This window comes from Tauraco erythrolophus, chromosome 18 (genome assembly GCF_009769465.1).
Source record: "Tauraco erythrolophus isolate bTauEry1 chromosome 18, bTauEry1.pri, whole genome shotgun sequence".
Lineage (NCBI taxonomy): Eukaryota > Metazoa > Chordata > Aves > Musophagiformes > Musophagidae > Tauraco > Tauraco erythrolophus.
In genome coordinates, this window is record NC_141482.1 from 1561017 (window position 1) to 1630277 (window position 69261).

The following is a 69261-nucleotide window of genomic DNA, read 5'->3' on the forward strand; positions in this document are numbered from 1 at the left end:
CTCCATAAGCATCCGAAGGTTGTTCCTGCACATCCGTTACATGTTTGGAGACTACTCCAAACCCAGTCTGAAGGGCTGGACTGCTCTTTTGACTAATGCATGGAAGACCCCATGTTTGATAGGATCTAAGGAGACCAGTCTTCCTGAGCACCACGAGTTTGAGGTCTGAGAGCCACCAGGCTGAGATCTGAGAGCGAGATGGGATCTCAGACCTTGCTTGTTCAGGACATTGGAAGCCACTGTGAAAACAAATGCCGCCCAGGGCTTTGGTATGACATCAAGCTTGATATTTTCAAACTCAGCTGGATCAAGCCAGCAGGGTGGGGAAGGGTTAAGGCAATCATTTCCTTTCCACGGCTGGAATCACAGCCCAAGATGAGGACAAACCCAGGACCACTGCTCGGCTTGTCAGTATCCAGCAGGATGCAGAAGAACAGGAGCCAGCTTTGTGCGCCGCCAAGGGAGCCAACAGACCAGCAGTTAATCATTGGCATGTTTTCTAGGGGCCTTATCTCCTCGGAGGAGCGGTGGAAGGACGTCTGTCACACCTCAGTATAATGTAGTAAGCAAAGAAATGAAATGTCCTAATGGAGTTATAAATCCTGAATCCAGAGTTCTTGGCTTTGAAAGCTATAAATAGTGAATGCCTCTGGGCCGAAGGACCAAAAGGCACCCTTGAGAAATGCCCAAGGCAAAGAAGAAGCTGGACACCTCTTCGTCAAGGGCAGTCACCCCGAGGACTTTCCCGTTACCTCCCAGACAGACCCTTCTCAAAGGGCATATCTCCCAGTCTCAGCCAGAGACAGACACAGGAGGTCCCTGCTGAAGAACGATCAACCAATGCTTCACCTGGCACCACGCGGAGGCCCAGGTCCATGACAGGGACATCCACGCTAGGTGTGCAGAGCCAGTGTGTTCGTTACAGCCAGAGCTTTTGTTACAGCAAATCTGACCTGCACGTGCAGGAAGGACCCAGGCCACAGGTGTGCATGGCCATCAGCTCACGCAGGCCGCTCCTCCAGGAGCTGGAGCCCACCTCCTCCTTCTCCCCAAGCTCTGGGATGTGCAGGCACTGCACCAGGCTCTGCTGCTCTGGCAACCCTGACTCTCAGATATCAGGTCAGAACTAGTCTCAGCCCAGGCAGCAAAACCACAGCCTGCTGTGCTGCTGTGAAACCAACAGCTCCTTGACTCCAAGGGGCCCAGTTCGCCCCTGTGGCAGCACCAGCATGCCTCCAGCATGGCACCCATAGGCATGACTGCCAACTCGCGTGGTTCTTGTGGTCCTTTCTATCCTCTCTTGCAGCAGGAGCTGGCAGCGTCAATCCGAGCCTTGCGCTTCTATTCAGAGATCTGAAAGGAGCCCTTCAGATGCTATTCAAGACCACTGGGAGCTACAGGTCTACCCTGTCCTACATTCAGAGGCGCAGCACCATCTGGTTATTTTGGGTTGACCACCTGCCTCCTCTCTTCAGCAACAGCACCACTTTGCCAAGAGATTGCGATGGAAGGGCTGCAGGTAGGAGGCACCCAGCCAGCACCTTGGTGGAGAAGTGTGCTCGGTGCCCAGGCCACTGCTGCCCTTGGCCTCCCGTCCCTCCACCTCTGGCTCAGCCCTGCCTGCATGCTGTGGCACTCTGGAGAACAGGATGGTCCCCAGGCCTGGGGCAGCAGCTTGTCCTCTCCTTGGGACACCAGGAACTCCAGCCAGAGATCCAGGTCCTGGCAGCACACCGCAGCGCAAAGAAACAGAACAGTCAGCAGCAGCTTGGACAGCCCTGGGCACTGCACAGACACCGTGCTGGCCAGGACATCAGCATTATCTTTCTCCATTAACTAAAAGCACTATGGGAGTGCTGGCATCCACCTGGAAAGCCATCAGGGACAGGCACACGGAAACTTTTCATCAAGAGCTGCTGCTGCTCAGCGTTTGCTCCTGGGAGGCTTTGCCTTAGACCCCTGTTTCCCCTTGAAATAACAAGCCTGTTTGTATTCCATCTCTTTATGCTTGGAAGGAGGGCAGAGGACTTCCAGGCTTGGACTGCTTCCAAGGAAGTTCATTTGCAAACTTCGCCTTGGCTGGGCTGGGCTGGAGCAGGGACAGTCCGGAGCGCAGAGAGCTGGGGCACTCAGAGGACAACGATTAGCACCAATGAAAGGAGCAGAAAGGTGCAATAAAACCGACTCAGGCCATCCTGACGCAGATGGCCCCTTCCAGACAGCACCCTTGGGTCCCGCTCTGGCACCTTGCAAGAACACTCGAGTGTGCCCACCTGACACTGGTCTGCAAAGCATCAACTCTAGCTGGGCTGCTGGCATGCCGCTTCTCCAACCAGCTCCCACCACAGAGGAACAAAGCTGGCAGCAGCACTGGAAATGCCAGGAGGAGCAAGCAGGCTCGGTGGTGGGCAAGGGGAACATTTCCTGCTCACGTGGAAACAAACTTCCACCCGCAGTGGCTCATGCTGGGCCAGGAGTGACCACAAACCCAACCACCTGAGTCCCATTGCTCTGGAGACACCCGGCAGGACTGGGCATCTCTCCTGCAGAGTGGGCAGCAGGACAGGCAGGGCATTGGGACTTGGGGCTGGCACCGGTTAACATCTTCATCGGCAACATGGACAGTGGGATCGAAGGCACTCTCAGCACATTTGCAGATGACACCAAGCTGTGTGGGGTGGTCAACAAGCTGGAGGGAAAGGATGCCATTCAGAGGGACCTGGACACGCTGGAGAGGTGGGCCTGTGTGAACCTAATGAAGTTCAACAAGGCCAAGTGCAAGGTCCTGCACATGGGTCTGGGCAATCCCGGAGCACAAGTACAGGCTGGGCAGAGAATGGATCGAGAGCAGCCCTGAGGAGAAGGACTTGGGGTGCTGGTTGATGAGAAGCTCACCCTGAGCTGGCACCGTGCGCTGGCAGCCCAGAAAGCCAACCGTGTCCTGGGCTGCATCCAAAGCTGCGTGGGCAGCAGGTCGAGGGGGGGGATTCTGCCCCTCTGCTCTGCTCTCCTGAGACCCCCCTGCAGTGCTGCGTTCAGCTCTGGAGTCCCCGACATCAGAAGGACATGGAGCTGTTGGAGCAGGTCCAGAGGAGGCCACAAAGATGATCTGAGGGCTGGAGCACCTCTGCTCTGGAGACAGGCTGAGAGAGTTGGGGCTGTTCAGCCTGGAGAAGAGAAGGCTCCGGGGAGACTTTCCAGCACCTTCCAGTACCTAAAGGGGCTACAGGAAAGCTGAAGAGGGGCTTTGGACAAGGGTGTGTAGTGACAGGACACGGGGTGATGGCTTTAAACTGAAAGAGGGCAGATTTCAATTAGATCTAAGGAAGAAATTCTTCCCTCTGAGGGTGGTGAGGCACTGGCACAGGTTGCCCAGAGAAGCTGTGGCTGCCCCATCCCTGGCAGTGTTCCAGGCCAGGTTGGATGAGGCTTTGAGCAACCTGGTGTAGTGGAGGGTGTCCCTGCCCATGGCAGGGGGGCTGGAACTAGATGGTCTTCAAAGTCCCTTCCAACCCAAACCAGTCTATGATTCTGTGAAGGGACAGCTGGCAGTATGGCCGAAGGAGAGGGTGTAGGAGATGCCTGCTACAGAGTCACGGTGGCATAGCTGGATGCCACCTTCAGCCACCAGCCCAGTGCCACCCTGCCTGGGCACTGAGGCAGCACTAGAGCAGGGCACCAACTTCCATGCACGCCACTGCCCAGCCCACCCGAGGGCCACACGTGCCACCGCTGGTGCCGCGTCCCTGTGGGCTGGTCCCCAGCACCCGCGGGCAGTGCCTCTGCAAAGCTGCTGTCACCAGGCATCGTGGCGCAGCCGCACAGGGCTGCGACTGCTGCCTGGGGAGGGAAGGGTGACCTTGTCCTATATTTTAAAGGCCACTTTTCATCTACAAGAAGCAGCCAAACGAGGGCACCAGCAGGGAGGACAAGAGAGGAACAATGCAACGCGACGGCGAGGCAATGCCTCCACTCTGCCCGCTCCCTGGCACAGCAGAGGGCTGGAAAAGGGGGTACCTGGCTGACTCCATCTCTGCTCCCCCCCTCCTGTCCTGCCCTGCTCCTTGAAAGCAAGAGCAGGTGTGGGGCACGGGAGCTGCAGGGTGCAGGGAGAAGGGCAGCAGGGCTGTGCCCACAGGGGCAGAGCTGGGGTGTTGGAGTCAGGGCCCCGGAGTTGCCTCAGCCAGGGATGGTGCAGCACCCCCCCAGCACACCCTGCCAGGCTGCCAGCAGTCCCCCAGTCCTCTGCCAGGCTGCCAGCCCCGTGCTGTGTCTCGGACACTCGGGAAGTTTCAAATACCGCTAGAAGGATGAACCAGGACCCCAGGACACCCCATACACATCCTGCATGTGGCAATCCTGATTTTCTCAACAAAAGGTAAGAATTCTCTGCAAGGTCATGAAGTTGGGCCATCACAGTCCAAGTGTGCCCCTCACCCTGGTTCAGAACATCAGGAGATAAACGGAGACACCCAAGTGCGCGGGAAACATAAACCTGACAGCAACACACAGTCACCTCCCGCTCCCTTCCCAAGGGTCCCCCGGCGAATCTCCAGTCCCCATGAGCAGTGCGAGCCCCAGGGAAGGGGCTGGACTTTGGCTGTGGCTGTCCAGGGCCCGGAGAGAAGAGGTCCTGGCTGTCCCATCCGCTGGGGAAGGAGAGTTCCTCCAAGCATCTGGTGGGGTCAGGCCTGTGCTGCAGCTGTAGGATTTTTGCTGCTTCAGAGCTTTAATGATAGTGCATCACTTGGTTGGCAGGAGCCGAGAGCTTCCCCCCTCACCAGCGATGGAGCACTAGCAGAAGAAAGGAAGGCTGTGTTATGGCTTGATGCTCTCCATTCAGGCTCCCATTTTTTGGGAGGAAAGAATGCTCGAGTGGAGACATTAAAGGCGGCGGCAGTTCCTGCATTTCAGCCCCCCGACTGGAAGGCTTACTCAGGTTTAAACAATTCAAGAGTTCCAACAAAGAAAAGGCCCAGGTGTGTGTAGAGAGGAAAGGACGAGAAGGTCAGAGCAGGAGTGTGGAGGGGCCGTGACTGCTCCACCTTCAATCCCTCTGACACAGGCGAACCGTTGCTCTGCACAGGGACCTGCTGTCGCCCAACCTCGTGCACGCAGAGCCCTCTCCGTGCCTTCCTACCAGCTTACATGCAGGTACGTAAATACGTTGGAAGAGGCATCCGAGCACCAGTCTGGGCTGGCCTCCTGCCTTCCCGGTGCGAGGGCAGGCTGGAAAGCAGCTGGTGCATTATCCTTCCCTCAATCCCTCTCTCCCATCCAACTCTTTCCACACTGCCAAACTCTCCTGATCTTCAATGGTGCCACAACTTGAAATGTCTTCTCCCCGGCTGCTGGGAGCTCACGTCACTGGGGCTGAGAGAGCTGGGACTGGGGGAATGCTTCCAAAATGCCGGGGTGCACAGGCAGGAAGGTCAGCCCACAAGGCTGTGGCTGTTCAGTGGACCAGGCTCCCTGGAGACTCTCTCAGAGAAGTTCTCAGATGCTTTTGCCTCCAGAAGTGGCCACAATTTGAAGCAATTTCCAAAAGAGTGTTGTCCCCTTGGTGGCACGGCCATCGCCTCCGCGGTCAGACTTCAGCTCCGCTTCCTTGGAACCAGCTCCTTTGGGATGGACTCAGGGCAGACACCCATGAGGTTCTGAATGGGGCTGAACATGGGAATGGAGGACATGTCCATGGAGACATCAACCTACTCTTAGTGCCACAGCATCGACTCATACACCGTTTTGTACCAGCTGAGACAATCTGAACGGTGACTATAAAGTAATACAGAGCTGCTACACCACAGCAGGTGGCAAAGAGGCATCAGGAGAAGCTGGGCCCAAGATAGAGGGAAAAAAAACCACCAAAAAGAAACTTCATCACAAAGCCACTTCTGTGAAAATCTACCCAGTGTCTGGAAGGAGAGGTAGGGCGAGGAGTCCCGGGGCTGCGCTGAGCTCCAGAGGCACCGGACAAACTCCTGTAGGGCCCTGGAGAGCAGCAAGTTGCTGTTGGAGCCACTTTTCACACCCCAGCTCAGGGAGCAGCTGGGCACCCGAGCGAGCGCGGGCAGGAGCAGGAAGAAATCCCTGCGGCTGGCGGGGGAAAACCCCGACCTCCAGAGGGCTGCGGGGGCAGTTTGGTTGCTGGTTGTTTTTCCCAGGGGTTGGTCGTTAATATTAATGGTAAATGATGCAGGTTGGTCGTTAATATTAATGGGTAAATGATGCAGGTCACGCACGTGCACGAAGCATCCCCCGGTGCTGCTGCCCGCCAGCCTCCCCGGGCCCAGCCTGCGTTGAGAAAACAAAACTCAAGCCACCAACAGACGGCCTGGCACGGGGAGCCCACCCCTCCCTGCAAACAGGGCAGCCTTCAGCCCAGAGGGGCAAACCAGCACCGCCACCTCCCTGCACGTGGGGTGGAGCGGCCAGAGGCAGGACCCCTCCAGCAGGTGAAGGCGAGGGCCAGCTCTGCCCACCCGTCCTCTCTCCAGGATGGATGGATCCACAGCCCCAAGCCTCAGGGAACAGCCCTACGGCAGCCTCGATCCAGTCTTCCCCATCTCCTTCCCACATCTCCCTCTCCAGTTCTTTTCTCACGAGGCACTTGGCTCCCTGAATTCCGCTCCCGTCTCTTGTTGCTGCTTGTAGGAGACCAAATTGTATCATCGCATCATTATCCAGCCACGCACCTCATTTTCTGGTACACCGTGTCCTCGTCGGGAGGCAGCTCCGCGCAGCTCAGCGCCTCGCTCGGCACCAGCCAAACGGTGCTGGGATGGCGCGGCGGCACTCGCTCTCACCCGTCACCTGCCACGTGCGCCCCGACACCCCGCGCAGGGTGCCCAGGCTCTGCCCTTCACTCCCGAGCCACAAACAGGGATCTACTGCGGTCAGCAGCCCCGGGTGAGCTGCCGGGCGCTGCTCCGCTGCTGCACGTCCCACACGCTGCTGCAGAGCCTCATCCCGAGCTGCCGGGGCGATGCTGCGGCGCTCGCCGAGCGGCAAAGGGAATTCCACTCCTTCCCCTTCCCATCATCGCTGGGATTGTGTCCCTGAGGGGCATCTGCAAGGGATCAGAGCCAGGGCTCGCTGTACGGAGAGTAAAACCCTGCTGGGGCACCCCACCGGCCCCCAACCACATGGGGCCACCATCTCCTAAAACCCACTCCTGACTCATCTCCTGATGACACAGGCCACCGCCCCCCAGGGGAAGGTCTTCAGAGCCAACCACTGCTCTCCTCCCTAAATCTGCAGGGGTTCAACCAACACAGCGCTCTCATGGAGAGCCCACCATGGGTTTTCTTGGACGCAGCAGAGCTGCTGGTGCCACACAGGGACTCCAAAGCTGGGAGGGAGCGGGATACTTTCAGCACGGTCTCAGCCCAGCCCGTGGCCCCTCCAGTCACAGAATCATAGAATGGTTAGAGTTGGATGCTTTTACTGAGTGGTGACCTGAGAAGAACATGGGGAAAAAAAATCATTTACTGCTGGCACAAGACAAAACCTGCCATTTCCTTTCAGTTCTAAAGCATGGGAAGGCTGATGGAGTTAAGTCACATTGGAATTGGACGAGGACCCCTGAGATGACAGGAGAAGGTGTCTGGTCTTTTGAAGCAGCAATAAATGTTTTGCCACTGAAGAAGCAAAGGAAGAGGGAGAAAAAAAATGTAAATCAAAGGTAACATTTTCTTTGGGAGTTTAAAAGAATCTTGGCAGGGAAGGGTAGATAATAAGGAAGGTGGAACATCTTCTTGGTAATGCAGAAGAGCTCTTGACCTGCCTGCTTCTCCTGCGGAATAAAGTGAATGAGAGCCCCAGAAGGAACGTTAGATCACACCGGTTATCGGTCCTGTTAAGAAAATAAGTCCATTAAATGAACACGCTTGGGCAGCGTGAACTTCCAGCAAGAACGAACGCACACAGCCCTCCCCAGTGACCTCCTGCTAATGAAGAAAAGCCATCAGAGAGCCCAAGTGACCACACACCACAGCGGGGTGTGTTTAACTGGTCCCTGCTGGACTGCACACGGAAGGTCTCTCAGAAGTCTGGGAAGCTCAGAGCAATGATCCACAGACTCTCGAGCGATGCTTTTTTAAATCCTGAAGTGACTGTTTGAAAAAAAAAAAAATCAAAAATACCCTCAGACAAGAGCCCAGAACAATTTGCTTTCCTGTCCCTGGGAACAGTCGACCTCTGCTTGGAGGAAACGACAGTCCCTGAAATGCAGCTTATGGCAGAACTCCGTGGTGCAAAGCCTGTTCTGGTGCTCCGCAGAGTCGGCGATGCCGGGCGCTGGAGCAGCCAGCCCCTTCCCAGGCCAACGCGTGGGTGCAGGGCCAGAGCACACGCATGGGGCATCACCCTCCCACGGGACATCCAGCACAGACACAGGATACGTCACCAGCATTCAGGGATGAGGCAGCACTCCCAAGGATAACCCCCTGCTAGAAACAACTCCTTGGCCTGACCAGAGCAAGCCTCTCTCCAGCCGGCCGCGTTAGCCAGGCATGAATATTCGCTGCTGCTGAGCCCTTAAAACATAAGGATGGATCAGGAAAATGAAGTTGTTCATGCTGTAGGCATGCAAGAATCACATCTAATGCCAAACCTGGGAAGGTGGAGCCACCCAGAGGACCTTCTCTTCCACCAAAAACCCCTTCTTGGTGAAGGAGCCGCTTTCTCCAGCCACACCAATTGTAACAGTGAAGTTTGTTTTGAAACACGTGCTGAAGCCCGTGCTCCGGCCAGCGAGGCTGTCCTGGCAGGGACCTTCATGGAAAAGGTAGAGCAGGTGGCACCTCCCTCCCAGAATGCAAGTAAAGATATTTTTGGGGAGAAGCTGTAAAAACTCACATCATTAACAGGGCCAGTCCTGGAACATTGACTCACGAGCTCCTTACCAGCTCAGTAAAGCCAGGAGCAACCTCCACAGTAAGGGAAGAGTCCCACAGGTAACGCGTGCCACTGCCAACCTTCCACCTGCAGAATTAGCCTGGGGTACCCAACGGGCTCCTGCAAAACAATTAACAGGAACTCCCACTGTTTAAACAAAGATAGCTTCATTAAAAAAAAAAACACAACCAAACACACAAAAAACCCACAGGATGAAACAGGTCAGATTCTCAAGGAAATTCACGTCCCTTGGAGATTCTTTCCCAACAGACATGACCACCTCTTCGCTTGTTCAAGAAGAATCCCAAATTCTGTCCAGTCAAAAGAAACAGCTCTTGTTTCATGCAACATCCGATGCCTCCAAAGCAGGGACAGAACATGCCTACTTCAATGCCGAGAGGGAATGTCTTTTCCAAACCCAGCTTTTCCAGTAATTACATCCTTGATGTCCCTTATTTCCGAACCTCAGCAGCCCAGGTTCAGCCTTCCTGGATGCCACCTGCTCTTCCTCACACTTCCAGCTGCTCTCCAGCTGAGGGGGAGATCGGGGATTTCTGAATATAAAACAATGACCGTTTCCTTTTTTTTTTTTTAAAGAAATACCTTTAAACTTGAAACTTGCCATCTGTATTAGGGTTTAAATTTACTGTAACGTATAAAGACCATAGTAATTACCTTCATGCTGCCCTCTCATCCTAACGAATTCAGGCACAGTGATTGGAGTTGGGGAGGAGAAGCAACTTCTGCTTTTAAAAATCAACTTCTTCTGAAATAAAGCAAATCCCAACATTCAAGTGTTATGGCTTCAGGGATTTGAAGTCTGGGAAACTTCTCTGCACTCCAGCTAAGCACCCCATTTGATCCCACGCAGACCACCGGAGCTACCAGCTGCCAGCCAGGCCACTGGCACTGCCCTCGGGATGGCCACGTGAGATGAGACATTAACCCTCTTGTTTCCTTTTCCCTCTCACTTCTCGCCTGCCCAAAGTTGAGACCTGGCAGCGGCTGCCTCGGTTTCCAACCACATCACGAGGAGAGCCTTTTCGTTTTGGATCCGTGGAGCCCCTCGAGCTGCGGGGGACAAGGGCCGCTGGAGCAGGAGCTCAGCTGTGCCGGCAGTGGGCACGGCGCAGACCGGGCACCACGCAGACCGGGCACCACGCAGACCGGGCACCACGCAGACCGGGCTGCACCCACACGACCTGGTTCTGCTGTGCCCCGACAGCGGCTCCTTCCTCGTGAAAACACTAAACCCTCCGAGCAAGCTGAGCAGCCCCACGGCGGCAGCGAGTTGGACCAACACATCCAGAGCAGCGGCTCTGGCGGTCTCTGTATATGGATTTTTCCTCCTATTGATTAACCCATTTGGAGTTTGTTTATTCGGAGTAAGGCCGCCTCGAAGCTCATTTACGCTCTCTTAATTAGGCCCCTGCAGAGCCGTTGCCTCCTGTGCATTAATTACCGGCTCCGGCACAGCCCACGCTTTACGGAGCGCCCTCCCTCCCACCCGTGCTCAGCCCCGCTCTGCGGTTCGTACAACGCTTGTCTCCGTGGGACGGGCTCCCGCACTGCCGAATCCCAGCGCCAGGCTGCCCCAGTGCCCGCCGTGGGACAGGGGCTGCGCCTTCTCGGAGCGGGAGCAGAAACAGCTACGAAACAGCTGACCGCACTGGGACGGAACGACCATGCCCAGCACATCCCTTTTATAGTAACGGGGCTGCAGGACGAGCCACTGTCGTAGCAATACCAGGGCAAGATTATTTCCTTTTTCAGAAAAAGGGATCAAGATGTTCCATTTCATCTTTTTGCATATTCCAGGAGCTCCGTGCCAGCCGCTCCATCTGCAGCAGCTGGCACAGTCTGTGTCCAGCTGTTAAAGCAGTAGCAGGAATAAACATTGCTCCAAACAAAGGTGGTGTATGTCTAAGAGACCCTGAAAAACCTCTCTCTCCTGTTAGTCTTTAGAGGCACAAATGGGTATCTATCATTAGTTACTGATGGATTAGAAAAATAAGGGTACAATGCTAACAAATATTGCCTGACAAAACCAAAGACTTGAACTGAAACAAGATGCACGTAGAAAGGCCAGAGTTACCATAAAAAAAACATCCAGTAAATAACCAAAAATTCAACTCATCATTACACGACAAAAGTGAAAGCAGTAAGGAAGAGCTTCAATAATAATTAACCCTGAGCTCGCTCCAGATTTTAAACCACAGCACTAACACCACACAGAGTGGCAAAGGAAGCTGCAGGAACTGGCAGAGGAAGATGTGCCGTTTCTCTTCCCAATAATAAAAGGATGGACTACAACACTGGGACAGGAAGGCGGCTGTCTACAGCCTCAGGTGGCACATTCCACATCTTTGAATCTGTAGGGTGGATAAACCAAGAAGCAACCCCCTTCGGCGTGGTGCGGGACAACGCAGGTTCCATACGGGATGAATATCGCCGAGCCTCCAAACTCTGGTTTGGCTGATGTTACTGAGTCTCTGGGAAAAGTGAAAAAATATGGAATAGCAGCTCTCCGGGTTGAACACTGTAAACGCAGCGTGCCGTGAGGCTCCGGGGGGACCCACTGATCAGCCTCCGGCAGGGCCCACGCTCCAACACGGTTTGCAGCGATAGCACATCACGGGGCAGGAACGATGCCAATGTGCCTCCCCTGCCCAGCTCTGGCAGCCGGACAACCCTTGCGTAAGCGGGAGGCCAACGCACCCCATGCTTCGGTGCCGCTCCACGACGCGCCGACAGCTGCTTGTCCCGACCCTAACTCACTGCCGAAGCAGCGCTGCAAACACATCCCGTGTTACACTGCGTTGGCTTCCAGTGACGCATGTTTACACACACAGTCCCGCTTTTGCTTTCGGAGCATGACATCCACCTTGGCTGGAAGAAGGGGCAGCGCTATGGCAGCCGTAGCTGGGCCAAGGCTATGTAAGGGCAAGAAAACATTGCTTCTGCGACATGTTACCACTTGCCTTTTACACCCTCCTTCTGCTGACGTCAACGGGAATAACAGCACTCTCTTCCCTCCCAAAATTCATCGCCCCCTCCCCTTGCACACATCCAACATATGTTGCTTCGTACGTATTGGCTTCCCTTTTCCCTCCAAGTGTGCGATTGATCCGTATAACGGAGCTGGATTCTGAACACCTCAACCTGTATTCAGCTGAACGTTCGCCGCTTCTGTTTCACATCTAACAAAGGGGTTGTGTCCTCAAAGGCCTGTTCCCTTCCCACCTATTCTGTGGGTCTAATAAGAGATACTACCTCCCCCTGTGCAAAAAGAGAGAGCACAATGGAAACACAATTATATTTGCTTTTCTCCGTCGCTAAGGTGTCGTTCATTATGGGGACCTGACTGCGACGCGCTTCAGGAGTTCATTTTCAGCCATTGTTTTTGAGATATAACAAAGACACACTGGAATTAACCTGTCCATCGAAGCAGTGGGAGCACAGCCAGGACAGCCTGCAGAGCACTGGCGCTGCCTGGTCTGCAGCTGCAGAGCACTGCTCCTCTCTCCGGGCTACCTTCGCCACTTACATCACCGATCAGTGCTCTGCTCCAAAGCTACAGAACTGCTCATCAGGCTGGTGCAAAGGAGCCAACAAACCAAAAAGACATCTTCCATCGAAGCTGGGACCGTTCATTACAAGTGATTTGTGCAACTGGCAATGGCACAGGCAGTGCTGCCTGTGGATACGGACAAAGAGGGAGAAGCTGAGAGCAGAGCACGGTCAGAGTACCGTACAGAACATCTCAAGGGCTTTAAGGACAGGAGAGCACAGAAAGAGAGATTTAAGACCAAAACATTTGCCAAATTGGAGGGACCTCCCCTAAGGGCCTGTGGTCAATACAGAGTGCACTGGGAATGGACAAACCAAGACACGAATGGGTGTCACCACACCAGGGTACGGGAGTGCAGAGCCCTGGAGGGAAGGCAGGAAACAGCACCAAACAGCAGACAGGGGCTTCTGACAGCTCATTCCTGTGTAAGCTCCTGATTGTCTGGAAACACCTCATCACATACCTTCTTCCCAGAACATGCTGTACTTTGTGCCATGTTGTGTACCATTTCACCACGAGTTGTCCTTGGGTGTCACAGATACCGTCGTGATGTTACTTCTGGGGACATCGCACATGCCGATGAGAAAGAGAGTGCAGTGTTGCTATACCATAAGTTTTGGATAAATGACTTAAAAACTATTCTTATAGACGTTTTCTGTAGGTAAAGCTCTCTTGAGATTTATTTTGATCTATAAAAGACTGACAAACAGCGTTATCTTGTTAGACATGCACACAGACAAATTCCTGGAGGAGTCTAACAGCCAAGAAGGTAACAAGTAGGACTAAGTCCCCGTGCAGCTCTGAATGAGCACCACGAGTTTCCTTACAGCCCACCTGTGGGAAATGGGGAGAAAGAAGAGACTGCCACCAGTGAAAACACGTAAGATTTCCCCATTTTAACAAAACAGAGGATCCAGTTCATGTGAAGGTCTGACCTTTTATCTCACGCTGGCTATCTTCTTCAAGACCTGGGTGACTACTGTCCAACAACTCTGTTTCTGGTTACCAAACTGTTAACTTTCTTTTACATCAGGCTAAACAGAGTGTTAGCAGTAAATACAAAAGGCTTACAACAGAATGGGAGGAATAAGATACCACAGTATTAGGGGTGTGAAACGGGAGGAATTTTGCTGTGGTTTGAGTCCTCCTCTACACCAGATCATTGCAATAAATCACAGTAAGATTACAACACACTTTTGAAACAGTTGTGGTGACATCCCTGTAGCATTCTGCAGCTGAGCTGAACTCCTCAGCTCACAGCCCAGGTTCAGGCTGTCCAAAGTCGCAGTGACCAGTCATGAGGGCTTACGCTCCTTGCCCAGGAGGAATCAAATCAGAGCAGCAAAGGCTTCAAGTGTAAACCACAGATGCTCTCCAAACAGGGTGTCAGCTCCAGCCCAGGAGTATGGAAGGGACCAGGGATCTAGAGGTCAACCTAGTAAAGAATGAGGAGGTGCTGCAAAAGAGCTAGGGAGAAAAACAAGGTGTCCAAAGTAGCCACGTGACAATACTCAAACTCTTCCAGTAATTCTGGTCTCCTCACAAAGTTAGGAATCGTCCTGGGTTTTCCACATTTACAGCAGAAAGAGAAGTCAGCTTCAGAACCAGACTTTAGGAAGCCTGGCAAGGCTGGAGAAGATGTGGAGGAAGTTATTTTAAGAAGCTGTTTGTTTCTAAGCGACCATTTTTGCTTACTCCACCTGCACACCCTCAGGAAGTTCTACCACCACAGGAGCGCAGTCGTCGGGCTCTGCCTCAAAGTCCCATTTAAATTTCTTCGTTAGGTGAGCCTTGAATTTTTCAGCCTTTTTCCTCAGGGTCCCATCCACGGCAGCACTGCACGCGCAGGAAAAAAACACCTAAAAGAAGAGAGTAGGGGTCAGTAAGAACTCAGCCACGGCACAAGCTGTGCATCTCTTCCCTACACAGACGTCGTCACCAGGGTGCACCAGAAAAAGTTTCAGGTTAGGCCACTGGTACGGGACTCACCACCCTGGGAACCACTCCAGCCTTGGGGCTGCCTAAACAAAGCCTGAACTTCTCCTTTCATCCCACAGCCCAGACAGACACCCTGCCTTCATTCCCCCGAGCCAGCGTTACACCCACCTTCGTCGTGGTTGGATGGATCCTGCCCCCCCCCAAGTATTTTTGTAATACAGTATCACCAACACCTTAAGATACAGAGGAAACTTAATAAAATGACCTTGAAGGTAAGAGAAGAATGGGAACTCTCTGGAAAAAGTCCAGTTATCTCCAGCACAGCCATTCCCTTGGGCACGGGGCACTGAAATCTGGACTAACCTCCAAGGGTGGCTGCCCTCCACCAAACTCACACAAATCGATTCACTTTTCACAAATTCACAGCTTCTGTTGGCACTTTGAGAGTTAACACACCCACGTGTGATTAAACAGGGCATTCAGCCTCAGCACCCATCTCCCAGCAGCTTCTGCTCCTCTCCTGAACTGGGGATCCAGAATTCCTTTCTGTAGGAAGGAACTTATATTTCAAAGCCAAAAGAAAAAAAAAAAAAATCATTGCAGGATGGAAGTGAAGGAAAAGCCCTCTGGGGAAAAAGCAGGTTCCTACTGACCTACTGACAGCTGGATAAAAACCACGGACAACAAGCAGCAAACTTCTCTGCTCTGTTTATGATCATTGGCCTTTTCCTTGTTCACTCTACTGTGAAACTGCCTCTTCATAACAGAACTGCCTTACGCAGCAAGGCTGCTATTATTAAAAAAAAAAGGAAAAAAAAGACTCTACTTCCCACTTTTCCTCAATGAATTGCACGTTAAATTAGTTATTTCATCAATATTTTTTTTTTTTTTCTTTAAACATTGTCAGGGCTGCGCATTCCGTGGAGGTTATGCTGTACTCTTCTTGCCGTAGATCAAACTCCAGAAATAAAGTCGCCGTGTTCAAAGCTGCGCAAACGCTAACGCAGATAATACACTCTCCCCCCACACACCCCATTTTGCACTTCTTCTCTCCCACCTGCCCACATCCAGTTAAAGACTGGCTGCGTGCACAGAGCGACTGGGTAAGGCAAGTCCCAGCAGTTCCCTGGCACTATTTCAGCACATCAGGGAAATCCCACAGGAGCAGAGAAATGGAGAATTTTTAGTAAGGAGAGGCTCAGTTCAACCATAAGGCAAATTTCTTCTTTGTTCCTAGGAACGTGGTGACTCCTGCCAGGGCTGACCAGCGATCCCTGTAGCCACCACAGCCCAACCCCTGCTGAAGTGAAAACCACAGCCTGATGAAACGCACGTCAGGTATCCAAAAAGGAAAGGGAACCAGCAAGACAGGGGGCTGCCCAATTGCCACCAGATGGGAAGAAGGGCTGGTTGACACCTTCGTTGTACTGCGGTAATTCGACAGCGCAAAGTGTTGCTCTGCGAGTGTGCTGCAAACAGAGCTGAGTTTTCCAGTCCGTGAGGGGATGGAAAAAAACAACAAAAAGAAATAAAATTTAAAAAAAAAAAATCAAGACTTTTATGTGTCCAAATGCCAAAAAAGTGAATAAAGTCACTTGATTAAAGCAATGCTTCCCATAACATTTTACCCAGCAGATCAGAACAAAGGACTCCCCCTCTCCCCAAATCTACGGCGGGAACTCGGAGTCACAAGCAGGGAAATGCAGCTGCTCCCTGAGAAAGGAGAAGGTGTCTCCTTCCTTCACCACCTTCAACACAACTCCCTGCTGTTTCTGGTGGGATTAAGGTTCCATCACTGAGCTTCTCCACTGTATCTAGTTTGGGCTGTTGGTTTTTCCCCTCCTTTCTTCTATTTTTTAACCAAGTTTGCCGAGTCTGTCTGCTGAGCTGTTAGTGTAGCTACAATCAGTGGGAGTAACTGGTTTTACTGGTGCTGCATCACGGGTTTGCCCATGCCTCTCTCAGTAGCAGCAGTGTTTTCTGCGTTTTGGATTAACCACAAAGTCCCTCTGGATAAGAACTTGATTATAGGCAATCTTCAGCTTTGCTTAAGGCCGACAGGAATGGAAAAGCTTCTTAAATACCACCACCGCCCTAAGCTCAAGAAGGTTTCACTGCAACTCCTCTGCATACTAAGTGTATGACTCGAGCTGACCAAAAACCAGCATCATCCGTCTTTTCTGCCAAAGCTTTGGGGTTTATTTGGCTTTTTTAAAGAACGAATGGCATTTGGGAAAAAAAAAATAAACAAACAGGCACCATCTTGCACTTGCTCAGCCTCTCTCACAGCTGTTCAGCTTAACGGAGTCGAAGGCCTTAAAAATTTTTAGACAAAGTATACTGGTCAGTCCGGTCGCATGAGAGGTGCCACTCCAGGACTCCACAGCCAGGCCTACGTGGCAGGCTGCTTCCAGCACTATTTGCAAGGAAAACATGAAAAAAAAAAAAGACACAGTCCCCATTCTCTGCTGCAGCCATCTTCATTAGCCTTTCCTCTCACGGCCTCCCTTTGCTGGCCTCGCTGCATGCACACCAACTCCATTTTACACCGCATTTGAGCCAATCAAACTCTGAGACGACGAGTAAATGGTATTTCTTTGTGAGTAACACAAGGAAAAAGTAAAAGAAAATGTGCATGGGCTTAGATAGGCTCACTACCTCCCATGCAGCCCAACAGTAGCTTATTTTCTTCTGCAGCTTCTCCCCCAGTTTGCTCCGATGCCCCGTGTGCCCTCTCCTCCCACTCCCATTTTTCAGAACTTAACTGCAAACGTACCTGTAAGGTGCTGGTTAAAAAGTTGTCCTGGGAGATAATGTCCACAAAAAAATCAGCTGGGATTTCACTGAGCTGGTGATACAGCACAGAAATGAGATTGATGTAAAGGTCTTGATACTTCCCGATGGCACCTTCGGATCGGCACAGGATGTTTAAGAGCCTTTTCCAGTGCTCAAAGGCATCATAGACATTCCCAATCAGGAAGCAGATAAAAGCAAACTGCAACTCAGCTGCGCGTATTCAGCAAAGGAAAACAAAACAAAACACACATCAGACTGAAAACATATCCCAGGTACGTGTCCTTTCAAAAATCTCTGTAAATGACTGCACAAAGCTCTGGGTTTGCCTTTCACACAGGAATTCTGCCCTTCCAGCAATTCTGCTAATAGCAATGAATGCTCCAAACACTGACTATACCCTAATGCTCCGCTCTTCAGCTGGAGAAAAAGCAAAGCATCACCAGGCAGGTCCACCTGTAACTGTAATTATCATCTTTGGAGAGTGACTTTACTGGCAATCAGAGTGCACAGCTACCTAAGCACTTGCAGTGTCACAAAATGACGTGTTCTCAAAATGACACTCAAATAAGACGACAGCCATCGCTGTTATTCTGCAAGCATTTACTCCGCCTGTGCCCGGGTTTCCAGAGCCACACAGGAGCACAAACGCTACTGCCCTCGAACGGAAGGGCTGTGGGAACGCTGGGAGCGGTGAGCAGTACATTCACAGATGTTTTTTTCCTCCTTGAATTAAGAGCCAGGGTTCATCTCACTGGACACAGCATCAGCTACTTCACCAGAATGATGGTGTCACCATTTCCTAGGTAATTTGTTCTTTGTATATCCTAGAGCTGTCTCTGATAATTTTGATAAAGAATAAATTGTATAACATGAAAATAGAAAAAATGGAAGAAGGGAAAAACAAAGACTTATTCCAAACCTCAGTAGCCTCAAGGCTTTGGGTTCCCAAGCCCACCTTCCATCCCGTCACAAAAAAACCTCACATTTCAGGACCTCCACAGATTTGATGTTTATTCATACCACAAGTCACCAAAAAAGGCTGGTAAGGAATTAAGACCCTGCAACCTCCTGCAGCAGGGCTGGCACACTTCAAGCGCTGCCACGGAGAGTTGCCCGCAGCACGCGGCAGAGCTGCCACCGCTCCAGCCAGGGAGGGGACCGGCTTTGGGAACTGCCTCCTGGGAGACCTGACACCATGCAGCAGGACCAAGAATCTGAGAATCACCATGCTCAGCCCCATTCAAGGCTCCCAGGACTCTGTGAGCTCCATCCTGAGAACATTTAACAAACTGCCGCGCTGGTGCCAGACAACAGCCACCTGTGATTGCTGCTTTTGACTTAATTTGAGGCAACCCGGGCTCCAAGAGCAGAACCCTGGAGCAAGAGAGGCGAACGTGGCACAGGCTGGCAGCTCCGGACCCCGAGCACCATGTCCTCACCTCAGCATGACTGGAACAGGCCCTACAGCTACTAAAAACTCCCCAAACTTCTGTCCTGCAATCAAGAGAGACAGGATCACAGAATGGTTGGGGTTGGGACCTCATCTAGTTCATCTTGATTATAGGAAATAATCATGATGATGATCCTCATCTAGGATCATCTAGTTCGAACCCCCCTGCCATGGGCAGGGACACCTCCCACTACAGCGGGATGCCCAACGCCTCCTGTTTCAGGGCGCGAGGGCACAGCGCCCGCAGAACAGGAGCGGGTCTCACCCCGGGGCTCTCGTTGTGCAGAGAAACGACTTTATGCTCCCGAACGGCAGGCGCTGGGCGGCACTCACCGAGCAGCTCCAGCGGCCGGCCGGCGCAGCGCTGGCTGACCACCGTCTCCAGCGCGTAGCTGAGGTCCATGCTGTGCCGGGTGATCTCCTCCGGCGTGGCGCCGTCGGGGTACATCTGCTTGGGCAGCTCCGTGAACCTGATCTCGGTGCCGGCCTTGGGCTCCATCCGCGGCAGCCGGGCCAGGCCCTCGGCGTAGCTGCGGCACTCGGCGCCCGGCGGGGGCAAGCGCTGCCCAGCCCGGTCCCGCGTGTGGCGCCCGGCCGCCACCGGCAGCACCTCGGAGAAGGCGCAGATCCGCCCGCTCTCCGGCTGCAGCTTCTTCACGGCCGCTTCGCTGATGAAGCTGCTGAGGGAGACCCACTTCTTCAGGGTCTCGTAGGGGTACGGCCCGAGGAACGGGTCCATCTCCTGCAGGTTCTCCCTGAAGGCCTCGGCCTCCCCCGCGGCCGGCGGGGCCGGGCTCACCGCCTCGCTGGCGGCGTCCCAGCGCAGCACCCGCACCTCCCGCCGCCGCAGGCTGAGGAAGAAGCCGGTGCGCGGGCCCGTCTCCCGCCCGCCGCCCGCCCGCGCCGCGCTGCAGTGCAGGAAGTGGACGCCGGGCGGGATCATCTTCACGCCGCGGAAGCGCGGCCCCGCGGCCCAGCTGCTGTAGTCGATGCCGAACTCGGTGCCCTCGGGCACACCCAGCGCCACCACCGCGGCGCCCTCGAAGAAGAGCTGCCGGGCCAGCTCGGGCTCCAGCCGCGGGCCCGCCATGGCCGCGCCGCTCCCGGAGCGACCCTGCCCGCTCCGCACCGCCCGGTCCTGCCCGAAAAGCGCCCGGGCGGCACAGCAGTTCCGGGCGCGCGGGTTCCGCGCACGGAAGTTCCGCGCACGGGGGTTCCGCGCACGGAGGTGCCTTGTACAGGGGCCCCGCGCACGGGGGTTCCGCGCACGAGGCTCCGCGCAGGGGGTTCCGCGCAGGAGGCTCCGCGCACGGGGGCTCCGCACACGGGGTCTCCGCACATGGGGGTTCCGCGCACGGGGGTTCCTTGCACAGGGGCTCCGGGCACGGGGGTTCCGCGCAGGGGGGCTCCGCGCACGGGGGTTCCTTGCACAGGGGCTCCGCGCAGGGGGGCTCCGCGCACGGGGGTTCCTTGCACAGGGCCTCCGCGCACGGCCGCTTCCCGCCCGCTGCTGGCCGGGGGAGCCGCGGGCCCCGCCGAGGGGTCCCCGCTCGGGACCTCTCGCCCGCGGGGGGGCCGCGGGCGCGACCGCCCGCAGTGAGGGCCCCCCGCCCCACGGCGGCATCTTCGCTTTCGACGGAGCCGAGTTCGGTATTTCCACGGGCACAGACCCTGGGTGCAAGGTCCTCCCTTGGCTTCTGCGTCCTCCCGGTCGGAAAGAGTCACTGAGGCCTCCGGCTGATTTAGCATCAAACACATTTATTTCACTTTTATTGAGTACAAGAACAGTGAGCACACACGCATACACCACCGAGCACTGAAAAGGAGTATGGCCGAAGGGGGGAGAGGGAGAACAAGGGAAGAGAAAAGGAGAGTTAGTGAAGGAACAACAGAGCATTGCAGTTGGTTGGTAAGGTGCTTCTCAAATAAAAATAAATATTATTATTATTATTATTGTTACTGTTATTATTACTCATGCAATCGCAGGCCAGGTTTGGAATGAATTTGTGGGGTCAGGTAAAAACAGGCACTCGTGTCTCCCACCCCTTTCAGCAGAAAGGCCCCTGGAAGAAAACAAGCCGTGATCAGCTCTCCGGAACGGAGCCGGGTGATGGGCAGGCTGGGGGAGCTGAGCCCGCGGGGGCCTCAGTTGGTGCTGAGCAGCAGAAACCCACACCTCACCAGGTGAACAAGCAGTGAGCTTTTTTCTTTCCTTTTTTCCTTTTTTTAAAAAAGTTTTTCAACACTGCCACCCATGAAACACGCTGCGGAAGCCGGGGACTGGAACTGCTCACTCCAAACGTAACACGTGTCAGTCCCAGCGCACATCAAGTCTAACTCTGTAAGGCCACTAATTTCAACGGTAACCGGCGGTTTTGTAACGGTACACAAGGTCAAAAGCAAGTATCTAGTTTCACAGTAGCCTCTGGTGGGTTGTAAAGGTGTCTCCTCTGAGAATTTCAGGCTCCATTTCCTGCTCCACCCATGAAACACGCAGTCCGGTGAGGAACACCAGCACCGGCCGCAGACCCCAAGTCCTCCGCCACCCCACCTCTCCCTCTCGGAAAGCGCCACTGCCGATTACAGCTGGTTTGGGTGTGCCGAAAAAAGAAAAGAGAGAAAAGTAGCCTCTTCGCAACTGCCTTAACTCTTTTTTGGTTGGGGGTCTGGTCCCTAAAGGTGGCTGAAGGCGCTCGGATGGAAGCTGGGGAGACCCTCACGACCTGACGGTGCTGACGCCAGCCAGCAGCTCCGTCCGCTTCCCACGCAGCCTGTGCTCACGCCTTCCGCGCCTGCGGGAGAAACGTCCCTGCCAGAAGGAGAACAGACTTCACAGGGACATCCCAGCAAGCCACTGGTGAAGGGCAGGGAGCCGGCTCTCCTAGGACAGCAAAGGCGGTGAGCGGGGGTCTGACCGCAACGCCGTCATGGCGCAGGCTCTCCTGCTCACCGTCATCCTGCGAGCCATGGCACGACTGGGCAAAACGCACCTACTTCTGGCACGGTCTGTGTGAGGGGTGGGAGACTAAAGGCATAATGGTGCAGAATCGTGGGCCCTTCTGTTTCCGCAGGAGCTAGAGACGATTCCAAGAAGGAAACCCGTTTATTTCCTTTCTTTTCCGATTTTGGTTCCAAGTCTACCCTAACTGCCTGGTTCACAGTGTACGAGGCCCTGGGCTTGGCCCATGATCCTCTTCCAAAGGCAGCCGTAGAGGAAGCCGGTGGCTAACAGCCGACCAGGATGAGCTGGGGGAAGGCAGCCCCACCGACACCTCCTTGATACGCGCCTTCTTACGCAGAGGGCCTGGGTGCTCTCGTCCAGCCTGGGGTGCTGGGGACGCTCTGCAGCAACGGAGACAGCACGGTCTCCTCACTGCCCATCCCTAGGCAGCTCGGGGAAGGACTGCCATCATCCCGTCATCGCTGTCGCCACGCCGCAGCGCCTCGGGCAGCCCTTGCCATCACGCGCCGGGCAGCGGGGGAGGCAGGGCAGACACAACCCCTCTGCCTTCGGCCCCACGACAAAGCTCAAGTAACTTCCTTACTGGGATCCAGAAACAAAGCAAAACCACCCCAACCACCGGCACGGCTCAGCGGGCTGGAGAGGAGCGATGAACGCAGCCCTGCGGCTGCCACCTCGCTCCCAGCTGAGTCCCGTGGCTCTGGGTGGGGGACAGGAGACGATCCTGCCTGCAGCTGCCAGAGCTACAGCCTCAACCTCCTTCCCTGCCCCTCCGAGTCACCACTGCCCCTCCAAATCCCACCACCATACACTGCAGATCAGCTGGCGGGACATCTCCTGTCTCTCGCCCTCTCCCCTTCCCCCTCCCCCCCCCCAAAACAGCAGTGGCTGAAACCTTCCCCTTTCTCTTCTTGCAGGACTGAGAGTCCCACGTGTGAGCTGAGTCTCAAAATACACCAACCACAGTCAATCAAAGAGTTAATAATTTAAAAATGTCGTCATCATATTTACCAGCACTGTTGAATTATTTCAGTATTGTTCCCTCCCTCCCCCCTCGTTATATATAACAATATACATAACTTAAAAGCACATCCATGTGAAACCCCTACAGGCTGCTTTTTTATAAATGAGAAACCATATACATATTTTTTTGCCTGGAATGAAATCCATTCTTAAATACCTTCAGAGAACAAGAGGTTGGACAAGTGCACAGAGAAGAAGGGAAGGAACGGGAGGGGAAGAGTTAACAGAACCCCAAAAGATGCAAAAGAACCAGCATGGAATGAGGAGAAGGGCGAAACGACACTTGCGAATCGGAAAATAACTCTAAGGTAATAAATGCAAGGTTTTTCTCTCTTCTTTCCAGAGGTGGGGAATGGTTTTGCTTCTGCTTGTGGTTTTTTATTTCCATTTGCTTATTTCTTGCTTTGTTGCAAAGCAGTTTTCCTTTCCATTCAGTGTGCAACAAATGAACTCATGATTGTGTATCCTTTCATGTAACATGCAAGATGGTGGCTTATTGTATTGTTAACAATATTATTGTTGTTATTATGATTTTTTAAATCTTATTTCTTCACCAATCCAGTAAATTCTTCAATTTATCTGCAGAGGGTTGGCTTTGTTTGGTGGTGGTGGTGTTTGCTATTCGTTTCCAGCATATAGCAGCAGTGCAAGGATGCATTTTGTTTCCTGTTTTTATATATATATATATATATATGTATGTATGTATATATATATATAATATATTTGCTATTCCTTTTTTTAAAAATTTTTTGTCTCTCGCCATGAACATTGCAGCCAGGATGTCTATGTCTTGCTGACAAATCCAGCATGAAGGCTCCTTCTCCGCAGTTCTCCAGGTTTGAATACAGATGCCGACTTCCATGAACATGTTGGTCAAGATTCCTGTACAAGGCAGACGGAAACGACCAGTCATGGGGTGCTGATTTCTTCACCTGCAAAAGGGCTCCTCTTTCCACAAGGGCACTGGACAGTAAATTTGCAAACACCTGGGGCCACAGTTTGCACGTAATTACCAGGACCCCTGGTAACGAGCAGGAACTCTTGGTTCCCTGGGCTGGTGTTGGTGTACGGGGGAGATAACGGTGGGTCACTGCTCCCTTACTTTAAGCTATTCAATTAAAATCGAGTGGCTCCGCAAGCGATGCAGAAGCGTCCGGGCTTGCTCGTTTGTACTGTGCCACAGGAGGTAAGATTAGGCAGATGCAAGAGCCTCTTCTGACCTTCCAAGCTGCAACGGAGCTGGTTGCTTTACCAAGCTTAAAAGCTGCCAGTCAAAATCTTCAGATGATAAAGCAACATCAAATTACGTTTGCAAAGCAAATGCAAAATGCACCTGCAGCTCTGGCTGCTGACAGAGCTCCTCGGACATTTTTCAGCAGTGGAGCTGCCCCTCTCCTTTCCACCCTGCTCCTCTGGCCCTCAGCTGCTCCGGCACAGAGGTCCGTTGGACTGTGCCAGCACCAAAGAGCTGGAGTAACCTGGCTGGTGGGGGGCAACGGGGTCAGAGAAGGGGTTTAAGAGTGGGGCAGGACTCCTCAAGCCAGCTTTGCCCTCAAGAAAAATGTCTGGGGCTGTGACTGCTTTGGGGCATCTGCGGGGAGATGCAGACCTGGTGTGCTGCTGCCTGCACCTGCCTGTGTATAAAAAGACAATCTGGGGATCTGAAGGGGACTAAAGGAACCTCTGTTTTTTGCAAATGCTGCTCTGAGGCTTTGGACTGGCTTTGCAGAACCTGGAACCTCTCAGCCCATCCACAAGACTGGTATCACCTCTTTCCCTCCACCCTGGGGGGACAAGCAGGTCCTTTCCTCTTTATGCCTCTGAGCCCTCTGCTGAGCAGGACAGCGAGGTGACATCTGCAGAACTGCTTTTGGTGGCAGGGCTCCAGCTTTCTAACCACAACCAGGTGGCCATGCCTGGAGCCACCACCACACTGGAATAGCCGGCTGAGACCTGCCACTCTTGGTGCCAAGGACCAGCAGCACCCACCAGCACCCACCGCTGGGGAGGCTGAGCCACTTGCCCAGTCACACCCCTCCTCAGGCAGCGGGTACAAACCATAGCTGGTAACTTCTACACCTACCTGAGGTTTCTTGTCCCTTTCCTCTGGAGAAGGTTCTGTTTCTCTGTACACCACAGCTTTGGTTACCAGCATGTCGGGATGCTGTAGTTTTGCCTCTTTGATTGCTAAAGCCAGTGCCTAGAAACCAGAAGGATGAGAGCGTTTATCGTCACTTCCCCAAAATCTGGTACCTACAGAACCAGCGGACAGGATCTGAGTGGGATTCCAGGAGGACAAGGATGCAGAGGTTCAAAGCTGAACCCGCAAGAGCCCAGGAGAGGCTGGAGGCCACCACTGATGGGCGATTCATATACCACTGGGATGCCTCACCCCCTGCCTTTCTCCTGTTTTTTTCTGTAGAGATGCACTACGTCCCAGGCTGCCTACTGAAACCCAAGCAAAGGAACAGCAGCAATTCTCTCTGCAGCAAAACCCTCGAGAAAGCTACAATAATAATCTAATTTATTATTAGAATTCTAAAAAAATCCAAAAAATATTTTAGAGCCTTTTAAACACTTTAGCCCTTTAATTTTTCTTCTTCAGCAACAAATCCCAAAGGGTCAGGCCACAGGAAAATGACCCTGTGGCTCTAGAGATTTGCATCAATCTCTGTTATTTCATCATAAAAATTTGTCACTTTTTGTTCCTGTTATCATGGAGGTAGATGCAAAACACCATCACTTGGAGTGAGTCAACCTGTAGTGAGACTGTGCTGGAAAGGGAGGAAGAACCTGAGTCATTCTGGAGTATTTCAACAGAGAAAGGGCAACTGGAAATGTGTTTTAAGAAGATAAAAGGTGATTCCATCATGGGGCACTGTTCTGGGATGTAACTTTTACCGCTGCTTCCTGCTGATGGGAGCCGGGGCTTCACGTGGGTGCCACGGCACCCATGGGGACCTGCGCTGCCGGACAGAGCGGGTAGGTTTGGGGCCTCAGGGGTCAGTTTTTGGAGAGAAGGAGTAAACAGGCATGAGCCACAATCAGAAGCATGCAGTGCTGCGGGTGGGGGCAGCCAGAGCTGGGCAAAGCCAGGGCATTCTGCTCCTACCTGGTCCTGGTCCACGTCCTCGTCTCCTGTAATAATGATGCGCTTCTCTATTCGGGTCTCGGAAAACCCTCCTTTCACAGTCTGCACAAGGAGAAGGAGAGCACTCACCCACAGCTGCCCGACGGCCAGCTCCTGGCACGTGTACCTCTGCCCACAGGCGGAGGAACAACGCCAGCACCACCTTAGGAACCCCCCGTAATTTAGTGTATCTCCCACCACCCTTGACTCGGTGCATGGTTAGAACCAGCCAGGCAGCTGGCCACAGCTGGGGAGGAAAGGAAAACGGCTAGGTGGCACGTACTGAGCACCCCTTCTTCCTGCTCAGGTCCCTCACTGAGCTTTTGCTTTCATTTATGTGCACTTAATTTGGGAATGAAACGGCCACAAATGAGGTCCTTGATGCAGCCTCGTCTCCTTAGTTTCCTACCACCAGTCCCCTTCCAGCCCCATGCCAGCTCTAAGAAATCCAATACACCCCCACTCACATGGCTCCCATAGCTGATGTGAGGTGAGATGCTCCAGCACCGGGGCTGTGGGCTTCTTGGGCCAGGGGCACCTGGGGTCTGGCTCTAGCTCCATCTGGGAACGCTCAGCCCAGCTGCACGGGCAGGGAACCACATGCTGCCAGCAGTGTAATTCGGGAGTCCCTTCCACCCCTGCAGCCGGCTTCAGGAGGTCAGCGACGCTGTGCGCTGCTCTTCCTCCTCGCCCCAACGACTCCCTGCCCTCCCCATCTACCACCGAGCAGAGGTGGGCACGTGGTCCCAGTCCCCCTGGGTGGCACGCAGGTGCTGAACACGCCATGCCTGGCCGTCCTCGCCTTGCAGTCCCCCGCGGTCACGCCTGGCTGGCTGGGACCCCTGAGCCTCAGAGCAGGGCACGGGGTGCTGTCCCAGCTCGCCATCCCTCACGGGAGAGTGTACGCTTTTTTTGGCTTGTAAGGAGAAGAGAGGCATTTTCTGCTGTACCAACCTCAATATAAATCCATCCATCCTCAAATCCCAGCGCCTCCCATCGGGAAGCCCCCCGGCTGTCCCCTTTGGAGCTGCTCTTACCTTGGTAACGTGGGTAGTGGTGGAAGTGGAGAGGGTTTCCGCAGTGGCACTAAATATGCTGGTGAGCATCTCCTTGCCAGCGGAGCCGCCGGTGATCTGCAGGACAGAGAGCGGCAGCATCAGCGGGGCTGCCGTGGGGGAGGCCCCAGCGCTGGCTCCCCACGAGCTGGGATCTTCCCGTTGGGATCCACCTGCTCAGCCAAGCACGGGAGGGGAGAGTGGCAAGGGAAGGAAAGACACTGCACTGGGCTTCCGACTGGATCTAGGGGGATTTTTGGGAGGCAGGAGAGGTTTCTACAGCCACTCCAAGCCCAGAGCTGCAGGAAAGGGCCTCTGCAGTGGGAAGGTGATCTCATGGCTGCGTTTTGCTCTTCCCCGTCGATCCTCAGGGCCACCCAAAGTGCTGAGCTCTCAGGCTACCTCCAGTGTTGCCCGTCCCACTTTGTGTGGTGAGGGCTGGGAAGGTGCCCCAGCCACATGGCACCGGGTACGCTCTCCCCACTGCACGAAGTAACGCGCCGGGGGTAGCACATGGCATCTGGCTAGGCTCAACTCCATTGGAACGAGGTGACGCAGCAGGAGGACACTTTAGCCAGGAAGGCCTGTGGCTGGGCAGGGTTGTTGATGGCCGTCACCTCCCCTGGGAGGCAGGAGACTTTGAGCGTGACCTTGGGTGGCCAGGCAGGACCCCAGGGCTAAAGATATTGCAGCCCACTAGGAGACTTCACCAGGGACTGGGCTATGTTTTAGAAATTATCCTCCTCCAGCAGATGCTCAGTGTTGCAGATCCAGCACAGGACAAAGGCCACAGGCAGGAGGTTCCCCGCCATCTCGCTCCCCAACCTTCCAAGTATCCTTCTGCTCTCCCCAGTACCAACACACCAGCCAAGGGTGTCAGTGCTGGGAACACGGGAGAGGACCCTGCGGGACCAACCCCAGCCCTCCCCCAGCCCCGCAGGGCTGCCCCCCTCCATCCCCACCACTTGGCCTGGCTGGTGGCACCACGTCCCCCCTCACCGGTGAGAGGGAGCGAAGGTCTGTCACGGGAACGGCCCCTTTCCCAGCCTTGGTGCTGTGATCCTGGAAGAAGAGCAGATGGGATGCATTGGCTTGGACACAACACAGGGGCAAACACGGCAGGTCACCTCCTGCAGGGTCACCTCCCACCACCCCCAGCACAGCCAGCCCTGGTCACCCTCGCCAGAGCAGAGGGACTGCAGGGGACAGTGGCTCCCCCATCTCTTGCCCCACTTACTGAGGTCACTGGCGTGGTGTCGGCAGTGCTGGCGTGAGCAGTGGCTATGGCGTCCCTGCTGCCCGTGGTGCCTCCTTCTGCCTGCCAGGGCAAAGGAAACCTGGTGAGCCTGGAGGTGCCAGGGAGAGGGGACACGCGCAGGGGCGCGGTGGCCATCCTTGCTGCCAGAGGAAGTCGGGGAGGGCCACGAGGCCACAGACACACGTGGTGCAGCACGTATGGTGGCCCGTCACCTTCTGGAGATGTCCATCCCCATGTGCCAGCGCTGCCCAGCGGCATGGCAGATGGAGCCAGGGACACAAACAGAGTATCTCCGGGAGGGCTTTGGTTTGATGCTTTGAGGTCTCCAGCAAGACAAGGGGGAGCAGAGGCCCCCGACCACCTCGTTCAGCCACCTGCCCTCCCCGTGCTGCTGCCTGGGGACAGGTTTTGCTGGACTGAGGCTTGGCAGAGCCATGGGGGAGCAGGGTCACGCCAGGACAGAGCCACCACATCACCTGGGCTGCGTCTGGGGTGCCGACCCGGTGGGGAGCGGAGCCGTCTGCTTCAGGCTTCTTCATGCCCGGCCCCAGCCCAATGGTCACAGCATCTGTTTTGGGGGCAGACGACTGCAGAAGAAACACAGCAAGTCAGGCACTGGGGCAGGAGTGCTCCTTGTGCACTGGTCCCCACGTGCGGAGCACCCCTGCCCCATGCCTCTGCAAGTGCCACATGGGTACGACGTCCTGCCAGCGTTCCATCAAGCCCTACCTGGGCAGAGCAGAGGGCAGGCTGCTGCCCTGGGCAGGCGGCCACCGCACAAAGTGCCCTGGGTCACGGACATACCCCAAATCAGACCCGATGCTCTGTCCCTTGGGGTTTTCAGGCATTTTTTAGGTCAAATTGATCTTCAAAAGGTGGGTGAGACCCACCAGATGCATTTCACTTGTGCCCCGCAGCAGGTTTATGATCTGCACCAGCTCCTGGTGACTGTGGTTACACCTGGGGTGTCACAGCTGCGGGGGAATGGAGACATGTTTCCAGTGCTCCCTTGCTATGGGAAACTGGAGCTGCCAAGGGGTCTGGCACAGGGAATGCTTTGCCAGTGCTCAGCGTTCCTGAGCCAACAGCCTTCCCTGCCCATGGGGCACCACAGAGCCCATCACCGCCACCCAGGGCCCCGCTGTGACCCTGGAGCCCACGGCGTCGGATGCTCCGCACAAGGGTTTCCAGGCTGGTTCAGAGAAAAGCTCCCTCTAATTCTGCAGCTTTTTCCTGGCTTCAGGGCTGGACTCACCCCGGCAGCTCCTGGCGTTGGGGACTTACTTGCCGGGGCTGGAGGGCTGCCCCGGCGCTGACCGCGCAGGAGATGGCCCTGGCCCGGCATGGTTTGTCCGAGCAGGGGCTGGCTCTGCCATCCTCTCCACGGCGAACGCTCAGCTCCCACACACATGCCGCATGCATTTTTCTCAGCCCCGTTACGATCCCTCCCGGTATAGGAGTGACCCTCCACGAGCTTTGGAGCGGCTCCCACAGCTGCTCCGTAAATCCCTCCCGGCCCTGGCACGACCAGAGAGGTTAGTGGGCAGCACGTTCCCCTTCGCCACACAAACCGGTCGCTTGACTTCATGCAAGACACGAGGACAGAGCGTCGGTTAGTGACACGCGCCGTGCCCAGCCGCTGGCATGCTGCAGTGGTGCGAGGACAGGGCAGGCAGCCGGGCGCAGGGGTTAAGGGGTGACGATGACTTGTCCTGGTTAGAAAACGCACAAAACACACGACAGAGCCATGCAACACAGACGACAGCGTGCACCGGCGGGAAACAGCTACATCCCAGGAACCTGGGGCTGTGTGAAAGCTGGCGTGCTCTTCCAAACCAAGGTGGGAGGGCACACCAGCGAGGCAATACCGGGCACCACGACAAGGAACACGGAGGTGTGATGGCACTGAGACAGGCCCGGTGGAACAGCGTCCCTGTATACCTCTAGCTGGGAGACGTCTGGGCTGGGCTGAGAGACCTTCTCTCTGCCTTTGACATCCTCTTCCAGTCCAGGAACTACTTTGTCAGTGTGCTGGAAGGAAACCAGGCCTTCGTCTTCCGTTTCACTCTTGTCCTTGTCCAGCTCGGGCAGGCTCCGGGAGATGTCCTCAAAGGCTGTACCGTGGAAGTCACCGATCACTGTGAAGTCCACCTCTGCTTCCAGGCTGGAGGTCGAACTGACCGTGATGCTGGAGCACTTGCGCTCGATGGCCAGGTGGTTGTCCTTCAGAAAGACCGAGTCCTTCTCCTGGTCCTGCTCCTCATCGCCGGTGTCGCTCTCGGGAGCCCTGTGCCGAGGCGGTTTAGCTTTCTCCTCGGCGCCCTCCCTCAAGCCTGCTCGCTGAATGAGACACAATGGCGGAGAGAGACCGAGACGGTGAGCACCGCGCGGCGCGGCAGCGCTGGCAGTGCCGGCGGGGGAGAGGGGAGGAGGAGGAGGAGGAAGGCTGCAGCAAACATCACAGAGTAGAGTCAAACACAACTCAAGCATGGAGACTGAAACCTTTCTGACAGCAGCAACTTTGCAGGGGCGGGGTGGGGGGAGAAGGGTTATTCAATCTGGTTTTGCCAAAAGTCTATTGGTAATTAATCATCACAAAAAAGGGTCAGTCACATCGAGAAGCTCGGCCAGCTTGGAGGCACGTGAGCGCGCCCGGCGGAAGCAGATGTGTGCAAAACAACAGGTCTGTGAAGAGACAGTCAGAAAGAGCTCGGACGCCAGTGCTACCGTGTGTCAGTAAGGTTGGGCGCTCAGAAAAACACAAACGAAGGGAAAGAAAGAGAGAAGAGTTTGAAAGAAAAGGGCCCCATCAGCCACGCACGGTGAAGGAGAAGCGAAGGCGTGTGCCAATTCCACTGAGCATCTGCGTGGGCCCTGCGGAGCATCGTCCCGGGGGGAGGAGGACCAGCCCCGCCGGGGCCACCCACCAGCGCCACACGCCGGGGCAGCTGCCTGCACTGGGGGGTGAATCTGCCCCACCAACACAAGGGGTTCCCCACCCAGGAGCCTCACGCAGCCAGGGGTGAGTCTTAGGGATGACCTGGTTGAGTGTTTGGTCAGTGTAATTGACAGCACGATCAGAGCCAAGGGGTGACCTCCCTCCGTTAGCTCTTCTCCAGACATGGACATACCTCTCAACTCTGCCATCAGAGGGTACATTTCCCCTCACCACGCTTTGCCGTGAAGCCATGGGATATCTAGACCCATGCCGGACTTTGGGAAATCAAGACCCATTGCTGGACTTTGGGAAATCAAGACCCATTGCTGGACTTTGCGTCTCGCTCCAGGCAGTTCTCCCTTAGGAACAGCTCCAAGCCCACTGATGCCAGAGGAAACCCACCTCCTGGACTCTGGTCCAAGTGTTTGCAGCCAGAGCCATCCCCGCGAAGGGCCAGGCTGTGCCGGCACAACCTTCCCTTGGCATTGCTCAGAGGTTGAGAGGTATGAGAAACAGGGCGTCAGACAAACTCCAGAGGAACACGCCTGCATACATGTTGTCGTGTGTGTGCGTATGTGTAAATACACACGTAACAGCTCTGCGATGGGGAGCGGGGCTGGAAGCACACAGCCCTCAGCTGGTTAAGGTGAGCTTTCATACTACAGTAAGCAGCAGTTAGTAAAACAGCACTGAGACCTGGAAGACCACTGGAACAGCAGTCTTTACATTCTCTTCTTTCAGGCTGGATTTTACTGACGGGTCAGACAAATCCTTTTCTTCCCCACTTGGTTCCTGAGATTTGCTCTGGATTAGAGAAAAGGGTTAGTTTTAAGGAAAGGAACTCTACAGGAGCTGATCTAGCGCTTACAAGAGCCAAGAAAGCTGTTTCATCATCCAGCCACCAGCTTGCCGAAGACAGGGGAGGGTGGGTGAGGCCGGCGAGCTAAGCGAGAAGGGAGACCAACGTAGGAAATGCAAGGGTGAAGCTGGAAGCGTGGGCACGCTGCTGCCAGGTGTGCGTGCGTGTCCGGGACTGAGTGGCAGCTCTTTCGGCCACCCCCCCGTCTCCCTTTCTCGCTCCTGGACGCGAAGCTCGGGTGCCCGCTCTCGGCTTTAGTGAGCAGCATTCTCCAGGGAGCCAAATTTCGGGGTGGGGTGGGGGGACCACAAAACAAAAGCTGATGAGCCGACTGGCCAGCGGGTCTGCATTCAGCAAATGAGCCTGACCACACACACGTACATAAACGGACAGGGGATGCAAAGCCACTGCTGTCAGTCAATGGATGTGTGAGGAGCCACTGAACATGGTAATCAAGAGCCACACAACATGCGTATGAACTTTCCGTCCGGACAGTTCATCGGAAGAGTTACCACGGCTTCTGCCAGTGTGAGTTCGCAGCCGGAGTCTGGGGAGGCCAGGTCAGCACTGTCTTCTCCTTCGTGCTCCAGGTCAACAGAAACATCTTCCTTCAGAGAGAGAGGCTGGGATGTATCTCCTGAACCAGCCCCTTGCCTGAGGGCCAAGGAGCCCACACTGGAATCAGGTCCCACCGGAGTGACCGGCAGCACCGGCGGTGAGGCAAGGCCCATGTTCAAGGACACGTCCTGAGTCAGACCCGCCTGCCCCTTTGCTTTTGCTGATGTCTCAGCTTCAGGCACGCGCTCGTGTCCCTCCTGGGCCACCCTTCGCTCTGCTTCGCTTTGCTCAAACATCTTAATCTTAGAGGCCACCGAGGTTTTCCTGTAGCTCTCGCTGTCCTGGCAGCTCCCTGGGGCTGCGGCGACATCTCCACGCTCCTGGGACGCTGCTCCTGTCCCCCCGGCCACACGCATCAACGACCCGGACTCCACTTGACGTGCCCCACTGCCCACTTGCAGCTCTGTCCTGTCTTCACAGGTCGAGGCAGGGAGCCGGTACGTCCTGCTTCCCTGACACAATCCTGCTACAGGGGAGGGGGAGTGTGGGACGCCAGCAGCTTCTTCAGGAGGAGGTTTATCCTGCAGTAGCTGCTCCGGAGCAAAGTCACTGTCCCCGGTGGTTTCTCCTTCCGTAGGGCTCCTGCTCTGCAGATCTCGTCCCACATCAAGCTCCAAGTCCAAGGGTGGCTCTTGCACTTTCGGATCTGCAGTGCGGAGCAGCCCACCATCCACGGGACTCTCTTGGGGCAGGTCTCTTATTATGGCCTCAGTCCGTCGTTCTGGTTCTTCTGCCTCAGGAGGCAGCTCTTCAATGCAAGGGCTTTTGTCATGGGACAAATCTTCCATCCCACAGCCTTCATCTCTTGTCAGCTTCCTTGATGTGGGCCCTATGTCCTGGGAGAGCTCTTTTATCACGGGTTTCTTCTCCTGGAGTGGCTCTTCTGTGGCAGGGACTTTGCTCTGGGTTGCCATCACTATGTCAGGGTCTATGTCCTGGACCACCTCCCCTGTGGTCGAGTCTCTGACCTGGATGGGCTCTGCTGCAGTGTCCGTGTTTTGGGGTGGTCCTCCAGCAACAGGACTTGCACCTTGGTGTGGTTTCCATGTGGCAAAGCCCACGTCTTGGGGTTGTTCTTCAGATTCAGGATTGACACCCCTGGGTATTGCCACCTCTGCTACAGGGCTCATGTCCTTGGGTGCCTCCTCAGCTGAGGGGTTCTCATCCTTGGGTATGCCCACACCTCGTACAGGGCTGGTGCCCTGGGACAGGTCTCTGCCCTCGGGCTCTGTGCCTGGGGCTGGCTCCACAGGGACAGGGCTGGACTGCTGGGAGAATGGTGTCAGGACAGGAGCGCTGGGTTCATCCCCCTCTGACCCCGTGGTGGTGCGAGGGTGGCCCTGCCGAGGCACTACTGATGGAGGCAACTTGGTCTCTATCTCTTCCATCTGAAGAACCACCCTGGCACTTTCCTCCTTGTCGCCATCTGCTTCAGTCCTTCCTGAGAGCCCCTCCACCGCTGTGCAGATGTCCGGGCTCTGTACTGGGCTCTCTCCATCCTCCTCAGCCATGCGGCCAGCCCCTGCCAGGCCACACAGCTTCAAGCCTCCCGCTGGGCTTTGCAGATCTGTCTCCTCTGGTCCCACCTCTCGGGAACGTGGTAGTGCTTCACCTCCTTCTGATGCTTCACAGCCTGTCAGCCCAGCAGATGATTCCTCTTGCTGTAGGGGCAGCCCTTCCTCCCACCCCGAGGTGGGATGTACTGCCAGGCTGGTCCCATCACAGCCTGTGCTGGGCTGCTCCGGTGCTTCAGCAGGTTCTCCAGACACTGACCTGTGTTGCTGGCTTGGTGAGGACAGGGGTTGGAACTCTTCTGCCGCAGGTGCCACATGCCCCGATCCCTCCTTGGACATGTTCACATTGGCTTCTGGTCTCTCCTGCAAGCCAACCTGTCCACCAGTCTCTGAGAGCAGGTGTGTTTTACTGGCCTTCTCCTCTCCCTCCAGATCTCCTAAGTAGATGATCCTCTGAGTTGCAGAAGTCTCCGAGCTCTCGTCGCTAGCCTTCACTTTAATTTTAACGAGCTCCATGGCTGCGGCCGGCACTCTGGCCTCCTGCTTCCTGGAGGCTGCAGAAGCACGCTCCTTGGAGACCCGCTCGCGTTCTCCCTGGGGAGACTCTGGCCCCAAAATCTTGGCCCTTTGCCTCTCTTCGGGCTGCTGACGTGGACTGGGCAGACCTGGCTCACCGCTGGTCACTCCCTCGCCCCGCTCTTGGGGCTCCTCTGCTCTCTGAGCCAGCAGGTGCTCTGCCTCCAGGCTGGGCTCCCCCCTGGATTCCTTCTCATAGATCTCATCCTCCCAGACAGACTCAAAATCCTCTGGACTAGCGATCATTTTTGCTCTCGTCCGGGTATCCAGGGCCGCATCCGCTGGCTCTTCCTGGCCTGCCACTTCCTTGGCTTCCCCTACCGCCATCTCCGCTCTCGACACGCTCACGCTCATTTTCACCTCTGAGGTACCTGCACGTGCTTCTTCTTTCTTGACTCCCAGAGCTTTCTTTATTGCTACCGCTTCCAGCCTAGGAGCTTCTCTCTCTATAAATACCCAATGCTCCGAGCCCTGCATTGCAATTGGAGCAAGAAGAGTTAGCATCAAACATACTTCGCCTAACTGCTGCTGACTGCTGTCCTGAGTAACACAAACCTGCTCTGCCTCGGACTCGGCTGACTAAATAATAATAATAATTATTATTATTATTATTAATGCAAGAACTGAGGCAGGGTCTATACAAAGAGCCTGGCAACTCACTGACGGAGAGAAGGGACTGAAAAATAAGGAGGCTGATGCTGTGACGGGGCCTGAGCCCCTCGTCCTCTCCAAGGATCCGGCTTTGCTCGGGGCAGCAGCTCACCGACGTACCTGCAATACCTGCGCCTTTGTTGGAAGGACAGAAGCGGGAGCAACGCTCCCAGCGGACACGTTATCTGCCAGCGGGGCACCTGATCCAAGGCACAGCCAGGTACACCCCACCAGGACTCTCCATCTGACTCCTGTTTTCAGCCAGCACTAGCAATCTCCATGAGCAAAGGGTGAGGTTTCATTGCAGACATGGTCTGTATTGTGAGTAGCTTCGCTCTCGGCTTCATCCGTGTGTCCTAAGACTATGTCAGACCGCCAGGAGCATGAGGAAGAAAAGAAACCACTTCTAGGCACCAGAAAGGCCCTTTCCCCTTCCTACCAGATGCTGCAGCTCAGATTGACTCCCAAGTCCATCCTTCCTCGCCAGCTCTCCAGGGAAATCTCATCAGAAGCAATTATTTAGCAGAGGTTTCTAGCAAGGCTGAACCCGAGCGGTTCAGAGAACGTAACCTGAAAAAGGTTACCTGGGAAATGCGAAAAGCAGACCCCAGGCTTGGCAGCTGGGACAGCAAGGACCCAGCAAAGGTGGTGGAGCACCCAGCAGCAAGGGCACAGCGGGTATGTGACACACCACGTGGCACCCGTGCCGCTGCGCAGGGGAGGATTAAGGTTACGGGCAGGCCGTACGCTTCGTCCGTTCACGTTTGTCCTGCAGGACAGCTAAAGACTTCACAAGCGCCAAGAACAAAGCACTGCTCAAATTCCACCGCTTCTGCCACAGAAGGTGGAAAATAACACAGGAGCAGGAAAACATTTGCACTGGTGAGGAAGCCCAGCACCCTGACATAGGCAGCACAGGCGCGAGCGGCAGTGCTGCAGTCACGGTCCTGGCTCTGCCTGTGGCACGGGCTGCCCGGGCACCAGCCTGCGGGCAGCGCCGGCGGCACTTCTGCCCCTCCGCAGCCCCAGGGAGCGGGGGGCTGGCTGCCCGCTGCCGCTCAAACCAGGAGAAACCATCCGTGAAAACATGAGCCATGCCCCACGCAGGGGTGTCAGCGTCAGTGTTTGGAGCAGTTGAACCCGAAATGGAAACCTAATAATTGATATTGAATAAAGAGGGGGGGGCGGGGGCAGGGGGACGCAGAACAAGAGGGAAAAGAAAAGAAGATGAGATTAGAGGAGAGAGAGAAAGGAGGAAAAACAGTTACTAGGGGAAGGGCTTCCTTGAGGAGTGGAATCAGAAATCGGTGAAAGTCCCTGGCAGGAAAATCATAGAATCATAGAAGGGTTTGGGTTCGAAGGGACCCTAAAGATCATCCAGTTCCAACCCCCCTGCCATGGGCAGGGACACCTTCCCCTACACCAGGTTGCCCAAAGCCTCATCCAACCTGGTCTTGAACACTTCCAGGGATGGGGGAGCCACAACTTCTCTGGGCAACCTGTGCCAGTGCCTCACCACCCTCTGAGGGAAGAATTTCTCCCTTAGATCTAATTGAAATCTCCCCTCTTTCAGGTCAAAGCCATTGCCCCATGTCCTGTCACTATGCACCCTTGTCCAGAGCCCCTCTCCAGCTTTCTTGCAGCCCCTTTAGGTACTGGAAGGTGCTGGAAGGTCTCCCCGGAGCCTTCTCTTCTCCAGGCTGAACAGCCCCAACTCTCTCAGCCTGTCTCCATAGCAGAGGTGCTCCAGCCCTCGGATCATCTTCGTGGCCTCCTCTGGACCCGCTCCGACAGCTCCATGTCCTTCTGATGTTGGGGACCCCAGAGCTGAACGCAGCACTGCAGGGGGGTCAAATGCCACCTCCCAGCTCCTGTCTCCTTTACCCGGTGCCAAAGAAAGCAGAACTGCCCACGCACCATGCCCCTGGCAGCATCCAGGCAGGCAGCAGACCTCACACTTGCCCTGCTGCCCCAGTTCTGACAAGAGCGTGGCTGTCGCCCGAAAACCCCCGATGAGCCCCGGCAGGGCCATGCCGGGGTGGGAGACACCATGAGGGCTGCGCACGGTACGGCCCACCGCCAGCCCCTGCGAGAACACCGAGCCACCGCGGGCAGGGTGGGTGCAGGCTCCTCCCCACACCAGCTCCCTACAGCACTGCCCGCACAAGCCTCTCCGATATCCCTTTACCCTGCGCTCCCAAGCACCGTCTGCTCTCCAGGACCTGTCCTCCACATCTGCCTCCACAGCAGGTTTTATTTCTTCCTAGTCCATGGAAATGGCAACAGAGGCAGTTGGTGACTGCCAGGAGCACCAGGTCGCACTAAGGTCCTTCACAGTTGGGTTTGACCCATCGTCAGTAACTTGGCAGCTGCCTTGGGCCTTCCGGAAGCCCAGGCTGGTCTCTGACATTCCCTCAACACCAGCCTTCCCGTTCAGTAGCGATGCTCGTGGGCGACTCAATCAGAAGACTGCCTACTGTCCTGAGGGTTCTGACGTTTCTCTCCCGCTCCTGCACTGTGGTCTCATTGCTTAACTCTTCCTGCAGCCAAGGGAAGGATGGACAGGTTGTGAGCACATGTACAAATCTCTTCAGCGAAGCCCTCTCGTCCTCCTTCTCTGGCTGCAAACTGGAGTCCTTCGAGGAGACCTTCCCTGGACAAAGATGATGAGTTCCTTCAGGCTCCTTCTCTGAGTTAAGGCTTGAGATGTATGTTGGAGATCAAAAAGCCTTAAGACAAGTCTTCTGAAGCCTGGAACAATATGTTCACCCATGGCAGCACCTCTCAACCATTAAGGAAAACCCCAAAGCTCCAGATTTATTTCCAGTCAGCTTCTTTCTCCTCAAACTTTGTTGGGATGAGCACAGTCCACTCTGAAGGAACAGCCGACTGCTCTGTGGTGTGATCTGAACTCTGCTCCGGAGGGCTCAACGTCAGCTCCGGACACAGCTCTGGTTCCACAACTCATGGCAGAGCTTGAGGACCCTCAGGGATGTTCAGAGCAAATACTTGAATACTTGGGTATGACTTCCAGGAAAGAAGAGAACTTCTGGAGCTTTGGAGGTCAGCAGGCTGGCAGGACAGTGTGTGCCAAGGGAGGAGCTGAGTCTAAGATGTGATGATGCTGGGAAGGGTCTGTCCATAGGACAACCTTGACTTCCCAAGAGGTAATTTACTTTCACACTTTCCTCCCTGCCCTTCCACCCTGATCTGTGCTAACACATCTGCTCTAGGAACAGGAGCATTTGGGAAGGTCATTCTCACTGTGGCCTACACATCACAAGAGAGAGCAAGCTGGTAGAAAGGAATGATGGCACGGAGCAGAGACAGCCTTCTACCCCTGCCAGCAAGGCCCATCACCTCGACAGAGCCCAGGGTAGGCTGGAGGCTTCTTCCTTTGGCCTCCTCCAATGTCCCTGCCATCTTTCTTTGCTCCTCAGGGAGCTCCTCTAGCTCACCTGAGAGGAAAGCACGAGCCTCACGGCAAGGAGGGGGAATAAGTGAACCTGAGACGTTGAGATAACACACTGGGTTGCTTTGTCACCCAAAGCTGAAGAGGCTCCTGGGACCTCCCAGCCCAGCATTCTGCTCCTCCAGCAGCAGTGAGGACTGAAGGATGGAGGGGAAGGTGGAGATGCGTGTAGCTGGAGGTGAAAGATAATCCAACCTCAATGGGTCTGAAGCCCACGGGCACTGAAACACTTTCTGACTGAGCATGATGAGAGCTCCAAGCTCTGCAGAAGTGCTGTCCTCATGTCATCACCCTCTCAGGGCCATGAGTTCCTCATGCCTACCACTGGCCAGAAGAGGACAAGTTCCTACATACCAACTGCTGAGTCTCAGCCACTAACACCTGGAGAGAAGTCACCAGTAAGGTCACCTCGGCACCTGCATCCCAGTGCAGCCCTGGCACCCCGAGGGTCTCCAGAGGGGAAGACTCTCTGCATCAAGAGATGTGTGAGCACCTCATTTCTGCTGTTCCTGCCCACCAGCTCCTAAATACTGGCACACAGAGGGTCCCAGCATGGACCAGGAGATGCTGCTGCAGAGCCCAAGCTTCACTGAAGGTGCCTGTATCCTTGTAGGAGCCCGAGGCTGTGCCCAAGCCCTTGCTCATACCCATTCTGCCTCCTGGGCTGGCAGGGCCCAGACCGCCAATGATGGCAACTTCTGCACCGACTAAGGGAGATGACAAGGAGCAAGAGTGGGACCAGCCTTGCCCCTGCCCTGCCTGTCTGCCCCCCTGCCCGACGCTGCTCCTGCTCCCTGGGGACATTCAGGCAGGACGTGCACCCCAGCGTCGCTGGGCACTGCGCTGCAGCCCAGCTGGGTCCAACCACACCAGGACCAAGCCTCTAAGACCAGTTTTCTTCTGCTCGGTGGTGTCTTCTCTTGGCTCTCCTGGGAAACAACCACCATCACGTGAGACAAACCCTGCGTGCTAGCAGTGCCTGGAGCCCATGTTCCTCACCCATGGGCACCACGCGAGGATATCAAAGTAGCACCACCTCACTTTGCACAGGCATGAGTCCAACATTTCTGATGCCTCCAGAGATGCCCCATTTCAGGGTGCCTGGGCCTGGGGAACCAGTAACTGTAGCCAAAGTGAAAGGAAAGCGCAAGGGAGTTGCTAAAGGCAGCTTGTAGCCGGCTGCCTGCTGGCACCTGGAGCGGGCATGTCATGGTTTGATGTGGAGGGGGGGGTGGTTCTGATGGCAGGAGAGGGATTTTGCTCCCTGCGACCTCCCCGGTTTTGGATCCGGGTTAGGCTTAGTTCTGGCCACCGGATCAGACTGCCATCCCCCTCGGGGTTGAGCCAATAGGGCGCCTCTGCGAATTGCCCTATTTAAGTCAGGACAAGGGAACCGGAAAAGGTGCTTCGCCCAGGATCGACCAGAGAAGGGAGGAGGGCACTGCCCCCGCTCCCTGGCTCCCGGCCGGGCGGCTGCCTGCGTCGGGCCGGCGCTGCCCACGGAGGATGGCGGCGGCGGAGCCAGCTGGGGAACTCGGGGGCACCCCACTCCCAGGGTGCCCACTGGGCTGAGTTCACCTGGAGAGGACTGAGATCTGAGAGAAACAGCTGCATCGACAGCAGGTCAGTGAGGATGGAGCGGGAGGAGGTGTGCTGGAGCCGAGGTTCCCCTGCGGCTGATGGTGAGATAGCAGGCTGCCCCCCTGCAACCAGGACGGCCTCGGTGGAGCAGCGACCCACTCGCAGCCCGTGGGGAGAAGATGCCTGAGCCCGAGGATGGTCGTGTTGGGGGCACGGCAAGGCAGAAAGGCATCTGGAGTCTTCGTGACGACCCACGCCGGAGCGAGTGGCTGCAGCTCCCTAAGTACCCGAGACTGTGGTATAGCCCACACCGGAGCAATCTGTGGGGAAGGATTGTTTCCAGTGGGCTGGACTCACGTTGGAGAAGTTTGTGGATTTTTCCTCGTGGGTAGGGGATCCATTGGAGCAGGGGAAAAGGGTGTAAGGACTCCTTCTCCTTTAAGAAAGAAGCAGCAGTAACAGCACGGAATGAACTGACCTGCACTCCCCCAGTCCCTGCCCCCTGTGCTGCTGGGGGGAGGAGGTAGAGCCGGGAGGAAAAGGAAGGTGGGGGGGGAGAAGGTGTCGGTTTTAAGATCTGGTTTTGTTTCTTTCTGTCCTCTCAAGTAATCGGTTTTTATTTCCCTTTGTCCTTCTAAGTAATCATTAATAAACTGTTTTGCTTTGAGAAAAGCGCTGCCTGTTTTGCCCAGGACCATGGTTGGTGGGTGCTCCCTCTGTTCTTGCCTCAACCCTCAGTCCTTTTGGTTTTTTTTTCCCTCTCCTCTCTACTTTATTGGAGAAGGAGAGACTGTGTGAGTTTTAGTTGCTGGATCAGCCTAAAACCACGACAGTCCTTTTTGGCGCCCAACGTGGGGCTTGAGGAATTTGAGATAAGAATAGTGACTGGGAGAGGTAACGGGCAAAACATGGACTTCACAGTGCTGAAAAACAGAAGGACCTTGGGAAACTTTGATTGTTGTGACTGGTGAAGGGACAAGGGGTGGATTGTTTGTAAAATGTGTGTTCTTCTTCTTCGATGTTGTTGTTGATACTGTGTTCTTTTTCTGTAACTCTGTGTTCTCTTTCTGTAACTAAAGTTGTGCCTAAATATGGAATTCGCAGAGGCGAGGGGTGGAATGTCATGGTTTGATGTGGAGGGGGGGGTGGTTCTGATGGCAGGAGAGGGATTTTGCTCCCTGCGACCTCCCCGGTTTTGGATCCGGGTTAGGCTTAGTTCTGGCCACCGGATCAGACTGCCATCCCCCTCGGGGTTGAGCCAATAGGGCGCCTCTGCGAATTGCCCTATTTAAGTCAGGACAAGGGAACCGGAAAAGGTGCTTCGCCCAGGATCGACCAGAGAAGGGAGGAGGGCACTGCCCCCGCTCCCTGGCTCCCGGCCGGGCGGCTGCCTGCGTCGGGCCGGCGCTGCCCACGGAGGATGGCGGCGGCGGAGCCAGCTGGGGAACTCGGGGGCACCCCACTCCCAGGGTGCCCACTGGGCTGAGTTCACCTGGAGAGGACTGAGATCTGAGAGAAACAGCTGCATCGACAGCAGGTCAGTGAGGATGGAGCGGGAGGAGGTGTGCTGGAGCCGAGGTTCCCCTGCGGCTGATGGTGAGATAGCAGGCTGCCCCCCTGCAACCAGGACGGCCTCGGTGGAGCAGCGACCCACTCGCAGCCCGTGGGGAGAAGATGCCTGAGCCCGAGGATGGTCGTGTTGGGGGCACGGCAAGGCAGAAAGGCATCTGGAGTCTTCGTGACGACCCACGCCGGAGCGAGTGGCTGCAGCTCCCTAAGTACCCGAGACTGTGGTATAGCCCACACCGGAGCAATCTGTGGGGAAGGATTGTTTCCAGTGGGCTGGACTCACGTTGGAGAAGTTTGTGGATTTTTTCCTCGTGGGTAGGGGATCCATTGGAGCAGGGGAAAAGGGTGTAAGGACTCCTTCTCCTTTAAGAAAGAAGCAGCAGTAACAGCACGGAATGAACTGACCTGCACTCCCCCAGTCCCTGCCCCCTGTGCTGCTGGGGGGAGGAGGTAGAGCCGGGAGGAAAAGGAAGGTGGGGGGGGGAGAAGGTGTCGGTTTTAAGATCTGGTTTTGTTTCTTTCTGTCCTCTCAAGTAATCGGTTTTTATTTCCCTTTGTCCTTCTAAGTAATCATTAATAAACTGTTTTGCTTTGAGAAAAGCGCTGCCTGTTTTGCCCAGGACCATGGTTGGTGGGTGCTCCCTCTGTTCTTGCCTCAACCCTCAGTCCTTTTGGTTTTTTTTTTTCCCTCTCCTCTCTACTTTATTGGAGAAGGAGAGACTGTGTGAGTTTTAGTTGCTGGATCAGCCTAAAACCACGACAGGGCACCCGCAGCACGGCTGTGCCACAGGGTCAGTGCTGCCTCAGGAACCCTGGCACAGCCCCCTCACCCGCATGGCCAGCCCCGGGGTGCCCAGCGGGACTCCACTGGAAGGGCTCTCCCAGGACCCTGCCTCACATCCCAGAAGAAACAATCGGGGGAGCAGATTTCACCAACAGCCCTGTCCTGGCGAGGGGTCCTGCCCATCGCTGAAGAGCGGACCCACCCGGAGAGCAGCAAATGGCTCGAGCTCTGCTCAGGGGCAGGAGCCACCTCGGGTGGGTGGAGAGTCCCATGGTGGGACAAACCGCGAGACCGAGGGGTGGGGAGAGAAGGAGGATGGTGACAACCTCAGGAGAGGAGACAAGGCTTTTCTGTGTGAAAGACTCCATGCTTAGGGAAGCTCCGTGCTCAGATGCAAAATCGTCTAGGGTGTCCTCTTCCATCGTCTGTGCCAGCACAGAAACCCCAGCACCCGGAGAGAGACAGAGAGACAGAGAGACACAGAGAGACACAGAGAGAGAGAGAGCATGAGAAGGAATGAAAGAACAAATGGTGGGGAGGTGGGTGGATGGATGGATGGATGGAAGGATGGATGGATAGATGGATAAAAGGATGGATGAAAGGTTGGACGAAAGGATGGATGGATGAAAGGTTGGATGAAAGGATGGATGGATAGATGGATGAACAGAGGTCACAGCTATGCCAGCTCTAGATGCTCCATTTACATCTCCGCACTTTACGTATTTGCTTGTAAAAGAGATACGGGTTGAAGTCCCTCTTCTTCTTCCCAGGTCAGTGCTCTGCTGAGGGGCTCTGAGCTCATCTCTGCCTGGGTCACCCTGCGGCCCCGGCTCTCCAGTCAGTGCTGGGGACCAGCAGACACACGTGCACATCATGAATCCCCCGCAGAGAGCCCCTGGCCCAGCTGCCCCACAGCGCCCGTGCCCTCCTCTTGCTCTGTAAGACTGTCTTGGGAGGGACCCAGGCCCAAGCGGACCCTGCACGTGGTGTCCACCCCACCTGGAGCCATGCCCACTGGTGCGGGCACAGGACTGGCTCCAGAGCCCCCATGGGGCAGAGAACATAGCGGAGGGGAGAGTCAGCAGGGAGGGTCCCTGGCAGGGAGAGGGCACCCAGGCTGGCAGCGGGGACACTTTTTGCCATGTGCTGCCTGAACCAAGTCAGCCAGGAGCCCAGTGTCACATCCACGCCCCTGACGTCGCACCGGGGGCTCTGCCCGCCCTGGCACCCCCGATGCCAGCTCCCCAGGTGCTTTCCTTTCACACTCGCGGTCCCTCCACAAAGCCAGCAGACAAAGCGCCGAGAGGAGGGGACGCGCGTGCAGGGGGACAGTGTGGCACCGCTCACCCCTCCACCTCTCCCACTGCCCAGGTCCTGGCTAGTGAGAGCACCATGGGGCACCCCTGCGCAGGTGCCTGGTCCTGCTCTGCTGAGGACACCTCTCAGGCAAGAGCTGCACCGGGCACTGCCACGCAGCAGCCGGGCTGGTATGAGGGGTGAAGAAAGCCCCATCTTAGGGGCCAACAAAGCCACAGCCCAACTCTCAGGTACCCCCAAATCGCAGCCGAGCTGGAGAAGGATGAGAAATTCAACTCCATGAAGTGCGTGGGCAGGAGGGGAGATCACTACCAGCAGTGTGAAAATGGTTAGCTTGTTACAAAAATTAGAGACAACAGCCTGGCCAAAGGTCCCCTCCCTCCACCTCGTGTCCCCACCACGTCATTTCCACCATGCTCCCCCAGGACAGCCCAGGACGCAGAGACCCAGAGCCCACCAGCTGAGGAACACCTCCCCACAAGCGACTTCATCCCCTCCATAAGAGAAGCAGTGGAACAAACCTCGCTGGCTTTTTCTGGGGTTCCCTTTGGTGTTTCATCCTCGTGCTTGGGTGAGGAAGAGGCTGGTGAGGAAGGCAGCCTCCTGTCTCGGTCCCTGTGAACCAGCTTGCTGTTGGGCTCCTTCAGGGTCCGTTTCAGCTCGTTGATGCTGGCCTGATGCTTTAGCAAAACATCTTCTGGCTTGTCTAAAAACTTGGGGAAGGAGAGAGGAAGGTAACTATGATTAAAGCACCAGCCAAGAGATGAGCAGGGGTGCTGGGAGGGTTCCCTTCACACTGGGCTTCAATTTAGGGTCTCAGGAGCCAAACGAACAGCAGGTCAGAGCACCCCGGCCTGCGGTTCTCACTAAGAGCGTTGCAGGGAGCAGCAAAAAGGCCGACCGCGTGCGGTACGCTTCCCTCCGTGAAGGGCACGGCATGCCCCTTCGGCTTCGCCAGCACGGCCAGTTGAGGACAAGCTAAGGCACCTGGAGGAAGAGTGCGGGCTCTCCCTTGGGATCAGCAAGGGATCGGGTCCTACTGGAAATACCAGCAGCCTCCTCTGCTGCTCTCCCGTGCCAGGCACAAAGGGAGCCTGAGCCTCTGTCCCAGCAGGGCAGGGAACTGGCATTTCCAACGGCATTCCTTCGAAGCGGGCTTCTGCCGAAGGGCAGGAGGTCAAGGGCTGGTCAGAGATGTCCAGCATGGATCCAAGGCTGGGTCATCATGGACCAGCCTGAGCCCAGCGGGTGTGGGGGAGTTTGGCCGGCTGTGGAGAGAGGACAGCTCAGAGCGCTCAAGTACAAGGTGGGGTTTAGGCGTTGGAGCATTGTTTTGCGAGAGTGCAGGCACCGGGGTGGCTCCCCTCGTCCTGCCGCAGAGGTGGGCAAACTGGTGCTCAGAGCAAGAACCAGCAAGAGCAAGAACCCCGGCTTCTGCTTCGAACTCAAACCTCTTCTGAGGTTCGAAAGGAGTCACCTAAAATACCTCCCCCACTACTTCTCCTCAGCAACAGCCCAGACACCCAAGAGAGTCCCAGGAAAAACCCTACCAAATTTTCCAGATCCTGAAGGTTCAGCGCAATTCATGGAAAAACTCCCCCCACGGACCCGTGTGTCCGAGCGGTGCAGCAGTGCTTCACGGTTTGCCCACCTCTGGGCTCGGGGTGCGCCGGGGGCTGGGGGACCAGCGCATGCACATGCAGCGGGGTGAACGATGAGGCAGGCAGGGAGGGACCGGGACTGGTGCCCAGTGCCCCAGCGGGGTCTGCCCCACGGTGCCGAGCGGGCCAGCGAGGGCTGTGCGGTGCCAGGGTGGCATCGCCTGGCTGAGTGTGCCCCTGCTGACGGCTCCAGTCAGGATCTACATCCCACTGCGAGCGGAGGGGAAACCCCTGGGGAGCAGACATGGATTTTAGACTGGGATCAATCACTCCTGATGGGCGGCCACCGCAGACACGGGAGTGTGCGCAGGGGAGGGCACAGCCTCCCTCTTCTCTGTGACAGCCCCATCTCAGGCCAGGCAGATGCAGGCAGGTGCCCTCTGGCACAGGGATGGGTGCGAGTGCCTGCCCCCATGGGCATCCAAGCGGGCGCTGAAGGCAGCTCGGACACTCATTTGCCTCCAGTGATGGCAGCCACAGCACTACGAGGAGCTCCAGCCCGGCTCTCCATGGAGGGGAGCCATGCCACGGGCGCGGGGGGCTGCGGGAGAGCAGGGCAGTCGGGCAGGGCAGGTGCCGGAGGCGATTCGGGGCAGGCATAAAGCAGAGCGCGGGCTGAGAGTGATGGGACCAGCCTCCACGGGAGGGCTGGGGCCGCAGGGCTGGACGGAGAGGAGACACGAGGCGAGGACATGGCGGAGTCAGTCACAGGAGCAGAAGCCAGGTCTTCCCAACGGGCCAAGGACTCGGCGCGGGGGCCTGGCCGTTGCGCCTTGGGAGGGCTCGTGCTTACACGTACGGTATAGGGCCACCTTACTTAGTGGGATAGAAGATGCCGTGTGCGTGCTGGGGCAGATCCCCAGCCGTCTGCTCCTCAGGCTTCTCTAGCATCCAACCCCCCCACCCTGGTGCATCTTGTATTCCAGTAAATAGGGTGACACACAGTGTTGCTTTGGAAAGGATGGACAATATGATGCACCGATGAGGACTAAGATACTCCAGAGAGAGAATACCTCCTGCTTGTGCCTGGGGGTTGTTTCGTGCTCCGGCTGGCAGCAAAGAGAGGGTTAAAAGTAACCAGCAGGGTCAGTCGAGGGAATTTGTCACAAACATCACAGTTATGTTGATGAGCTGGTAGGGGCAGAAGGACCGGACCCCCCGGACCCCCCTCCCTTCGCAGCGTGGGACTGAAATGGGCTGGGGTGTCCCTGGGACAGCCCGGGGGCTGGGGCAGGGAGTGGGTGGGCTGTGCCCAGGCAGTGGCAGGCACGAGTGGGCACTGGTGTGCGTGGTCGGTCCCCATCCCCATGCCTGTCCTGGAGCAGGGCTGCCTTCAGGTTCAGCCCTGCCTGGGAAGAGCTTGAGACAACCTGGAGGGTGCTTGGGAATCAGAGTTGAGCCGATCCCCTGCGACAGCCCCATTTCCACCGGTGAGGCTAAGAGCCACGTCCCAAGGATCCCACCAGCCTGGGGCACCGCTGGCAGTGAAAGGGCTGCAGGGGACCGTACCCCGAGGTGACCCTTCCTGCCTGCAGCCCAGCCCTCCTGCCTGTGCCCGGTCCCGCCTGCCCTGCCTGGGTGTGAGCCAGCCTGCCCCTCCACCGCCGCCCTCCTCTGCCCGCCTTGTCTGTACCTTCAGCTCCTTGATTTTCGTGGGGGTGGTCACCTCCTCGTCCTCCGTCTCGGACCGTCTCCTGCTGCCAAACTCACCGTCCTCGTCCTGCTTCTCACCCTCCGCCCCAGCGTCATGGTTCTCGCTGACAGAGGCTGGACGCGAGAACTCTGCTGGTGGGGGAGAGCCTGAGTCACCCTAGCCCTGCCACCCCCAACCCTCACCCAGCCCCCCAGACCCTGCCCTCCACCCTGCCAGCTCAGACCTGGGGGCCGAGGAGCCCTGAACACCCTGCAGCAGGGATGGCCGCTCCCAGGGGTCCCTGGGTTTTCCTGGTGGCCCCAGAGGGCACAGGGAGCTGGGGGGAGCCCCTTCCCAAGCTGCCCAACCCCAGTCCCCCCATGTCCCCCTGCTCATGCGCAGCCTGAGCTATTGCTTGGAGTGGGGACAGCCCCTCTGCCGTGGGGATGAGGCTGGGGACAGCCTCCAGAAGGAAGTGCGATGGCTGCTGTGGCCCTGCCAAATGAGCCGAGGACCTGAGCCGAGCAGCTTGCCCCTCGCCCCCGCCAGCGGACCAATCTCCCGCCCCCTCCCCAATTTGGGGCGTACCTCCGTCAAGGCTGCGAGACATGGTGTACCGTTTGCTGGAGGAGCGCTCGAAGAAGGGAGCCGGGCGGTCGATGAGGGCGCTGGCCTGCCGCGTCTGCGCCTGCGTCCGCCCGCTGTAGCGGAACTTGGAGCCCATCACCAAGAAGCCCTTGGGAGGGGGCTCTGGGGACACCAGCCTGGGGGTGAGAGAGGTGGAGAGCCGTCAGTGGGCCCCAGCCATGCACCCCAGCACTGCCCACCACATGTACCCATGGCAGCAGAGGCAGGAGTGTGTCTGTCTCCAAGAAGGGAGGTCTGGAGAAGGTCTGGAGAAGGTCTCCTCACCTGAAGAAGGTATGATGCTCTATGCAGACCTTCCAGAGACGCTTGGCGGAGCGGTGGTTGGGCAGCTTAAAGCCAATGGTGCTCTCAAACTGTTCGTACTTGGGGGAGACAGAGACACGACATTACAGGCAGGTCCTGCCCTAGAGGACATGATGGGATGGCAGCTACCTTGCCAAGGCCCTCAGGGTCCCCCGGCAGGAGCCATGACCATGCAGAAAGAAGTCTTCTTCAAAAAGCCTCCTGATGTTTTTTTGTGAAGAATGGAAGATACACCAAAAATGGCCCTCAACCCCCCTTCCCTGGGACACCTCCCTATGCCAGCAGGGTCACGGCATACGGCTGGTGGGGAAAGGAGCGTGGGGTGTCCTCAGCCTGCTGAAGTCACTTTGCCAGTGAAAAAACGAGAGAACGAACAAGAAACCACTTGCTGAAAGCCTCCATACGCCACAGGAGATGTGCTCTCTTGGCCAGCATGGTCATTCACTTGGGACTCTTGGGGCAGAGGCTGGAGCCAGGCAAGGACCACCCACAAGGCAGCCCCAGTCCAAAGGAGCAGGCACCCTGCCGCAGCCCACAGCACCCACCTCACCCGGGCGGATCTTGATGTAGAAGTTGCTCCTCTTGTAGGAAATTTTGAGGATCTTGGGCCAGGCGAAGCGGTTGATCCTCAGCCGGTCCCTGTAGATGAGGAGGCCGTTGGCGCAGACGCCCAGCATGATGTCGATGCCCTCCGAGTCCTGGAGGAGGCAAGAGGGATGGGAGGGGACTGCTCAGCTGCCCAGTGAGAACCAGTCCGGCCAGCAGTGCCACGCTCCCTCCTGCTCGGTGCTCTGCTACATGGCTGACAGAGAGGTCACTGAATCACAGTCTGGCTGAGGTTGGACCTCAGGAGGTCCTCCGGTCCTCTAGGACAAGAGGAAATGGGTATAAGCTTAGTCAGGGGAGGTTCAGGTTGGATGTTAGGAAGAATTTCTTCTCTGAAAGGGTTGTCAGCCACTGGAACAGGCTGCCCAGGGAGGTGGTTGAGTCCCCATCCCTGGATGTGTTTAAGAAAAGGGTGGATGAACTGCTTAGGGATATGGTTTAATGGGAGATTAGGGACGGTTGGACTGGATGATCTCTAAGGTCTTTTCCAGCCTAGAAAATCTATGAAATCTATGAAATCTATGAAATCTGGTCCAACACAGGGCCACCCAGAGCCGGCTGCCCAGGACCTTGTTGTGGGAGGAAGGGGGTAGGTGGGGAGGGGTGTGCAGGCAGCAGGCAGGATGGGGTGGCAGTGGCCATTGCTCTGGTAGCCCCAGGGCCCTGTACCTTAGCATGGTGCAGGTCCACCCCATACATGGAGAGCTTCTTGGCGTTCTCCAGGAAGTGGATCTCCGCTTCCCCGGGGGTCATTCCCCTGCAGGGAGACAGAGAAGGGAACACGTGGCTGGGTGCCCCACCGGGCACGGGCCAGCTGTCTGGTGCCTTCCTCGCCACCAGCCCGTCGTCTCCTGGGGCTCACCGGTAGGTCTTGTGCAGCTCCATGATGCGCTCCTCCAGCTCCCGCGTCTGGTTGGGGGCGAAGCGGAGCTCGCTGACGTAGTTGCCCACGTGCTCCTCGGCATCGTAGTCGCCCAGCTCGGCCTGCACGGCGTAGGAGCCCAGCAGGGCGTGTGTGACGAAGGAGCAGGGCAGGCGCCCCGTGATGATGTCCGCGCGGAGCTGCAGGCACAGGTAGTATCTGCAGGAGGGGACAGAAGGTGAGTGCAGGTTGGGGCTCCCCAGGGAGCAGCAGCGTGCCCCCCACCTCACAGTTCTCCGTGGGGATTGCCACCTCTCACGGCCACCTTCCCGGTCCAGCTCTGCATGATTTAGAGGTGCCACATGCAGCAGGAGGGCAGCGAGCCCCCATGCATCCCCCGGCTGCTCATGTCCTGCCGGAGCCCTGCCCCATGGCACGCTCTCAGCTGGTCCTCAGCGAGCTGCCCTGGCTGCTGTGCCCGTGGAAGGGTGGTTCTCACCTTGTGATGTCCTCCGTGAGTTGGGCAGGGTCTGGAGGGTAAAACTTCACAGTGAAGGCGAAGTTCCAGGGCCCGCCTAGGGAGGGGAGAGAGCAGTAAGGGCAGCAGCCACACTGGCTGCACACAGCCAGGCAGGAGCATCTGGGCATCCACTGAGGGTCCCACGACTCCTCCCAGGCCCAGCACAGGGCAGGGACAAGGAGGGTCCAGAAGCTGCCAGGAGAACAGCCATCGGGACATCAGCATGACTTGGTTAATCCTTCCCAAACAGCTGGGGAGAGAAAAGCACCACAACTTCAGGAGCCATCGGCTCAGCGTGACTACTGATGGCACAGCAACAGCCTCCCGTGTCCCAGAAGGTGACACCTTGGGCAACAGCCCTTCTGCTGCCCCAGCAAGGTAATGTCATGGGCAAAGGCACTCTAGGACCTGTCGCAGCAAGCCCACTGCTCCCTCCCATCCCTGTCCTCCCTGCTCAGGACAGGTGAGGATGGTGCCCAGAGAGGGACCAGGTCTTAGCCAGCTCTGTGGTGGCATACACAGGGTCCTTTGCCCCCCGCCCCCATAAAAGGAGAGGTGGGTAACAGGCAGCTGAACGAGCAACAGCATCCCTGTCCCCAGGCCAGTTGCCAAAGGGTCCCTTCAGGGTGGATGAGGAAGGGACATGCTGGGGGACAAGCACAGCCGAGCCATCCGGGAGCCCCGCAGGACACCCCAGGGCTGGGGAGGATGGACCCTTCCCAGGCACTTACTGCGGATCTGCTTCTTGATCTCCTTGGAGGGGTCCAGCCAATTCTGCAAGGAGGAGACAGCAGGTGAGGGGGGCCCCGCAGCATGGAGGGGGCGGCGGCAGAGAGACCCCCCATGCTCACCTTCTGGCTGTCCGAGTCACAGAAGGTGAGGCCGAAGTAGTCCTTCTCCAGGAGGTTGAGATGCTCACACACCATGTCAAAGAGGACCTGGCCTCGGGCGTGCTTCTATGGGAGACATGGAGAGGCTGAAAGTGAGCTGGTGCTCCCGGAGACCCAGCAGGTGCGGGCAGCACTTGCTGGGTGCAGGCGGGGAGCACTGAAGAGGGTCAAGGCAGCCCTGGCCCTCCAGGTGACCACCAAAAGGTGCTGGGCTGCCTTTGAGAGCAGCCCTCTCTCTACCCAGCAGCACCGCTTTGGGGACATCCAGGCGGTCCTGGGGCTGTGGGGCCAGGGCATGGTTGAGCCCAGCCAGCAGGTCCCATGGGCCAGGGGGACCCGGTGCCCAGTCGACTCACCCCCGACCACACCAGGAGATGGTGATGCCAAACCAGAGAGGGTCCAGCCAGCCCAGCACCTCCACTCCAGCCCAGCAAGCTGGGACAAATGGGCCCAGAGCTCACGGCAGCCAGCACTGCCCGTGGGACAAGCTCCTTCCCAACACCCTACCCACTGGTGGCAGTGGCGGCTGGGTCCCGGAGCACGGTCTGACAAATGACAGCCACGAAGATCCCAGGCCACACGCAGGGATGGAGAGCGCCCATTTTTTGTGTCCTTCGAGTTCCCCTGAATTTCCCTTCCCTTCGCTCATGGAGATGGAAGGACAACCCCTCCCATGTGTGTTTCTGCCGTTTTCAGCCCAGCAGCTCCCATCTCCACTCTCCAAGGCATCCATCTACCAGGGCACCTTCACAATGTGCCCCAGGGATGGCAGCCCAGGGCATCAAGCGGCACAGCCCCGTGGGCCACTGCCCTCGGCTGCCGCCCCGGGCTCCTGCTGCCCTGCAAAGTTTTTCCAGCAGTCACAGTCACCTCTCCTGGGTCTCCTCTCTCCTGCTGACCCAGGTTTTGAAGGCAGGGGCTCACCCTCGGCATGTACCGGGCTGTCACACTCAACAGTTTGACTCCCCCTTTTGATTTGGACTGAATTAAGCCTTAATTAAGGTGCAGGCAAGGCACAACCATTCCCACAGGGCCTGTGAGAAGGAACTGCAGCTTGATGAAACACAGCACCAGCCTTCCTACGCTAAACCCTCTCCCCCATCTATGCCCCAGGCAGCTTTTTTAGAGAGCAGCAGCGCTCTCCAAGTCGACCCCATCCTCTGTGCCGCAGCAGCAGAGTCATGCCAGCCGTTGCCATCTCCTTGCACACCGGTTTGGCTTGGCCAATGCTACGGGGAGAGCCAGGGGAAGGACGACCACGCCGGGGCTTGCGCAAGCCGCTCCTGTGCCCCGTGAGCCCCTCGCAGTCCCGGGGGCGCTCTGCTCCCTTTTATTCTTCGGGAGGGCTTTCATCTTCATGACAACCCACCTTTCCACTGGTTTGTGACAAATTTTAGCGCTAAAGCGACAATCTGGGGTGCTGGAGGGCAGAGATCAAAGGCCCTGATGATTGTGCTGTGGGTGGGGGGCCAGAGCCCCCCACCACTAGCTGTCTCGGGGTGCTCGCTGGTCCCAGGCAGCCCCAGCAATCAGGCAGTCGTGCTCCTCACGCTCACCAACCCTGCACCAACCAGAGCCAGGGCAGGCAGGACCCGTGTGCCGCTGCAGCTCCGCTCTGCGCAGCCAGCTCCGAGCTGCCACCAACAAAAACCCGCTGCCTGCTTGCCAGCAGCCAGCGCAAAGGTCTCCCTGGCAAAGCCTCTGGGATTTCTGCTCTTGAACGATCTCAGTTTTTGCATTTTTAAGAGAAACTGCCAGTCCTTAACAGCGGCCCTGCCACCGGGACGATGCCGCAGGTCAGGGCAGCGCTGCCTTCCCCACCCGCTGGCCGGACACAGCAGCGAGTGCTGGGCACAGAACCGGGCGCTCCCAGCAAGCGCTTCTCCTGCCAGCTGCCTTCGCCCTCGTGGCAAGGCCACAGGACCCTTCATCAAAACCAGCCTCACCTCCTGATTTACTCCTGGGTGTCCTCCAACCTGTCTAAGGAGAGGTCCCGGTGCTGACAGCGGCTGAAGCAGCCCTGCAGCATCTCCCCATGCCACGGCAGCCGCTGGCAGGTGCCGGTCCCTTCCGTCCCCCGCTGCAGTGACACCACCACCAGGGAAACGCACTCCCCGGCGCACAACCCGGCAAGCCCATGCCATGCGCTTCCAACGCTGCACAAATATTGGGTGGCCTGCACACCCAGAGCAGGGTGGTGGACCACCCACCCAGGCGCACGGCGCTGCCTGCACATGCCAGGACGCAGTACAAGGATATGCACGTGTATCACCCTTACGTACGTTTGCACACACGCACGCACGCCGCTGCCAGGCTCCAACACAGCTCCCCACATGGTGCCAGGCGTGCTGGCTTGATGGCGAGGGACAGTGAGGGATGAGAAGGTGAACACAGAGTGGATGGATGCAAACCTGGGGCAGCCGTGCAGGTCCACGCCTGTCGGTCGCTTTGCATCAGCGCGTCCGCACACCCGTCCTTCGCCTCGGCACACGGGACAGCCAACACGCTGTGCCCACGAGGCGTGGGCAGACAGGCTGGCACGCGGCTGCCAGGCAGAGCTCCATCCCCCATCTCTTAAGCTTCCGCTTTTTAGACACTTTTCTATTGTGAGTAGCTGCCAAATTTGGATTCACTGGGCTGAAATTCCCTGCTAGGGTCTGGCTTTCCAGATTTTTTCCTTATTTTGAAATTTCAACTTAAACGGCTATTTCTTCCAGCCCTAACCATTCTATGATTCTATGATTCTATGATTTCCATGGATCTTTTTCCCTAGGAGAGAAGTACTACAAAGGTGTCCTCAGAAGAGCCCCGACATCAGAGACTCACTGGGCTGGGCAGGGTCCCTGGGCTCAGACGTGTCCCCTCCCTGGTGCCAGCGCAGCCCCCTGAAGCTGGGACTCACCTCCACCTCGCACTCGTACTCGGAGCCATCGAGCAGGGTGACTCTGCAGAGCGTGCTCTTCACTTTCTTGGTGGTTTTCTGGGGGGACTTCTGGGTCTTGCTGGGAGTTGTTTTGTCAGAGAGCCCGTCCGTCTCGCTGTAGTCCTTCTCCTCCATCTCTGTGCCCTGGAGTGGGGAGATGCACAGGGTTACTCGGCATCACTGCCAGGATGGACGGACAGACAGACAGCGAAAGCCCTCCAACAGCTGGCAGAGAGGGCAGCTGACAGCAGGAGGTTGATGACAGCTTGGGAGTCCACGGCCAAGCCCAGTTCCCCCAGCCCATGCCACCGGTAGAACCAGGGTCCCTGGAAAATGGATGCCCGTGAGCTCAGGGTCAGTTCAGCCCCCGAAACCTCCCTGCCCAGCTGCCCAGTTCCGCAGGCAGGGCCACGCCGGCACCGTGCCCGCTGGCACGGCAGCTCCAAGGTCGACATCGGGGCACAGCCACTGCTCCCAGCCCTGCCAGGGGCAGCTCAGTCCTGGGACACGGGGCCACCCGTTTCCTCTCCCCACCCTGGCCGGCAGCCACGGCAGTGCCATTCCCAGTACAGTCACCACTTTGGGTTGCCATACTGCTCCTTCTGCCTGTCCCGCCTGCAAGGACCTGTGTGGGCAGCTGGGAGGCAGCTGGCAGAGCCTATCGCTGCCCTCGTTGTGAGGGGCTCCATTACCCCTCCAGGATGCTCCCCCAGGGTCAACAGCGCAGGGAGGTGCCCACCAGCAGCCACCACGATGGGCAGCCGAGAGCGGTGCCCTTCCCCGCTGTGCCTTCCTCTCTGCCACATCTCGCAGCACCTGGGTGTCGCCCACTCACCGGCTCCGTGTTTCGGGCATCAGGCTGTGCCCCGGGCTTCTCATTGGCATCAGTGTCCCGGCCGGCAGGGTTGGCAGCTGCGGCGGTGGGACCGTGCGCGGCCGCTTCCAGCTGCTGCTGCTGAGCCTCCTCCTGCGCGTTCTTCACCTCCGAACCGGGGCCCGTCTCCGTCGTCATGACCGCTGCTCAGCCTGCCCTGCCACCACCACCCGCAAGGAGAGACAGGAGGTGTCACCCAGGCAGCCAGCAGCCCAGGATGCCCCCGTCGCACGGGCAGGTGTGGGACGTGCCCAACTCTGCCCCGCTGCCCGCACGCACGGATCCACCGCCGGACACCCAGCTCCCTGCCCACGTCAGGGGTGGCTTTGCAAAGGGCCCGTGGCAGCAGCCCAGGGTGTCAGGATTTCACACCCAGTCGAGCCAGAGGAGAAGAGCTGGTGGTACTGGGAGGGACATGGGTGGCAGGGACCCACTGTGGTCAGGGCACGGAGCTTGCACCCCATCCCCGCACTGACAGCAGGGAGCGGGGCTGGCCATAACCCCCTGCTCCCCCCAGCCCCAAGGCCTTCAGAACCTTCACTAGTGGTTTTTTCTGAGTGGAAGGGTTTATTCCGGGAGGAAAAAGCAGGCTGTGAGTCAGGGTAAAGGCTGCACTGACACAGGAAATGGCAAACATGGACAATTCCACGTACTGCGTCCGGGATGGCTGGTTTTTTCCCCTCCAGACTTCCCAGCAGCAGCCGCACGCTGGGTTCCCACGGCTGGCGTGGCCGGACCCGGCGCTGCAGCGGGATGAAACCGCCCTCGAGCTCCAGCTGCTTGTCCCATGCCAGATGGACAAACAAACCCAGGGCCCGGAAAAAGGGAGGAGAAGGCGCTTTCCGTGCTGGGGTGCCGAGTAACACGTTTTTGCAACCTCCACGTTTTTGCAACCTTTATGCAAACGCAGCGTGGGGCTGGCGGGGGCTGGCAGGACAGTCCACACACACGCAGGTCATCCAGCACCCTCTGTGACCGTCACCCACTTGGGCTGCTCAGGCCCCACCAGCTCCCCATCACTGGGCTCCCCGGGCCGTGTCCGGCCGCGCGGGACCAGCTGGGATCGCCGTTGCCAGAGTGCCCGAGGGCTGCGGCTGCGGCTGGGCAAGCTGGCTCCATTGGCAGCATCTGCCCACGGTCGCATCACTCACCTTCCCCGCAGAGCAGCCCTGAGTAACGCTGGCAACACCAGATAAACTGCACTTTTTGGAGTGTGGAAGCCACATGGGATATTCCCACATGGGATATTCCAGATCTCCATTTCTGGAACAACAGCACATAGGGCATGGGCAGAGGGACTTCTCCCTGAGCTCCCAGGCTCTGCTCCAGGCTCTGCCCCAGCCCCAGCAGCACTAACGCAGGGATGAGGTCCTGGCGCAGCTCCAGGCCATGGACTCAGCCACTCTGGAGCTGGAGTTGTTGCTCAGTGACATGACATCTCACCACCATCACCTCCAAGTGCCAACTACCTAAATGCTGTTCTAGCAGGTAGGGGAGAGCAAGAGCCTGGTGAGGACCATGACCTAAGGCAGGCAGGGAAAGACCACTTTTAGACTCATAGAATGGTTTGGGTTGGAAGGGACCTTCAAAGACCATCTAGTCCAAGCCCTCTGCCATGGTCAGGGACATCTTTCACTAGATCAAAACTCTGTCCAACCTGGCCTTGAACACTTCCAGTGATGGGGCAGCCACAACTTCTCTGGGCAACCTGTTCTACTGTCTCACCACTCTCATCATAGAACATTTCTTCCTTATGTCCAACCTATCCCTGCCCTCTTCCAGTTTAAAACTGTTGCCCCTTGTCCTGTCACTACAGGCTTCAGTAAAAAGTCTCTTTCTTGCAGCCCCTTTAGGTACTGGAAGGTGCTGGAAGGTCTCCCTGGAGCCTTCTCTTCTCCAGGCTGAATAGCTCCAACTCTCAGCCTGGCTCCATAGCAGAGGTGCTCCAGCCCTCGGACCATTTCTGTGGCCTCATCTGGCCCCGCTCCAACAGCCCAATGTCTGTCTTGCACTGAGGACCCCAGAGCTGAAGGCAGCACTGTGGGTGGGGTCTCACCAGAGCAGAGCAGAATCCCCTTCCTTGACCTGCTGCCCACACTGCCTGCGACGGAGCCCAGGATACACTTGGCTTCCTGGGCTGCGAGCACACGTTGCCGGCTCACATCCAATTTGTCACCCACCAGTGTCCCCAGGTCCTTCTCATGGGGCTGCTCCCAACCCATCCACCCCCAGTCTGTGCTGGTACTGGGGACTGCCCCAATCCAGGGGCAGGACCTGGCACTTGGCCTGGCTGAACTTCAGAAGGTTCACGTGGGCCCCCTCCTCCAGCCCTACGAGGTCCCTCAGAATCCCCCCTTCCCTCTGGCAAACCAATGGCCCTGCTCAGCCTGGACTCCTCCACAAACTCGCCAACTTTCTTGTACAAAGAGAACACACCTGGCACCGCAGCTCCCGTCCCACCTCTGCCTTTCAGGTGTCCTCAGCACAGCGGGGAGATGTGAAACCTTACCCAGAAAAAACACTAAAACTGGCTCCCGGGGCTGGGAGGGGACTGACAGGAGGCAAGGGACGGGACGGGCAGAGAAGACAGAGCGGGTCAGCCTGGACATCCCGCAGCCGGGCCCATCCTGCCCAGGAGCAGCCCCTTCCCACGGCCCTGCCAGCGGTAACGCTGCTGCTGGCCGTGCCAGCCGTGCCAGCGCTGTGCGGTCACCACACAGGGACTTGTGTCCCACCAAAAGAGCTGGGATCTCACCTCCCCGCCCCAGGGCCACGCTCTCCTGGCCAGAAGAGGCAGGACAACCTGCCAGCAGCCCCTGAGAAACATCAGCTCAGCTTCTCCTAACAGACCCCCATGCTCAGCCAAGGGCACAAGAAGATTTCCAAGGTCACCAGTGGTTTATTTTTTCCGCAGAGGAAACAGGGCTGCTGTTTTTCCCACTGCAAATTCAAGCAGTTACACGCTCCCGGCTCCAATCCCTCCGTGGATCATTCCCAGCCGCTTCCGTTTGGATCTTGGCGTGTGAATTTTTTAATCGACATGAAAGCTCTACATGACAATCACCGCTTTGGGCCAAAAACACGCAGAGTTTTTCACTCAAGGTTTCTAAGCTTTCGTCCAAACTATTTTTTCCCCTGCTCCGGGAAGCACCAATCCCCGAAGAAGCGATGGGGTTTGTTCAAGGGTGGCAGGCTGGGAATTCATCCCACCTCTCCCAGCCAGCCCCACTTTTGCATATTAAGCTCCAGTGCAAACCCTCTGACAATGGACAAGGAGCCTGATCCAGGGACCTTGACCTTCAGCTGAAACAGGTGAGGGCATGACACAGGCGTGGGGGGTGACAGAGCCTTGCCAAGCACCTCCAGACCATCTCCCTGCTCCCATCATGGCCTGGCTTCTCCTGCCACCCTGCTCTGGGATCCCAGCCGCTGTCCCCTTTCCCTAGTGGCAGCATGACTCGGCCCTGCCACACACTCCCCCTCCTGCGGGTGCCAACGGGTCCCCGGCACCAGCCCTCCCCAACCTTTGCCTCGCCGAGGAAACCCGAGCACAGATGGGCACCATCCCAGCAAGGGCCCATCCGAGCCCATCCCTGTGGCGTTGCTCCTGTTCCAGCAGCGTGGAACATGGAGGAGGAAGGAACGAGCCCCTCCATGCTCCCAGGGCAGGATGGGCTCAGGGAGGAGCAGGAAGACTGAGCAGGTCTCTGGGTTTGCAGCCATGCTGGAAAGGGTCCAGTCCCTCGTACCAGGCTGCAAACTCAGTGCCAGGATAAAGGGGTCCCGGAAATGCCGTGAGGGAGATGGGGCTGGCAGGGAAGGCAGCGACCCCGGGGGCACAGCACCACTGCGGCTGAGCCCTGCAGATGCGCACAGCCCCAGCACAGGCAGTGCAGGTGGCAGAGACCACACCAGCACTGCCATGCACCTGGGCACAGCCACAAACGGCCGCGTTCTGGAGCCGGTGGGGCATCGGTGCCATGTCCATGCAAGCAGCGCTGCTGCCTGGGGCTCTCTGCCCACCCTCTTCCCACCTGTGGTGGAGCTGAGCGGAGAGGCTGGGAGCACGGAGCCGGGGCTGCCTGCAGCACTGTCACTGCCGGGGCGCTCGGGCTGGCTGGACAGCCAGGGTCAGCCTGGCAGCACCAAGTCCCTGGGGCCGGTGGCACCCAGCCCCCAGTAGGATGTTGCCACCCTCCACTGCAGCCCGGTCATCTGCACCCAGGACTGCTGGAAGCCCAGCTGTGAGAGAAGGCCACCGAGGCTGGCATGACCGGCAGCACCCTGACTGTTCCCTGTGCCAGGCTGGGGGTGCTCGGCACCCCGGGGGCACCTGCAGGACCCCGTAGGGACCTGAGCGATGCTTGCAGTGAGGCAGCTGCTGCAACCTGTTCCAGTCCCTTCCTCCCCGGGGCAGCTGGACTTTTCCCCATGGACTTTCCTACAGCTTCAGCAGCAGATGGTTACTACGGGAGCATCTCTGTGCCTTAAGCAGGAACCACCCTGGTTCAAAGGTGGAAAGCACGCTTTCCGGCAGCAAAAAGCCAGTTGTGCGGAGCGTTTGCCATCCCACAGCACTCCCTGGATGCAAAGCTCAGCTCCTGCTGCCCTCCCTCACAGGATGGCCCCCCAGGAGACCCCGATGCGGGGGTCGAGAAAGGACCTGGGTCCCAGCATGCTGCCAAAGGGACAACTTAACCAACATATTTGCCATCACAAACCTTTAGAAGAGGTTCAGACCACAACTGCAGCCAACTGGATTGAGACCCGTGGAAACACTGTCCCAAATCATTTAATTTGTTTCTAAATATTATCCATAGCAGGAGCAGGACCCAATCCTGCAAGGGCCAGCACCCTACTTGGGCTATCCCAGCCCTTCCCAGCACCCAGCCTTGCTCATGCATGTTCCCTTGGGAGTGGAGCCGTGGTCTCAGCAGCTCCCATGCCGAGCCTGGCAGCTGCCTGGGCAGCGGCTGGCAGGGACAGGAGGCAGCGGGCACCATCTCCCCAGAGCCTTTCTCTGTGCAAGGTGCTGGCTGAAGGATTCCTCCATGCCCACAGGCCCCGGTGCCACGTGCCAAGTGTAACCCTGGTTTTCAGCGAGGGCTGGCTCCTTTGTGCTGCAGCTGGCCCCAGAACGGGCTGGGGGATGTTGTCCTCAGGGCAAACATCAGATGAAGTGGCTGGAGCTGGCTGGAGCTCCAGGCCACTGAAACAGGCTGGAACGCAGGAACGGTGCCTGCAAAGAGAGCCTCAGCAGGATCAGAGGTAGACCTGCTTGTCATGCCTATAATCCCCTCCCATCATCTCACTGCCTGCTCCTCCTTCCCTTGGTGTTTTCCCTCTTGCCTCCCTTCAAGCTGGAGTGTGGATTCACGGCTTTCCCAGACGCTCTGCCCCCACACTTCCCCTGCGCATCCCGGCTCCAGCCTCCACAGCGTTCCCCTCCCAGAGCCTTTCCTTCCCGGCCACCTCCAAAGGGGGTGTCACCCGAGCCTGCTTTCCTCTCCCCGCTGCCCGTTCACTCCCTGCTGCCGGGCTGGTTTTCAAGCCTCAGCATCCCCCTTTGCTCCTGGGCTCTGCTTCCCCCTCCTCGCTCCCTGCTGAGGACGCTGCCCATCCATGAGGCTTCACTTCGGAAGCATCACGGACACGGGCAGGCGCCAGTCTCTGTGCAAAGCCCCACGCTGAGTGCTCCAATAGGTCCCCACAGGCTCCAGTGCAACTGGGGTGCCCAGAGCCGGGCAACAACCAAGCACCCGCCTTCCCTGCCACTGCGTTTGGCAGCTGCCGAGGGCCCCATGGAGCTGATCCTGGAAGCAAAGCCCACGGCTGCTGTGGGACAGACGGCTGCCGCGGAGATGGCCAGAGATGGGGAGCAAGCTGGGCACAGGGAGCACCCTGCAGGGGTGGCAGCGGCTGTGTGACCCTGGGCAGGGGTCCAGGTACTTGCCAGCCCCCAAGAACAATGGAGGAGCTCACCAGGGCTGCAGCACCCAGCGCCCCTGCCATGGGGCAGGGGCTGAGCTGGCAGGGGACAGGCAGGATGAGGGGACAGGCAGCGCCTTGCAGCCATCCCAGAAACACAAGCAGAGCCCCAGCAGGGAGTCCTGGGTGTTCTCCAGGGACACATAAAAAGCAAACAAGGAAAGCAGTCCCCGAAGCCCCGGCAACACGCGGCACCCCCGAGCCCCACTGTCGCCCAGCCCTCATCCCCTGGCACTGGGGGGGTGCAAATCCCCAAAGTGCTCCGTGGCGCAGTGGGCAGCCCGGAGAGCTCTCCTGTGCTGCTCTGCAGAAAGGCCAAAAATTCATAGGAGCTGCCCTGTTTATCCTGAAGGAAGGGGAGGCGCAGGGGGGGGAACAGAAACGCAGGGTGTCCCCAGGCCCTGGAGCCTGCACACTCATGCAGGACTGGCAGGGGAAGAGATCTGCACTGCCTCAAACCATTCCCCAGCGGGAAAAGTGCCCCGTCCCCCCAACTCAGGCTTCAGGACCCATATCCCACCCAGCCTGGTGCCCCCTGCACCGGGCACGCGTTGGCAGCCACCAAAGCCCAGAGCATCCCGCGTAGTTGCCCTCTCCTACCGTGGTGCCAGCTCCCCATGCCTCCAGCCCGGCTCGGCGCTGCCAGGCTGCCGCCGCGTCCGAGGCAGCGCTTTCTGCAGAGCCGCCTCTTCCCCAGCCCCGACACCCCCGCGCAGTGATTGATGCATACCGCAGCCGCAGCCGAGCTGGGAACTGGGCTGCCTTCCCATCCCGCCGCCGGGCTCCCGCCTCGCCACAAGCTCTGTGCACGCACCGCAGCCCCTTGGCACGGCGGGAGGGTCCCACGTGGGTGCTGGTGCCAGCCTCATCCGCCCCCCCCATGCCTGTAAACACCTGACTCATCCCAGGCCGGGCACCAGAGAGCCGGCGCAGGATGTGATCCTGCCAGGATCCTTCCCCGTGTGTGCACCGGCAGGGAAGGAGAGCTCAGCTCCTGCACTGAGCGCTCGGCAAGGAGCTGGACCCGCCATACATCCTCATTCCAAGTTAATCTGGCACTTTCCCACATCACCCCCCGCAGCTCTGACACGGGTCCCAGGGCAGCGAGCCCTGCACCACCTCCAAAACACGCACCCGAGCACCCGCTTGCACTGCTCAGCTGGGAGACGTACCAGCAGCGGGAGCTGAACAGAAGCTCTTTCATCGCCCCTGCCCACAGCAAAGTGCCCAGCGTGACACCCAGCACATCCCTCCCTACAGGGCACATGGCTCCTTGTGCCCTGGGAGGGACAACACCGCAGACAAACACGGGGGCGAGGGACCGCACCGCAGGGGTGCCTCATGTTCCCGTAACACCAAGTGCCCGTTCAGCACAGTGCTGACACCGCCGCAGCAGGGGGAAGGATCCTGCTGCCAGCAAGTGGTGGGAAACCCCAGAGCATGGACAGGGGCACTGGCAGAGCAGCTGCAGGATGGCAGCACCCCATACCCGGGCAGGCAGGGCTGGCTGTGGCTGGGCAGGCTGTGGGTCAGGCAGGCAGCAGACAGGGGTCAGGTAATATTGACCAGGTGCAGGCAGCCTGTGGAGAGGAACAGTGCTTAGGTAGCACCTATCAGTTTGGAGACGTGTTGATGAAAACTGCAGAGCACATCAAGCCATCAGGAACCTCAGGGGAAAAAATCACAGAATGGTTTGGATTGGAAGGGACCTCAAAGATCACTTAGTTCCAACCCCCCTGCCATGGGCAGGGACACCCTCCACTACACCAGGTTGCTCAAAGCCTCATCCAACCTGGCCTTGAACACTTCCAGGGATGGGGCAGCCACAACTTCTCTGGGCAACCTGGTCCAGTGCCTCACCACCCTCAGAGGGAAGAATTTCTCCCTTAAATCTAATCTAAATCTCCCCTCTTTCAGTTCAAAGCCATTGCTCTGTGTCCTGTCACTACATGCCCTTGTCCAAAGCCCCTCTCCAGCTTTCTTGTAGCCCCTTTAGGCACTGTACGGCTGCAGTAAGATCACCCTGGAGCCTTCTCTTCTCCAGGCTGAACAGCCCCAACTCTCTCAGCCTGTCTCCAGAGCAGAAGTTCTCCAGCCCTTGGACCATCTTCGTGGCCTCCTCTGGCCCCACTCCAACAGCTCCATGTCCTTCTGATGTTGGGGACCCCACAGCTGAACGCGGCACTGCAGGGGGGTCTCCTGAGAGCAGAGCAGAGGGGGAGAATCCCCTCCCTCAACCTGCTGCCCACGCTGCTTTGGATGCAGCCCAGGACACGGTTGGGAAGCCTGGCACAAGCCAGTTAAAGTCTGGCGACTTGCAGGCAGCCTCCCAGCGGGCTCCTGCACGGGCGTGCAGACACCCACTCACATGGTCTGGCCACGCAGAGCCTGACCGCGCTGGACACACAGGCAGAAAACCCCCCTGAGCCCCAACCGCCCAGACGCTCACCAGTATGAGTCCTCCAGACAGTCCCCACGGGTTGGGATGCTCACGGACCATCCCGTGACCCACGAACATCAGCCCTGGGGGAACTGGCAGGGCTGGGGGCAGGTCGCAGCCCTGACATCTGCCCCCATGAGCACCCCGCAGAGCCGGGCACCGCTCAGCCAGGCTGGCACGCATCGCGCTGGCAGGCAGTGAGCTCAGCCTGGCACAGGGACTCCTGAGCCGTTGGAGCAGGACAGCCCGGGGCAAGGGGGCTCACTTGAGTCAAACACAGAAGCCTGCAGCAAGGGACTGGCCATCTCAGCAAGTCCCCCCTCTTCCCAAATCCTTGCCCACTCCGTCTGCATCCTGACCTGACACCCCGACCTCAGCAGCGCAATCCCCACGATTTAGCCGGGCTGGGGACCAGCCGGGCTTACAGCTTCCCTGGTTGCCAGTGGGGTGGCAGCACAGGCATGGCCCCCCCAGCTCCCATGGCAGCAGGGCCTGGGCAGCCCCATGCACAAGGGGGGCTCAGCCTGGGCAGCCTCAGCATCCTCCATGGCATTGCCAGCCCTGAACCCCCTCCTCGCCCTCACCCTGGGGTGGGGGTTATAGCCACAGGGGTGCGGGGCCAGAGGCCACCAGTTCCCAGCTGCTCCACACCCCTGCTGCTGTGGTCACGGCTGGTGTCACCAATCTCTGAGCACCCACAACTGTGAAACCTCCTTGTCTGGAGCCGTCGCATGAGCAAGGAGGAGGAGATGCAGGAATCGGAGGGGAGAGACAGCCCAGAGTCGAGAGAAGAGGCAAAGCACAGGAAAAGGAGTGGGAGAAGGAGAGACGGTGGCAGACAAAGACCCCGAGACCCGAGCCGTGCCTCGGATTGGACCCAACACGTGATGGAAAAGACCTAATTTATCGTGTCGTGCACAACTTCCCTGGCTCAGTCAAACTGCCCAGCCTTGGGGAGCGCTGCCCAAAGCACGAGGGAGGCAGTGGAGCTGCTGCTGCCCTGCGCCTGCTTGTCCCGGGGGAGCAGGAATGACCACAGGACGTTCCCTCTCTCTGATCAGCGCTGAACCCCATGAAACATCCCTGTGCTGGCTCCAGCAGGTACCGTAGGGAAAACAAGAGCACAAAGGATCTTCCCTCCATCCCTGGCCAGAAGCGATGCTGCATCCAGCCGAGGCGCTCAGGTCCCAGGGTGCTGGGCTGGAAGGGTCCCACTCCACCTGCTACTCGCATGGAGGTGCCTGTGGAAATGCTCTTCTCCTTGGCTCCAAAATCTGCCACTGGTGAGACAGCAACTGGTTTCAAACGAGGTCCTGCTTGCGCCTTGGTCCCCGTGGCATCAGCACCTGCACTGCACCCGTCAAGGACCACACTGTGCTCTGCCGAACCCCCTGCACGCTGCTCACGCTAGAGGCCACCGCACTGTGCTCGAGGACTGAATCACAGACTCGCAGGACGGTTGAGGTTGGCCAGGAGCTCTGGTCCACTCCCCCTACTCCATCAGGGCCGCCCAGAGCCAGTTGCCCAGGACCGTGTCCAGGCAGCTTTTGAGCATCTCCATGGATGGAGACTCCACCACCTTCTTGGGCAACCTGTGACAGCACTCGGTCACCTTCACTGTGAAAAAAAGCGTTCCCTGATGCTCAGAGGGACCCTGCCATGTTCCAATCTGTGTCCATGGCTTCTGGTCCTGTCCCTGGGCACCACTGAGAAGATCCCAGCTCTGTCCTCTTGGCAGGAAGCCCCAGCAGTGGCCAAGGATGGCACGTGCTGCTGGGAGCAGGGGAAAGTTGCCCCATGGACAAGCTCCCCCAGTCTAAGGGGAGGCCAACGAACGCCATGGAGTGGCATGGGCCAACTCACATGACACATTTTTCCCTTTAAAAGGGATGGGATGGCAGAGTCCTGGCGGAGCGCAGGAGACCTCCCTGTGCATTCAGCGCATGGTTCAGGCCAGCAGAAGGCCGTCAGCCGCATGTACCTGGTCTATCTACAAGCTGATTCAAGGTTTCCTTCAATCTCAGATAAAGCCTCTGGTTTCGCACATCAAAACGTTTCTGAACAATTTGGTAGAAATTAAACTTGGAGGGGGGAAGGGAAATGCTGGAAAATCCATTGAAAAAACTTCACCCAAGGGAGCATTTTAAAAATAAAGCACCTTTTGATGACTGCTAACACCAGGCACATCCCTCTCGTAAGGAAGGCTCACAGAGGACAACCCTCCCTGCATTCTGGCAGACACACGCCTGCCCGCAGGGATGGGGGGAGCACTGGGGTGCAGCCGGGATGCCCTGGGGCCGCGGCCCCACCAGCCCACCCAGGAAGGAGCTGCCCCGACGCCTCACAGCCCCAGAGCTGAAGAAGGGCCAGCACAGCCTGGTGCAAAGGGCTGCCCAGAGCATGGTGCTGGGCCCTGGCTGTGCCAAACCCACGGTGGCGGCTCCGCGGGGGCACCGTGGCTTTCTCCACTCAGGCCATGGGGCCCAGGGGCTGCAGGGATCAGACTTGTCAAGTGTTTCTGCAGCACCAGCCCTTTGCCTGGTGCAGGAGCAAAAGCACTTTCCTCCCTGCGCTGTGTCCCCCAGGGCTGCCCCGCCACGGGCTCTGGCCCCCCACCCCGACCCCACACATGGGGAGCAGGGCAATGTGGTGCCCGTCGTACCAGGAGCCTCGGGAGAGGAGGGGAGAGCAGCAGAGCTGTGCTGCCACCTTCCTGCTGGGATTTGTGCTTACCTGGCTCCCGGCAGGGGAAACTGAGGCACATGGAGCTTGGTCACATCGCAGCCATGGCAGTGCTCTCTCCCTGCCTCCCACCTTGCTGGGGGATGTCAGGTCTTTGGGACGGGCCGCATCCTGCACCCATTCCCCTGCCCAGAGCCTGCAGCCAGCTGCTGATCCCAGGCCTGTCACCCCCCAGGAGGGGCAGGGAGGGGTGGGCACAGGGAAAAACACGACCTTAATCCTCAGAGGGCTTTAAATCCAAGCCACAGCTCATCGTTACTTGTAACCTCCAGCCATCAGGGGCACTCGCAGGTGCCCACAGCTGGTCACCCTGTGGGAGGACACTGTGCCCCTGCCTGCCCACACAGCCCGAGCAGGAGGGAGGATATGGGGAGCCAGGGGCTGCAGCTCGGCACACCTGGTCCATGGTCGAAATGGTCTTTTCCCAAAACACCCCACTTGAACCACTTGTCCCCATCACTGTCCATTCAGCTCTGTCCCCGTGTTAGCAAGAAAGAGCTCGGCCCCAACCTCGGAGGTTCACACCGGCTGAGGCGAGCGCTGGAGGGGCCATTATTAGAACGTTTGTGGGTTTGAACCCCATTCCCTTGCTGCTTTCTGAATGCCTAAAGACACCAGCGCAGGCTTCACTCCCTCTCTCCCACCCGACCCTCTCCCAGCCATGACGAACGTATGTCCGGGAGCAGGGAGCAACAGTCTCCCCGAGGCTGTGCAGCCACGAACCACATCCCACCAGTGACGACAGACCGAAGCAGGATCAGGACCCTAAGGAACCTCAGAGTGTCACCAAATACAACCAAATAACGAAGAGCACGGGCAGCACAGCCCCACTGCCCACCTCAAGGTTCAACATCCCGCTAACGAGACGGGTTGGGGCACCAACCAGAGCAAACTGGGGAGCAGCCTGTCCTTGGTCCCTGTCCTCCAACGAGGAGTGGGTGGGCAGAGGAGGAGGAACCCTGTCCTAGGCACGGAAATATCCCCCTGTGCCTCTGTCCTCCCAGTGCAGCAGCTTCCCAGGCTGCCGCAGAGAAGGACACGCACCCTCTGCGGGTGTCGAGGCACAGGGAAGAAGAGCTTTTCAGCTTTTTTCCAATGCAAGGACAGCTCTGAGGCCTCGGAGATGTTCAAGCCTTGCAGGCAATTATCAAAGATAAGAGACAAACGTTTTAAAGGCCAGAAGTGACAGCAGGAGGATAACAGAGGGTGGGGAGAAGAAAAAGCAAGTCAGCTCGGAGCTGCTGTGGGGTGGGGAGTAGCACACGGGGTTCCTTCATCAGCTCTGACCTTCTGCATGGAGGACACTATGGGACACCATGGGACACTGCGGGGACTCGGGCCATGCGGGCGGATCTGGGGCTACTGCGGAGAAAAGAAACGGTGCTGAGGAGAAGGTACCTCGGTCCTGCCCCAGAGCAGGAGACAGGGAGGGGACAGGCCATGCCACCAAGCCTGGAGCAGCAGGAGCGGAGCTGCCCCAAGTCCCTGCGCTGCCCCATGTTCGCCTTCATGAGCCTCACATGCCCCCAGCCCCCCTCTCCTCTCCCATCAGCTCCCCAGTGGGTTGTACCCCCCAGGAGCCGGGACGCTGCTCCCTGTCCTGGCATCGCAGCGGCACAACGCGAGAAGTGCCGCACACGGGACAACCAGTTCTCGGAAACGGATTTACTCCACTTCCCTCCCGCTTAACACCCTTTATTCGCCCCCTGTTTGTCTTTCAGCAGCAATTAGCTCTGCCCAAGCTGCCTTCCCTGCCTGTTTTATATTCAGGATGTACATATAATGTATGGAATATATACATTAACGCAGCAGCATCGCCGCGCCGTCAAACGCGCCGGCACTTCAGAAGGTCCGAGTCCCAAAGCCACCGTGACGCCGATCCCCAGCCATGCCTGCAGCGACTGGCACTGCAGTGCCCGGCTCCTACACCCGAGTCCTAAAATATCCGTGCGGCAGAGCCGGATTCCAGCTGCTGCAGGGAAAACTGTAACTTGGAAATTTCCATGCTCTGAAGCATTCACAGATACGCGAAAGGACCAACAAGGTGTCAAAGGAGCTTGAACAAGTCACAGGGCTGAGCAGGAGCCAGAAATAGCAGCCAGGGCACTGGGTTAGGTGTGCTGGGAAGGACCACGGCGTGGGCGGCCAGACACCATGACTTGTAAAATGCAACCAAAAAAACCCACCACCAGCAGGCTTCAGGGTGCTGCAGGGCACCTGGTCTGCAAAAATCCTTCAGGAGAAGGAAATCAGAGGCTGGAAGGCACCGACCTGGACACGCATGCGCTGAGGACGCAGTACTTCAGCCTCCGACCCAGCTGTCAACTACAGCATGGAGGACAGGGCCAAGTGTTCCAAGAGGATTACACCTGTGGGCAGCTCTAACAATTCACGTCTTGGGTTGAGGGGATCTGAGCCCAGAGGGACATGGAGAGATGCCCAACTGACATTCCTGAAGCATAACAACGGTACTCATCCCTTGTCCTCGAGTTAGTTCAGAATCACTCAATGGATTTACAGCTGTGCCAGATGTGCTGGAGGTCACCAGTGTCCCACCAGGAAAAGGCAGGCAGGTGACCCCCATTTTAATCTGAATTACAGAGCAAGAGCCCCGCAGCACAGTTTGCAGGGACCAGAGACACCTGCCCGTGCACACGGGGCATGGCGGGCCAGCCAGGAGGTCCAGCCAAGCAGGGGTTAGAGCCACGATGGCTGGATGTGGCCACCACTTCACCAAGGTGCCAGGTCACCCGTGGCCTGGCCACTGCCAGGGAGGGCACCAAAAGGTGGAGCTCCCTTTGCAGGCAGAGCACATCTCGCTCCAGCTCGGCGCTGGCGTACCTCGCAGCCAGGCTCGGGAAACGCCGATCAGATGAGGGAAAACATCTCCTCTCCCTCCCCTCGCGCTGCCCTCCTTCCAGACAATGAATTTCAGCCCTGCGCCAGCCCGTGGCCGCCTGGCAGCGCCGCTGTGAATCATCGGCAGCGACACGCTGACTCACAGAGGTGAGGCTCCGGATGCGGCTGACGCGGGAGCCCTGGTCCCCGCAGCCTCCCGCCAGGACCTGCTTCAGGTCCCCGCGCCGCGCCGCCAGCCCTCCGCTGCAGCGGGGAGGTGATGCTTCAAGAAGTCGTTGAAGCCCACTCGGTTCCACCCAGGAAGCAGCTCCATCCGTACGGACCCGACAAGCCTTCAATAGTCTCCTGCAGC

The 69261-nt window shown here is 57.5% G+C and overlaps 2 protein-coding genes across 2 annotated transcripts; both read right to left on the reverse strand.

The window, feature by feature from the left end:
- Positions 1-13139: 13139 nt before the first annotated feature.
- Positions 13140-19743, reverse strand: AAR2 (AAR2 splicing factor). The gene is made up of 3 exons (XM_086622825.1): positions 18987-19743; positions 17184-17413; positions 13140-14328 (listed from the first exon to the last, which is right to left on the reverse strand). The coding sequence occupies exons 1-3, from the start codon at positions 19741-19743 to the stop codon at positions 14161-14163; spliced, it is 1155 nt and encodes a 384-aa protein (XP_086478951.1). The 3' UTR covers positions 13140-14160.
- A 4314-nt stretch (positions 19744-24057) lies between these two features.
- Positions 24058-55018, reverse strand: EPB41L1 (erythrocyte membrane protein band 4.1 like 1). Its single transcript, XM_086623128.1, has 24 exons — positions 54842-55018; positions 53986-54150; positions 51045-51149; positions 50925-50967; positions 50173-50248; positions 49674-49892; positions 49481-49568; positions 48751-48903; positions 48167-48264; positions 47843-48018; positions 47255-47403; positions 46635-46670; positions 44482-44673; positions 42970-43068; positions 32391-35057; positions 31716-31823; positions 30023-30421; positions 28558-28668; positions 28061-28141; positions 27823-27885; positions 26806-26901; positions 25751-25831; positions 24722-24838; positions 24058-24120 (listed from the first exon to the last, which is right to left on the reverse strand). Exons 1-24 carry the CDS (start codon positions 55016-55018, stop codon positions 24058-24060), a joined length of 5562 nt encoding a protein of 1853 aa, XP_086479254.1.
- Between the last annotated feature and the right edge of the window lie 14243 nt (positions 55019-69261).

Coding starts and splice junctions, on each gene's coding strand:
- AAR2 (XM_086622825.1), bottom strand. CDS start 19,743: ATGGCGGGCCCGCGGCTGGAGCCCGAGCTGGCCCGGCAGCTCTTCTTC. Junction 17,414..18,986: donor CCGGCCGCTGGAGCTGCTCG/GTGAGTGCCGCC, acceptor GAATACGCGCAG/CTGAGTTGCAGTTTGCTTTT. Junction 14,329..17,183: donor TTTTAACCAGCACCTTACAG/GTACGTTTGCAG, acceptor CTCTTCTTTTAG/GTGTTTTTTTCCTGCGCGTG.
- EPB41L1 (XM_086623128.1), bottom strand. CDS start 55,018: ATGACGACGGAGACGGGCCCCGGTTCGGAGGTGAAGAACGCGCAGGAG. Junction 35,058..42,969: donor GCCTTGTCTCCTCTCCTGAG/GTTGTCACCATC, acceptor ATTGCAATGCAG/GGCTCGGAGCATTGGGTATT. Junction 28,142..28,557: donor GCACCCCAGACGCAGCCCAG/GTGATGTGGTGG, acceptor TTGCCCTGGCAG/GCAGAAGGAGGCACCACGGG.